Below are 64,251 nucleotides of genomic sequence, written 5' to 3' on the forward strand. Positions count from 1 at the left end.
AAAGCCTGGCATTCTATTTTTCCCCACTCAGCCATGCTTACTTCTTTACAGAAGCAATAGCTCTGAATGTGCCATAAAAACCCCAACCCCTAAAAATGAGAAAACAAACATGAGCAAGTCCCCAGATAACTTTCCTGCTCAACTAAAAGGGTTTGAAATGAGGTGTCTGAGACCAACTTGTGCATTATGCATGCAATTGTTCTGTTTGGCTGATTTGATTTGCCTCAAGCCTCGATGTTAATTATAGTGAAAAAGATAAATACAGACTCTATATAAATTTGCTAACTATCTTAAAAATAGATGCTACTACCCTACTCTTAATCAATCACAGCATCCACAGGCAAATGCAATTTAAAGCTAACAAGAACAGCTGTGGTTACAGGTTTGATTCTCAGTTGGAGTATGTCATTTTAAGTAGCCATGTATCCTTCAGTTTTGTTCAATGTATTTGGAGTCAGCTTATGGAAGATAAAATAAAAAATTATGTCCTGCCACAGCAGTATAATGCCTATGGGAAAAGGATTCAGGAAGGACTGGGAGTCAGCATCACTGGGTTATACTACTGATACTGCAAATAATTTACCATGCCACTTGTAAACTCGAATCATAGGCATATGACCTGGCCCTGTGGAGCATTTCATGACTGGAGAGCACTTTGGAATCATATAATTAAAATACTAGATAAGTACACATAAGAGCATGCAAAGTTCCATGAGATGGAAATTAGGTGAAAAATAATCCCCAACCATTGTGATAATAGGATGAATTTATGTGGACAGTACTCCATTATCCAAAGCCCAATTTTTGCTCTATGCTTTACATGTCCTCTTCTTACAGTCCAATTTGTTCAAGAGAAGGTTGCATCAGCTATCATATCAAAAAAGTTGGAGCAACCCTTAGAGTCAGATGGTTGTGACTTCTTGGCAGATTTTGTTGCTGACATAAGTCACTTTAAAATAGAATATGCAATCACTCCGTCTCAGGGAAAAAGTGGCTTATATGAATTCTGGCCTGGCCTGGCTTATGAGAAATAGCACCCTTGACAAAAGAAAGATTTACTGAATAATTGATTGCAATTTTAATGTCTTGCTCTTTTAAAACGAGTCTTTCAGAAATCAAAGTGTAGATATACCAATGTTGGTCAGAAGGGACCTCTGAAGACCATTAGTCCAACCTTCTACTTGAAGCAGCACTTTATTAAAAAGCGGAGCTGAAATATTATATTTTGCTGGTCCTCAGAAGACTCACAGTACAGCTCCCCAGTGCCTTGTAAGGAAAAATCACTCTGCAACAAAGTAGTGGAACTACTTAACGCCTGCTCTTATTTTGTAGTGAAGAGTTTCAGATGTGTCTTGCTAGCCTACACTCATAAGACCACCACCTATACTGCACTGAAAATGATGCTTATGTGCCATAAGACTGATAGAAACATACCTGCTCTGGCACAGAAGTGCCTACCTTGGTGACTGTCCCTGTTTCTTGCGCTGGTCTCTGATGGGATTTTTTCATATCATGTTCATATATTCATGTAAAATTGCTAAGTTAGAACAAGAACCTGTATTTCTTAGTGCCGTAGCGGACATGAATAAAATCAAGGCAATTAAGGAGTTTCGTTTCTTTCATAGAATTGTTTCTATATTGACAGTAGGTATTGTAAAAAAAAAAAAACAAACCCCAAACCAAACAAACGTCAAACCTGGAACTGCTGGTGGTTTTCTGCAACGTGAGCTGCGACCTGCTGTGGCACAAATCGGTTGTGTCACCTCTCCGCTCATCGTTCCACGCTCAACCCTCTGTGCTTAATTAAAAATATACTTTAAAGTGGCTGCTCTAGAAAGAGGAGCCGAGCCCGTAAGTGCCCCCCGCCCCCTGATTCCAAAGGCAGGGATCCGGGAGGCAGCGCCGGGTTTTGCCCGAGCGGCTGCAGGAGGGAGGCGGCGGTGGCGGCACCATCCGCGGGGCTCCGTTGCCCTCTGCTGGTGGCTGGGGACCGTTCTCCTCCCGGGTTCGACGTCAAGTTGCTGTTGACGTCATACACGGAGCTAAGAAGCGCATACAACGGCGACAGGCGGCTGGAATGAACAATTGGGCCGTATTTTCTACTTGCAGTAATGCAACTGTATCAGGTGGCCCTGAGCAAGATAATGTAAATGCTGGTTTTAGTAATAATGCTGTAATGGCCCGTTTTCTTTACGTAACTGTTGGCTGCATGATGAATGCTAAATTACCGTTTACTGACTTTGTTAGTTTCTTCCACTGATTGGATTTTGCCTTTATCAGAGCACCATGTAGCAAATAAAGTTCGTTAGAAACATATTTCTTGGCTCAAGCCCAAGTAACTTCAGTTTTTTAGATTTTGAATTTGAAAGATTCTCAGAGCTTGGTTTTGCCAAGATGTGCCTTCTTCACATGACCTGCTTGAATCACACCTGAAATGTCCATATGAACTAATACACAAATTGGTCTTTTCTTCCTCCATCATTTACATCAATGTACTCAGATTCTGTTCCAACTTCTGGCAACAAAGGATGCTTCAGCTGTGCAATCCTTGAGACAGAAAATCCACCAGGGAGAACAGGGAAAATTGTAAGCACAAAAGGCTGTCTGACTTTTCTGCTCCTATGTGAGAGTACTGTGACAGGAAAGGATGCCTCAGGAGTGGTTTACACTGATAGATCAGGCTCTGTCAACAACTACTGGAGACTCATGCAGAGCTCCCAGCAGAAAAATTGTGGACAAAAAACCAAAAATATCACCGTGTGACACTGGTAGAATTTTATCTCCTAACTGAAAGAGCTTGGATGGTACAAAATCTGAATCAATCAATTATAAAAATAAAAGCTTTAAGCCTCCCTGTAAAAAATCTGAGAACACATGTTTTAGTTGAATGGAATCAAGACAATCTAGAGTAATTTGCTTGGAGTGGTGATCACAAGGAACAAGTCACTCTCTAAGCAACCAGAATCAACATCATGAAGGTTTCTTCTTCCATCACCCTTCTCTGCATGCTGCTTAGATACAGATCCTCTGCTAAACTGGTGTCAGTGAGTCTTCCCAAGCAGTGTGTCCTGAAGCTAACAAACCACAAGCATATAAGGGGCAGTTTGTACCTCTCAGCTATTGCCCCAGTTAAGCCATGTGTCTGAAAACACCTCTGTAAGTTATGCACTAGTGCCTTTTTCAAGAACTGACAAAAACAAGAAAGCATGACTTACAGTAAAAAAATAATGTACTGGTTTATCAGAAGAAAGCTCAATACACATTCACAAATAATAAAGATGTAGCTAAATTCCACATTCCTTATTCAATAAAAGCACAAATTCAAGTGAATGAGTAAAAGCTGTAAACCTTTTCTGCATGAGTATTAATATAGGGCCTGATTTTGTAAAGGGCTGATTCATTCCCTCCTATTGAAAAGCCAAGCCTACCATATAAAAGCTAACCTGTTAAATAATCTCAAAAGTAGGTGTCACTGAGAATAAGGTTTTTAAAACTACACCTTTTCTCAGTGTTTTTTCCACTTTAATTTACTATCCTTTCCCTCAGTTAGGTTGTGCTCAGTTTCAAGCCTGCAGGAAATTAAGGACTGCTGTTAGTGTTCAGCCTAGAAGAGCTGCTAGAAACAGTCAAGGCTTGTTCTGCCCGAGTCTGCAGGCTTGTGTTTCTTTTGAGGCAGGTAGAGATTGATGGATTAGGACTGTTAGAGTTAAGCTTTGGAATGAGGATTAGAGTTGTGGTTATGGAACAAAGAGGTGCAGAAATGAGCCGATGGCTTTCTTTTTTGTTTATAAGGTGTGAACCGAACTCTAATCCTTCTGCTAGGGAATTACTCTTTGTGTAGATGCCCAACTGGAAATGGTTATTGGTTTTATGTGAAGCTTGAGCATGTCATGTGCAAGTAGGGTTCTACAAAACCTAGTTTGGAAGCCAAATCTGAAAGTATCTCAGCTTTTAAAATGCTGGATATGTCAATAATGTTTGTTATAACTAAAACTGTAGGAACCCAAGGCCTCCAATACTCTGCAAATCTGCATTAACCTGACACCTTTTATAAGCTTTTAAAAAAAAAAAATCACAGGAATGCAGGCATCTACTAGAGCCTGCCACCACAGCATGTAAGCATCCTGCCAACATGTTTACTCACTGCTGTAATGAACACATGCAAGATTAGAAAGTTTGTTTAACTATTACTGGAAACCATTTTCCATCACAGTCCTTTCAGCTGCTTTACAAATATTGCAGGAGGAAATTCTGCCTTTGGGCTCATCCGCTTGGAACGTGTAATGGTGGTGCAGTAAGACTTAGCAGTGCCGAGCTGTAACCCCGGGGAGCTCCTCATGTGAGTGCACTGTAGATCGCTATGAGAGTAACATACAGGAACATTAAGTGACATGAGCAACACCAAGGGAAGTAAGACTCACAGCCTATCCTGGTTCTCTCGTCAAGCAACATCATGTAATGTGCTTCAGATTATGTTTGCCTGTGCTATGGCACAACTACATTATAGTTGCAAGCACCAAAATAGGAATGTGTGGACATAAGTGAGTTGGTATGGTCACACTGTAAATCAGAGGCATAGGAGGAACTAGAACTTAGTGATGCAGAGAGCCAGTTTCTCAGCTCTATCAAATAAGTATCCTGTAATTTCATAGCCATATATTGTTTTTTAGTGTAGTCAAGCATAAACTATTTAAGGCAGGGATTGCCTATGCATGTAATTGTATGTTATGTAACAAGAGTGATGTGTCTAATAGTTACTGTAAAAAAAAAGTATAATAATAACAATTGCTAGGATTTCTGCCTTGCCTAATAGTGCATATTTTCCTTGAAGTAATCAGGGACTTGTTGCTAGGTAGTTAATATTTAAGGTACCTTAAATATTTTAATGTGTCTATGCCTGCTGTTTCTAGGCAGCAATATTTGTTTATGATATTGTTATACAACCCTTTCTACCTTATATCCTTTATTTAGTGTAATCTAATATATCTATACAGTTAAATTTCAGTCCTGGTGATACTTTTTTTTCACAGAGTAGCATACTGAAGTAACTAGTGTTAAGAATGATAAAATATCTCTGTTGTAGCAGATTTATTCGTCAGGATGCACCGCTAGCATTTTTTTTCTTTCTTTGTACAACCTTCAAAACTGAATAAAATACCTAAATGAGGCCATTTAAAAGTTGGTAGTGTTTCTGTGCGCTTTCAGCACCTATTGCAGATGCTTACATGTTTCAAAAGTACAAAATTCCAAAGTTTTAAAGTAAATCATATGATTTCAGTATTTTGGGTGGAAAGAAGCCTAATTTGGATTGAATTACAGTTACCTTTATCTTTGTCCTCATGCTTCCAGGCATGTTCCATCTTAAGAGTTGGCTTTACACCTGGTATGCAGGCATGCAGAAATTTTGATAAACATTTGAATTTAATGGCTGAGGATCAAGATCACCTTTAATTGGACAGCTAAATTAAGTTGAACCCCCAACTTTTGACCAAGCTCTCTAAATTGTTAAGAGAAATCTTCACATGCAAATCTGCTCTATCTCACTCTTTCCTAAGAGGTAATAGGCCAAGAGAAAGAAAGAAAGGTTTCATGGTAGTTGGAAAGACGGTTGAGGAGAGCAGAAATGGAGATGAGACGAGCTCATCAGAAATGATGACACTGAGGGAAGCTCCTGGGGCCAACACCTACTAAAATGCTTAACTAGGGATATGTGTTATCATTTCATCAATCCTTTGGAAGTAAAAAAAATCTCCATATTTTTGGCCACTGGGCAACACTGCTTTAGGTTTTCCTTGGTTTAATCTCAATTTTATTTAAATAAAATAGAAAAACTCGCACTGGGTTAAATGTTATGGCTCTTATTAACAGATTTTACATGCTGAGCAGTGCACTTGGAGAGGCAAGAGAGACTATTGATGCCTCATATTCTTTGCCACAGATCTATATGGGCTGCAGAAAACATACATTATCTGCCTACTAACCCTGTGGGAAACGCACAGGAGAATTATTCCAGATATTGCTCATTTCTGCAGATGGAAGGAGCTGAGCTTTCCTGACAAGACAGAAATGGATGGGAACTCAAAGTTCACCAAATGATGAAAAGCAATAAATCAGGGCTTCAAATAATCCATGTAGATGATTTTGCAAATCTAAACTGTACACTGTCAGGTGCTGCAGAAATACAGTTGTAAGAGACTGAATTGTTATCTCAAGCCGTTTGTCTCAAAAGATTGTTAGGTATGAGGGACTGGACTGTCATCTCAAGGAACTGTGAACTGTTTATCTCGAGCCCTTTGTCTCTGAGATGGCCTGTTTAAGCAGGACACTCCTCTGTCCATAAGGACGATTACCAGGCCATTGAGGCATCCAGGGGAGGAAACGGGGCCAGAGCTAAGATACTGGTTTCTGGTGTTGATCACGCGAAGGTTGTGTGATAGACGAAACCTGCAGTGCATGACATCATCGAAATATGCCCTATAAAAACCGTGGAGAGAAGCCGTGGGGGCTCCCGCCACCGAAGAATTGAAGATTGAGGACCAACGGGATGCCGCTGGATCCCTGGTGGTGACCATCCTTGCAATCCTATCCCGACAGCTTGCTTGATTTCTGCCTTTTCTTCCATTCTATCCTATTGCCACTATTTTCTCCACTATTTTCCACTTTTGGTACTTTTGATAATAAAAGTTCTTTTGGGTATATGGCATTTGACCTTGTTTGTGTCTTAATCTCGCTCTTGGGATCATATCGAAACCTTCCCCGACATTGGATCGGGACAACAGTAAAGCCAGGGAAAGTTCCATACCCCTTTGTTGCTAAATTCAGTGTATTTCTTTTACTGTTTTAAAACTAAGATACCCCCCCCCTTTTTTTAAAATTGATTTTATATTTGTGAAGGCAGCTGAACAGCCCTGCAGACAGATCCTCTATCCACTGAGTAGATACAATAGTAGTAACACTTCAAAATTTGTTATATTTTCTTGCCTGCTCACCTCATTCCTGGAAAAGGTACCATTTCTCATTAGGAGAAGCTACTTATTTTCATGTGTGTTCAGTCTCTGGCCTTTTTACCGAGACTTCCAGCAATGTTACCAATTAGTGCAAATTCTAACAGTGATTTCTGTATTTGTTGTGGAACATGTCACAATACTGCACAGTCCTTGTATAGATGTTATATGTAAAGGACCAGAGATGAAGAACTCCATATTCCATGCTTAACTCTGAAATGTGAAGTGTGTCTTTACAGGTTGGTGCTGTTTGGCATTCTTTTCTGAAATATGCATGCCAAATGCACTTTTCTTTTTATAATCTGAAATTTAACCCGTGATCCTCTACTTCCGCTTGCTTTACAGTTTGCTGGTGCAGGGACATATGGATACTGAAGGCTGGATCTCTTCCTTCCTTTCATGCAGATTCCCAGCTTCTGGTGACAGCAGTGAAAATTCTGGTAGGCAACAACTGAACTAGCCTCTAATTTTTACCCTCTTTATTTTTTTGAAGTTGCTTATTTATAAATTCTGGAAAGGTAGTTGACCGAGAATTGGTACATTCCACTGCTTTGTAACCAGCTTCTTGCCTGTCTTAAAATAACTCTTGCTTTGGATTACATTGGCTGGCATAGGATTACATTTGTATCTAGTATTACAAAGAGTGGACAGACCGTTCACATTCACACAGTGGTTCACAGGAGTGTAGACTGATACCATATAGAATACTGTGAAAGCGTTGTTTGTGTAGAGCTAGGAAATCCAAATCATCCAGTATAAAAGGCTCTTTCTTTGTGCAGCAAGGCTAATATATCTTAGTGTCATCCATTTATCTTTAAGCAAATGCTTTGTCTTAAGAGAAAAATAAACACCCTAGTTCATTTGGATACTCCTACCCACATAAATAGAAGGTGAAAGTACCAATAAGATTATTGTATCTATTGCCAAAATGATTGTGTTCATATTTCATTAATGACTATATATCCAGAGAAATTTGGATTTTGAGTCTTTATGTTAAGGCTCCAGGAAATCACACTTTGTCTGGTTAACTAGGTCTTCAACCTGTATTCTACAGCCAGCACTACTAAGCTCAGATTAGCTTTTTCTAAAGGCCTCCTTTACCCAAGCAGCCCAAAAGGGCTGGATTTGTTTCTGTCAAGAAAAACTATGTTATTGATCAATATTAGCTTCTGCAACAAAACCAAAGATTGACCTGATATTAAATGTTTACAGCTAATGATTTAGATTTTAGTTTCGTAAGACACCTGCATTTCATGACTTGGACACAACAGGACCAAAAGCACAGAAGTTACTGCCCACAACTAGTCCTTTACTCTCAGCCCATTTTACCCTCATGTGTGTGGAAGGGAAGTCTTATTTAAGTTCATGATGCAGTGGTCTTTTATTTGGTTACCTGCATATTTTTTGAAAATCAATACATGCACATCTAAGGAGGGAGATTGAAAACCAAGGAAATTAAAATATTCTCATCAGCATAAACTTTGTCCTCTTCAGCAGCTATATGCCAGCCACCAGAAGCTTTATTATTATTTCAACTATCATTTTAAAAAGTAAAAAGTGCCATGTGATATCCTCACTGAGGATACTGAGACTAGGGCTTTCCTAAGCTGGCTTACATTGCTACTGGAGTGCAGGAGAATGACCTGCCTCTACAAACTGTGCTGTGTTGCTCTCCTGCCTTCTGGGTGGAGTTTTGCTTGTATTCCTTTCCTTCCCCAACTTACCTGCAAACACAGCTGAGCTAACATGAAGTTGGAAGTAAAACATATTCCAGATAAAGGGCTTGTACTTCCCACCAGAGACAGGGAGATATCTGACACTGGAGAGTGCCACAGTTTTGTCTCAGTATGCTCTTGGGGGCAATGTAACTATCTGCTGCACCTTCCTCAGGGTATAATTTGGCTGTATGTAAATAGTCAAAATGCTATATTTATAGGAAACACAATGCCTCGCTGCTGCGATAGTTTAAATATAGAGAACAGGCCACTACTGGCATTTAAAATATCACTAGGTGGACAAGATAGTGCAATCAGAAAATAGCCTAAGCTTTTACTGTGATTCTGTGTACACGCTTTTCATAACCCTCTTGCTACTTTTAAATGAATTGAAACGGTCTCTTTCACTGACTTGGGCATTATTTGCTTCTTCAATAAATCAAATGCTTGACATTAACTCAAAATGAGTAACAGGCAGCTTTATTTTTTTCCTGATGAAAATCTTTAGGGTATTTTCATTTTTTAAAATGGGTACTGCAAATGCAGCATGTGTATTTGAACACCTTGTATTACACAGCACATTTGCCGTTTGTTGCATTGGCTGTATTTGAAAAGTAATGCGATGTACTATAACTCTTATCACTAGTATTAAAACCCTAATTACTTTCTATCTGAGTTTCAAAGCCAAGTTTCCAGTTAGTTACCCAGGGTCAAGCCACAGACCAGGTAGTACCATACTGAAGAAATGCAAGTTAATGAAGGCTCTTTTTCCTCTCCTCTGCCAGCTACCCACTTCATTGGTACCAATGCAAGGAAGCAAGCAGGCTCCACAAAGAGTAGGTCAGAAGCTTATGGGGAATGGATGGGAATCTTCATCTGCCTCCTCCTTCACTACTCCCTCCTCCCAACCCATATCAAGAATTTGTAGCTATGCTGATGTGTCAAGACATATATGCTAGACTGGGTGCAGCTCACTCTTGAGCAACAGAGGAAACAGACTATGACTCAGAGCAACAGTCGTCCAGCTAGGCAGCTCCCGGGCAGCCAAATGTACTTTCCCTTATTAGGCCAGATCATGAAACCTTGCTTGATTTCAATTGGTACCTAATTCTGCAGTAGTATCACTGACTTTAATAATCAACTTTTAAAGTACCGCTTAGCAGAGTGTAACTCTACTCTAGCTTTGCCTCTTTAAAAAAAAAAACAAAACACAACAGTTGTAATTAAATTTGACTCCACCTACTCTGACCAACATTGACTAGTATAACATGAATCAGGCTCCATTAGCAGCAGATGACATGTTTTAAAAGGATAGCACCTGTTTAACTTCCTGTAAATGGTATGTTTTTATGACTGTAATCTGAATTTCCACATTGCCATCTCAGCTAATGAGGTGGTTTTGATAGGAATTACTTTAGTATGCTACTAAGAGAAACCAGAAAAAGATAGGGCCTCATACCTCCCACAGACTTTGCTTATAGCTTAATTGTAAGAATCCGTAGCTGATTTTCCTCGATTTAGGTATTTTTGTTACATGACATCAGAGATGCATGTCCTCAACTGAAATGTAATCCTGGAGGAGCAATGTGTCACCGAAGTAAGTTCATACAAGAATTAAGCAGGCCGATGAACTTTCACACCTCTTCTGCTAGAATGTCTACAATGCTGCTCCAAAAGCTAGAGTAGCCAAATGGTTACAAGACATTGTGTATTCTTATCTTATCTGGTGGTGTTGACTATCAAAATGAAACTAAAAGCAGCATCAACCTTCTACCTACAACTAAGCACAGTCCACTGTCCAACTGTTATTTCAAAACACTTGTTGCATTACAATTTACATGCTCTATTGTCATTTTAAAATACCAGAAGAGTGACAGTTCTAGATGACCACTCTCAGCCTGCTTCTTAAAACCAGGTTTTCAGAAGGGTTTAAACATAATTTCCAATCTAATCTCATGATTCAGAGTGCAATTCAATAACTAATCAATTGTCTTGAGCAGCTATATTAAAGTTTTCCTCCTATGCTCTAAACATATGCTATCAGGTAAAAAAGATCTGTTCATTTTACAAATACAACTCAAAGGTAACTTCTGGAGTTTGGTTAGACTCCTTCCTCCCTTGCACTCATTCTGTACTGGTCTGACTCTGCTGCTTTCATTTTAGATAGATGTAGCTGAAGTATGGTTTATGTCCCTTGCTTAAGTGTAAGTTGCTAATCACTTAGAACAACCACTAAGTATTGCTTAAACTGTTCACAAAATGAGAGGACTACCTCTTAATCATATTAGCTCTATGAATACAAGGTGTGTTAGGCTGGAAATTCAGTAGTTGTTAATAAAAGACTAATGACTTTGCAGAACAAGTTAAGATGCTGTAAAGTAAATTTCTGTAAGACAATAGCAGTAGGTACAGATTTCTTAATGTTATAAACACTTCTGCTAAATGGTGACTCCCACAGCGGGGGCGGGGGGAAGGAAGTGCTAAGCCAAATTCTTTCCTCAATCCACATATGTGATACAGCAATGACAGTAAAAGGAAGCAAGTGAATGGAGAATGGCACATTTTGGTCTTGGTGAGAAAGCAGCTGTCAGACTTTAACTACAATGGTGTACTAAAAGAAATCTCCATGTTTAGAAGAGTGTATTTGAAACCAATTACCGCCCTTACATTTCCAGCTTATAAAACCACAAGACTAAATTAGGCTTCTATATTATTTTATTTCCCTCTTAAAATATAGCATCGAAGTCCTGCACACATATAAATATCCCTACATTTTCTTACACACTTTCTATCCATCATTACTTAAAGTGCCCAACTGTGAACATTAAAAATAAAAACATTACTGTTAAGAGTGGCTATACTTATAGAAGGACTGGTATTCTGACAATGCAGGCCACTGATTTTACAAAAATCACCTGCAAAAGAATACACCCTAAACAACACGCATCAATATTAACCCTGAAGTATTTGTTTTGGTTTTTTTTCCACTCAGCTGATCTAAAAGTGATTACGGTACAGGGTTTATTTTTGAAACATGTCTTTTACATAGTGTAAGAATAAAGGATAAATGCATTACTTTCTAACTCCCTCCTTCCCCCACAAAGTGTTTACTGTGTCCCAAGCTGCTATGTTGATTAAAAACCAGTTGAAAAGAGCTCTGGAAATGCATGCAACTTAAAATTCACTTAAACACACTTTAAGTTATAAAGTCTGAGAGATTTTAATTTCAGCACATGGCTACGGTTCAGTTGGATTATTAGATGTGTTTGTCGTGGTGGCGAGATTGGTAAACACTTCTTCCTTAGTTTCAGGCTGAGGTCTTTCCATTTTGGTTTCCTCTTTAGCATCTTTATTACTGGTATCTCCCTTGCTCTTGACTACCACAGGTTCAATCTCCATGATTTCCTGTGGTGGCTTAGGCTCTGGCAAATTTGGCTGAAGTCCATCAACTTCAACAGGTTCTGGGACATCTTCTGCTTTCTGTTCAAGTCTTTCCAAAATGTTCTGGACCTTCCTTACACCATCTCTCCTGGCCTGGCGCACATCCGCACGACCCTCAGGGTCCACTGAGTCTAGAGCTAGCAACTCTTTGGTCAAATACTCTTCAATCATCAAGTATTTTTTGTCAGTTTTCTTGCCTTCAAAGGAGTCGACTGCCTGCTCAAGCATTTGTACTTTCTCCAGAATTGCCTCCACTTTCAAAACACCAGGATGCTTTTGAGGTTCTCCTGTTTCCACTGTCTTCGGTGTCACTGCTTCTTCAGGAGGAGGCCTTTCCTGTGGAGGAACAATCTTAGCTGGGCAGGGAATCTTTTTATCAGCTTTCTCTGCCATGGCTGGAGGCTTCTGGGGTGGTAGTTTAAGATCTGGTTCCTGGTGGGTGACCTGAATTGGAATACATTGTGATGGCACTTCAGTTTCAGGTGGTGGGACTGCCTTGTTTTCAGGTTTGATTTCAGGCGGTGGGGATGGTCTTGGTGGCTCTTGAGGTGGGACTTGTTGCTGAGAAACCTGGTGAGCAAGGCAAGTTTGTGTTGAGACACAGTGAACAATGCTCCTTATTTCGTTCTAAAGAAGAAGAAAGAACCTAACATCCAATTTTCTGTACTTCTAAAGTGCACTTTTTCACATGCCAGACAATTAATCTTTCCTGTGCATTGCTGAATTTTACCATTTTAAAATAGGAAAAAAAAGCACTGTGCTGAAGAGTTCAGTTATTGTTTTCAAGCTATTGCAGATTACAAGCACCAATTGACTCTCAAAAGACATTAAACTTCAACCCACCAAACCCTGCCCATGCTCACTAAGATCAGCCCTACAAGCGGTTTTATAAGATAGGACCTTAGAACAAAGCCCTCACCTGACATAAGTCAGTAAGATTTGCTGCAGCAGTGTCAAGATTTCATCCTCAGCATGTCACTAACTGAGAGCTGGTGTTTCTTGAAAAGCCAACTACTTGCTGGGTTTTAATCACATTTTAGGCTATTCTCATCCCGTTCCTGTTTTCAGGACACTCTTTTTTGCTAGTGCTTATTTTTACTGATTTTATCTTTAGAGTACTTACATGCAGAGGTTACTATGTCAATCTTATTACCCTGTAGCGATTAGAGACTATGCCTAGGATTACTACAGATCTAACAATCCTCAAATCAGAAATCTCTTGAAATTTGAGATTAGTCTTGAAATCTTAGCAGAAAACTGGATCAAGATTGAATCCAGAAAACTGGATTCAAGAGTTCTGTATTTTCCTTCCCCTGCCAGCCCCTTATTTGTGCACATACACAGTGATTTTGGAAAGGTACTAGATCAACTCTCATGGATTTAGATGGCTGAAGTAAAATACCTAATTTTGTATTTAAACGAAGTAAGTAAATGGCCTGCACTGACAATCTGTTACTGCTTTACCCATTAAATATAAAATTTTATTAGGGAGGTCAAATTCTCACCCATAAAAATAAATTAGCATTATAACCTAGAATATGCCATTGAATCTTAAGTCTTCATGGTTTTGTCCTAGCACCTGGGTTTTCAAAAATACTAACCTAATTCTGCTCCTGTCATTTTCAATGGGAAATCTCTCCAGAGAGAAAAATCAAGGCTTGTTTTTATACATAGCCCCTTCCACACACTCACAGTTGTCAAATTCCCCGTAGTCTTAACTGTAGTTTTACTTAAGAATTTTAATTTGGAAAAAATGTTCAATGAGCAACATGTTCTATGAGCAAGAGCATGCTTCATGTAGGAAGAATAACAAGCTCCAAGACTAGATTTTGCTGATCTTTTTTCTTCATAACTAAAATTAATTTGTGCATCTGATGCTATCCTAAATGGTTCTGAGACATCAATGAGGTGTGTTTACATAGATGCCACAAATCCCATGGACCTGATTTTCTTCTCACAAACATAATGCAACATCAGTGACCTCAGTATAATTACACCAAATTATACTCTGATGAGAGGAAAATCAAATCGTGTGTTAAATCATATTTCAGTGATCCAAAGACTCCATAATCATGATAGGTGGAAAGGCAACTTGCTGCTAAGATTATCTCAGTATCTCCCAGTTTGTTTAAATCTGGAAATGGAGACTGCTTTACGTGCTTTCATGTACCTGTTAGTACAAGCTAATTTTTCAGCTCTAGCCACACTGAACAGAATACCTGGCAGGTAATTCCCTTCGCCATTCTACATACCTGGGGTCTGTCTACGACTGTCTGCACTCTGATGGGAGCTGGGGGCTGCATCTGGGTGGTCACTCTGGCCGGTGAACTTTCACGGCTCGATGAGCCTCTCTGAGACACTCTGAAGGGAGACTGCGCTCGTGTTGTCTTAGGCTCCCTCTCATCTGGTTGAATTCTGTGAAACACTGGCTGGTGGGCTTGGTATTCACTCTGCTGGGCAGGGTAGTGTGTCTTCTGTGCCTGATGGTAGACTTGCGTTGGTTGCCGTTGGATATTTTCATGGATCACGGGAATTGGAATATAACCGCGAGGAAGCTGATGGCCTCCTGCGTTGGGTCTGCCAGAGGACTGAGGGGAAACCGTTGGAGAATCAGAAGCTCCAGGAGATTGAGGCTGCCACGAAAACAAAATCTATTATTAAATTTTAACCATTTTGTGCTCACAGTACTTTTCATTTCCAAAGAGAAAACAAGGAGATGGTCATAGAAACTGAACTCATATTTCCGTCATGCACAGGATCCACTTCCTTGTTTTTTTGGCCAAGGGCCTCACTAGACAAACCACAGAAGTTGAGAGCGCATCATTATAGCAAGTAGAAACCTGAGCTACAGCATTCCCAGCCCTCAAATAAGCAGGGAGTGGATGCTCAGTCAGAATGTTTGCTGCTTTTGCATAGCTGTTCCTGTCTAAACCTGTTAAATTTGAGGTAAAATAAAGTTAAGCAAACAAATTATATGCTGGAGACAAAAAACAAACCCCTAACAGAGGCACACATTTAGAATTCTGATTCTGGTCACACTAATAGATTTTGTTTGGTTTGGTTTTTAAATCATGTAATTAATTCGGTAGCAGGCTATGGCAATGCACATATGGCTAATGCCCCCTTTTCCCTCCTAAGACCTTCTAACACCTTAGCCCCTTGGCACCAGCAGCAAGAGCTGCACTAGCTTAGACCTGCTGTTAGCAGAAGCAAGCATCGGGCTCGCTGCAGAATCCAGTTTCTGGCGTGTTCCACGTTGTAGGGCTGTAGTTTGGGGAAAGGCAGTTTGTTTGTTCACAGCTCCCTCCCACCTCCTGCTATGCCAATCCATCACCTCACCTACTTTGCACCAACTCTAGCAGCTGTCAGGCTATTCTCTGACCAGTTTCACTCACTAAGTAAGAGGAAAAAAACCTGATTTCCTGATGGGTTTGTTACACAGCTCAGTGAAAGGCCAGGTCAGACTGGAGCTGGCAGAGGAGAAGGCAGGATAACACAGCCAGAAGACAAGAGAAGGGAAGGCAAGGCAAGGCAGGAAGGGGACCAAGACCCCTCTTTTGGTGCTGGTGAACCGCTCAGCTGCCCATGAAACAGCAGCCTTAATAAATAAGTAAATGCTAGTTTGTATCATGGTACCCATCGCTGCCACTACTGGTGGCCTTGTTGACATAGGGTTTAAAGGCACAATCACAGGCTCTGGTCAGTCGATACCCACACTGCACTGCCTAAGTTTGTAACAGTAAGTTCTGAGGTCCTCAGTAGTTATCTCAGAGGACTGCATTCGGTAAGAGGCACAGGAGACATGTTCCTGAAGCCACTCTGTGTACAAAGCTGTACGGTGTTGGGAGATGAAAAGCTGAGCCCTTTGTCCTGGTACTGCATGGACAAGGCATTATTAGTCAAGACAGCTGAGAAACCTGCTAACAGAATTTTAATTATGTTGTTCAGACTCTGAACAGGTTTCAGAGAAAGCCACCACTGCTGAATTACAGACCTGATGATATATTTTCAGCTTGGTGAAGGCTGAATTTCCTTGCTCATCTTATTTGAATAAAAATGAGGTTGATAATTCCATATACTACCAGAATACCAATTCTTCTAATTCTCTAGAGAGAACAGGCAAACCAAAATCCCACTTTCTGAGACAAAGCAAGCAGGGTGATTTCTTTTTTAAAAAAAAAAAAAAAAAGTTCATAGTTTGGAAGTATTTTAACATGCCACTGAATGACAAAAATACTTTACAATTCACTTTTAAAGCTGTATATATGTAAATCTACACAGTTAATACAACTGAAGTATTGAATTGGAAAGCAAAGATCACAGCAGTACAGCTTATAAAATGGCCTGGGCTATTAGCTAACTGGCCACTCCATTTTTTTTCCTCTCCCGCTTTGTTCACTTCAGTTTCTGACTCATGGTGCAGAACACAAGAGACTTACCTGTATCCTCCGCTTCTGGTGGAACCAGAACAAACCCTAAAACAATCCTCCCCTGCTGCAGGACCTGCACGGCTCAGAGGCTCCCTTTCCGCAGAAGCCATTTACATGCATTTGTTTCTGCAGAACCATTCCAGAATGAAAGCGGGCGATGCTAAAAACATTACGTATTTATGCTGCCGTGACTGTGCACTTTTGCATTTTAATACTCTGGAAGTATTGGGAAAATGTAATCCTGTGGCAAGTTCGGCTTTCTGAAGGATAAACTACCCGTGTGACATTCAGGTCATAAATGCTGCGAAGACCAATGCAAACACACCCCAGCAACACTGACAAGTTACCTCGGGTCCGTGTGTGGCCGGCGCTTGGGCTGCTGCAGCTGCCGTTGTCTGTCCACATTGTTTATCTGTCTGAGAAGCCTCCGTCGGTCCCCGTGGAGGGGACTCGGGGCCGACATAGGCCCCCCTTAGAGGTGGCTGTGCCTGCACCGTGGTAGGCACGGCTTCTGTCTTGTATCGCTGCACACCAGGCTGCGGAGCAGAAAAGCACGGGTGCTGCTGTCTGCCATCGATGCCCTCGTGGATGACGGGAATAGGGATATAACCAGCCCGGAGCTTGGGGTATCCCACGTTTCCTTCTCTTGCTTGTGGCTGCTTGGGGCTATCACGAGATGGACCATTTGCTGATGACTGGCCTTCCTAGAAGTTAAAAACATCACATAGCACTTGCTGGTAGCTCAGCTCAATACACCTGGTGAGAAAAAGCTGCCTTACACGTCTGTCCTAAAAGCAGTATCAGCTGTGTATCAGAAGTTCAGACCCTCTTGGGTTCATGCAGGGCAGCTAATAGCAGGTGTTAACACTCCAGATCTGCAGGCAAGAGAAGAGAGTAAGCTAAAAAAAATCTCCTTATGTATGAGTCTTTCACCCTCACTTCTCACAAATACCAGCTTAAGGCTTTGAAATACCTGTCTAATTACAACAGGGTTTCTGATTTTGCATGTAGCACTTGCATTTAGCCACCAGCCCACCCCCCTCAGATGGAGCTCCTCCAATTCAAACAAGCGCCTGTGGGACCGGAGACATTTCCTTAGCACCTCTCAGAACCCACCCAGTGCTATAGATAACATCTGACAAAAAACTTTCAGGGAAGCCTAATCCCATCAGAAGCACGAGGTTTGCTGGTGGTGTTCTTCCCACTGGCTACCTAAAGAGTTACTAATGCTGCATACTGAGGGATATATTCACTTTCACCTACGGGAGGATCCAGTTCAGTAAAAATCAGAGGAGAGAGAGAAGGGGGCAACAGGATAGCGTAACAAAGAGGAAAACACTGAAAAGCAAGAAAAAAAAAATCCCTGCATTGTCTGAGTATACTCACTGGACAATGTCAAAGCTCTGGCAAGGGTGGAAGTGGTTTGTACTAAGAGCCCTCACAAGTCCTCTAGTAAGTTCTTCCTGCATCGGTCGTTCTATTTTGAGGCCCTGCGAGGGCCAAGTTCCAGATGTATCTCTAAGTCAGATCATATAACAAGCACCTCTGTCATTCAGAGGGTAATGTCATTATTCAGTAAGAGGAGAATTTAATAAGGGGACATATGGTGCAAGTGTTGGAAACCCTATTTTTAAAGAGGTGTTTAAGCTGCAAAAATATTTAATGTCACTTCTGTACACATTAATATACTAATTCATTAAGAATTAACTTTTCTACCAACCAGATTTTGAGTGTTCTTCCTATATGACAGTATCCCCTTAAAAAGTAATTTCTGAGAATTCCTGTGAGCAATGATACTGCAGAGAATAAAGGCTATTATTTAGGTAAGTTAATAAAATAAAGATAACAAGTACTGAAAGGAACAAGTTCAAAGTCAGAGGGCCTGATGTTGCCCTTCCTTTTACTCATTAAAAAGCCCTTCACAAACAAAGGAAAAATTCTGAAAGAGGCATAGAGGAGAGCCAGGCCTAGAAAGTTCGCACAGAGAAGTAATTTGAAGTTGGCTTTTCCAGTTGCAGAACAAGGATGATCTCATGCCAAGGTCTGCACTGGGATCCACCGGTGACAGATGAGTCATTTTAAATTCACCATACCAGGAAACCACACTCGTCTGCTGAAAACAGGCCGTCTAGGGGCTTCAGGACCCCAAGGACCAACAAGCATTTGCCAGTTCACCTTCTACCAGCATAACCCTAAATCTGCAGCACTCCCGGCAGCCATCTCTCCCGGGATCTGGAGGGACACGCAGTTATGCCAGCAAACTGCATTCACCGGAAAATAAATTTGAGGTGCGCTCAGCTAGCAACAATGTGAGGCTGCGTCAGAGCCAAATGTCTGCCGGGCGAGCGGAGCCGAGCAGGCTGCCGGGCAGGGAGGGAAACCGATGATTCGACAGTCGGAAGAAGCACCTTGCCGCTCGCTCCACACTGACTCGATGAATTCTGCACCGAGCGTACACCAGCTGCTCGCACAGTCTCCCCGACACGGAGGGAGCAGGCAGCAGGCTGCGGGTGTAACTGGAGAGCTCACAGCCAGCCACCCCACCTACAGGCACGGCTCCCACAGCTATAAAAAGGAGATTCACTCACTTGCAGCATTGTCAGACTCCCTGCGGAAAAGGGTCGGTGCTGGGGAGGGTTTAGGAGCTGGGTGGGCCAGCAGCACCTACAGATGCCTTGACATGAGAAGGCTCTCGGCCACAGGTGCTCCACTCCACCCGAGCGTACAACAGATCTGCCCTAAGGGATTAGTTGCCCGCTCCTCTCTCTCAGCATTTTAGGGGCCTGCAATGTTTTGAACTGCTCCATTTGGGGATAAGACCTTAAATCTTCTGGAGTAATCCACAATGATACATCATTGCCAATGCTTCAACAAGGACAGCGTCCCACTCCCCTCACCCTCCATGAACCCCCTCCTAGGAGTCTGACCATGGGCTTCCCCTCCCTTGTCTTCATTTTCAGACCCTTGAGGCTGCCCTTGTTTTGAACTGTCTTAGCAATTTGAGAAATCTGCCGCTGCAACTTAAGCCCTGGTAAGGAATACTAAAGCAGCAGCCCAAAACCAAAGAAAAATCAGGTTGGACTGCTTTTTCAAACCACTCAGTTTAGATCTCAAGTGAAACTTCTAGCAAGTTTAATACTTTTTTTTTTTAATGGAAACACTGGGCCCTCTTGAAGAACCACATCATAAACTATACTCTCATAATTTGTCATTTATTCTTACAGCTTCAGACAACCTGTGCTGCTCCTGTGGAAAGTTAGTATTTCAAGTTGGTCCTTTGTTCCAGCCTTTTTTCCCCCTGTAGTCAGGTCTGCTAACCACAGAGGAATTTTTGTGTGTGTGTGTCTCTTAACAGTGCAGTCATATTGGAGCAGTCCTCAGTAAAGGAACAAATGCAGCATCCCTTCCCACCACCACCCCCCCCCCCCCCCCACCATCAGTAACTCTGAGGCAGAGAGATCAGATTTAGGAAAAGTGCTCTCATCACAACTGCTCTTCCTGATCCACATTGTTCTCTTCAATTAATATTTAACTCTATAAACAGTTGCTTATGTTAGTCAGTTTGTAATACCACATCCTCAACATTGCTTCTTCTTTCCTATTCCTTTTCTTCCCACCATTTCATACGTCCATGAACATGCACAATCCATATACTTTGAAACACCCTGCACTGAGGAACAACACTGCAGGACCATGACCAAACACTAAAGAGGCCTTGGGTTCAGGTAGATGGCTGCAAGTGGTTTGTGTTTGTTTTTAGTGAGAATATCCAGCACTACAGTGAGTGCATGCAGATCCCAATACCCTCCCATTGTCAGGCTTTTGGCCAAAGCAGTTCTGTTTTGTGCAAGGGAGCCTGTGTTTCCAGCCTGGACAAACAGGTTCTGGAAGACTTCAGGAGAAGCTCAGGTGTGCCTGGGAACACTGTGTCAAGGGGGGAGGAATGGAATTGAGCTCTGAAAAACTCTTGCGGTAATGCTACGGAGAAGAGATTCATGGATTCCCTCTGAATGCTTTCCTAAATTCCTAAATTTCACAGGACAGCCAGCTGGGAGACCAAAAACTGCCATTTTTGGGTTTATTTGCCTTCTATCAAACACAGTGTTTGCTCGTTATAGTTACAAGCATGTTTTCTGAAAAAGCTCAGAGCTCACATTTAACACAAATCTGCACAAAGAGATATGACCAATAAATGAATGACAAGCATTAGTCCATCATCCTTCCCAGTTCAAGTATAAAAAACAGGAACCCAACTCAGATTTCACCACTAAAAGCTACAGTAAATTTCTCCTGCCCTCACCCAAAGAAACAAGTTCTTTGGCAATAAAATTGAGAGTAATTATAAGCAACAGAATATTGATGAATTTTCCTATAAGTAGCAGGGCTGACAGTCAGCACTGCAGGAATCCCAGCTGTGATCACACGCTTATTTCATATTTAAGAGACAGAATCCCCAAAAAGAAGGGAGCACAAAAGTGCAAAAAAATCCCTTGAGCAGCCCAGAATTTTTAACAGTCCTGGCCTACACTTCAGGTACATTTCAGAAACACCACCAGAAACTCAGACCTGATCCACCATTTCAGGAGGCACTGAGCAAGTGTAAAGGAGTCATCATTGCCAGTCAAACAAGAGAAAAAAAATGCACTGCTGTGTTTTGAACAAGCTGTGAGTGGGACAACCGAGCCATCCTGGGAGATCTGCTCAGGAGGAATGACAGCACTCCCACCTCTCGGGACCAGGACATGTGTTTCTGTTGTGAGGCCATCACCATGATAAATAAAGGTGCAGCCAGCACAAGTTGTGCAACTGGAAAAAACACTTCATACCCCCACATCCTACTCTTGGCTTCCAATGGGAAGGGCACCATCAGGAGTGACGCTAAAAATCCTAAAACTTGCTCAGATTTTAAGCGAGTTCTGACACTGTGTGCCATTGGAATGAAAAAAGTGACAGCAGGAGAAAAAACATAACCTTGCAACAAAACTCCCGGTACAGCTGTACTATCTATCTGGAGCAGATAATGGCGTAACTCCTTATGTGCCCCAGTGACTGCTCAAGTGTTATTCCAGACTGAAACACAGAAACCTGCAAATTGCCATTGCAGTCATCCAGATGGCTGTACCAATAGAATTAAATTCATCACAGTATTCTGTATGCATGCTAGATTACTTGAATAGTTGTATCAAAACTGGAATCCCCCTTTTGAGACTGCTTGCATAATACATTTTTCATTCTTCTTATACTAAAATGGTCTACAGAAGTTAAAGAGCAAGTTTTGCTGCCATCAGTCTTGCATTTTTCTTGACCTGTACTGATATTATTTGTTGTACAGTAAATTTGAGTCCTCTAAAGCATGTACGTATTATATACACATGTAGCACCCCTGTAGCTCTTGCAGAGCAGCAGTGCAAATATTTAAATTGTACTTGTTTTGTAAATATTATCTAGCAAAGGAATGCAAATTTTATGAACATTACCAAGAGATGAAATATCTCTTTCTGTATGCAAACAGAAGGTCTACTGACTTCAGTATGCTTCTGAACTTTTAAGCTGCTGATGTAAAGAGTATCATGCGAATAAAAAGTATTTTGGTTGCTCAAATAACTGGGAAAATGCCAGTATCTGACAAAATCTGACTTAAGAGCATAGTTCCCATGATTTTAAGCCCAGATCCTATATATTTAGAAAGAAGGGAGTAGTACAATCCTGTTCTTTCACAACAGAATACAACAATATAACTAAAATGAGATACAACAACTAAGTTTTCTTTGCACATATACTCAAATCTATTTTTTCCTCAGAAATTGCCATGAATAACCAAAGCCAGTAGTACCTAATAGTCAAATCTAAGAATGATGTACCAAGTCTATTTATTAAAAACATATACCATTTTAAGTCAGGGAAAGGCAAAACTTTCACCATTAGAACTGGATTCCATACCTGCTTGTATTTTACTTTTGGCCAGACCTTTTTTTTTTTTGTCCTTCTCTGTTACACTAACTAGACAAATCAAAACTACTACACTAGCTTTGCTACTGATAGAGATCAGCATATCCAAGTATTCCTTGTAACTTGACTAAAGTACTAAAAAGTTTCTCAACAGTGCTTTGTGTTAAAGCATATTAATAGTACAACATTACCATAAAGTATGTTTCATTAATACTTCCCAGAGCAGTATACAAGTGGGAAGGTGGAAAGTGATTTGCTCTCAGTGCTGACCTCTTAACTTCCTACTGCCGTGCTTCAGCCACTAAAGATTTTTACATTCTCACTCTTTTACTCACAATTTGTGCTTAAAAATATACACTGAGCACATAGGCATTTGAGCAAGATATCATTAGCTAATGACTGAAGAAAACCATGAATAAGCTTAGTCACATGAGCTGTCTCAGTAGAGCTTTGTGTCGGTCACATCATATAACCCATTTACACACCAAGCTGCTTTTGATGTTTTACTTGTTGAATGCTGAGTTTTATTTCCTAACGTACACATGTGTAGGCAAATAGGCCTTTTGTTCTCTCTTGTAATTATCATGTTGTATTATGCAAGTATTCCATTAACATATGCTCTAACTGATGAAGTGCAATGATGTCATTAGAAATAAATAGACACTATTAAAGATTGAAGAAGAAATCTAGTCCTAAGCCTTCCAGAACACAGAGCCTTATTGGAGCAAATATGTTGGCTATCTTGCAGACCAATCTTGTTTCAGGAACTAAAACTGTTCTTTTTTGATCACCAATATGATTCTTTCTTAGGCTAAAATGCCTTGGCTCAGACATGACAACACTTGCCCTTTATGCCCAGGAGTGGAAGTTGGCCCATGCACAGAAAGCATCCGATGGGCCAAACCGAACGTGTTCAAAGCAGCAATGACTGCTACAAAGAGCGCAGCGCTCTTAGAGAGCTCTGGTATCACCACCCATCCTGTCAGCTTTACTGGATGGGGTTAAAGAAAAGCCCTTTAGAGCGCTAACAGAAATATCCTTGTCAAGGGTGATGAGAATGACACACTTTATTCAGTTATTTCTGTTCACTGCGTGCTTACCCAAGAAGCAAGTGGTCAACCTGTTGCTTCCCTGCTATTAGCTGTGAGCCAGAAATTTGGAACATGGAAGAAAGTACAAGCCTCAAGAATTAGCACAACAAGAACAACAAAAAGGACAGTTGAAGAGTCAGCTATTAATTTCACAGGTTATAGTCAGGATCTACATTTTCATCTAAATTTCATTTTGCACACAGCAGTTTTCTGACTTCAGTTCCTTAAACAGCAATTTTCCTACACTATAAAAACACTTGCTACACTGCACCCTATTTATCAATTATAAGGCTTTGCCATCAACCCTAAAAACGTACTTTTGTGCTACCTGACCTACCAGGCGATGTTAGACAAGTCGCTTCACCACCCCATGTCTCATTTTCCTGTCTGTAAAACCAAGAAGGAAAAATAAAAAAAAATTAGCCCCCCCCCCAAATCAAACAGCTTCTGCAACTTATTTGAAGATACAGCTTTTTTCACCTATAATTAAGTAACGTCATTTCTGTGAACAAGCCATTTCTTCTATTTTATATTTATATTTAACTTGGCATGAAGAAAGGGCATAGCTGCCACAGAAAAAGATGGGGACAGAGCTTACCTAGAAGGTGATAGTGTCTATATACACCCAAGCATATTGGACTGTTACCTCCCTTATCATGGTTCAAGTCCTGCCTGTGTATATGTTGTGTTAAAAATATGATTCCTAGGTAAGAACGCTGCCACCTGGCACAAGTATTTTTCCCTTCTCCTTTAGATAAGACGTACGCTGTGTCAGGAGTTACACAGAACCATGCAAAACTTTCCTTGCTTTTCCTCTTGCATGATTGCCCAGACACTGACGTGTTATTTCTAGCGTCATTTCTTTGTGTTCCCTTCTCTTATTTCCAATTTGATCCACCCCTTGTTTTCAGATTAGTTGGTATCTCCATAAATTAACTCCCTGCTTACCATGTTCTATCAAGGGGGGCTTTAAATCTGAACTACAGAAAGCAGCTTCAGGGCATCTGGGCAAAGCCAGTACACAACCCTCCAAAAATCCCCTACTGATAATTTCACCACTCCTACATATTATGCCTTTTATGTACAGTACCTTTTTAATCCAGCAACTAGTTTATTAACCTGACTGTGACAGAACACACATCAGCATAAGTAATATAAAAACCACTGCAGGTAAGAGAGACTTAAATTGTTACCTAGTCTTACATTCCCTTCCACTGATGTGAGCCACTGCAAAAGACGCAGCAAGGCTGTATTGAACTTTCAATGCAATTTCTAATTTGGTCTACCAAGAATTTTTCAGTCAACTCGAACGTGAGAAGTCAGTGCTCAAAAATAAGTTCACTGCTAAAGAGATGGGAATTGAGTGACTTAAGACTTATTTTGGGGAAGCAGAGAGAAAAGAGATGCAACAGTCATGAAGGGTGAGGAGGGAAACTTAGGTGTAGTTAGTTGTTCCCCAAATACCAATGAAGCCATCAGTACAAGGGTAAAATGGCTGCTTCTTCCTTTGTTTAGACCTGTGCAGTCATTGTTGCAACCAATGAATATATCACTTTTATGACTGCTCCCAGACTTTGTGGCTGGCTGGTACAGCTTCTCAAACCCAAGGCATTAGTGAGCTATCGATCATTGTAGTATTAGTTCAGTGAAGCTCAGCACAGTCAATTCCTTTGGCCTATTTTTAGTTGCAGTATTTCCCCTTGGGTTTACTGCATGTGGAAACAACATATGGAAGGGGCATCAATAAATACTTACACAAGCCTTGTTTCTGTTTTCTTCTTTAAACGTAATCTATTTTTATCAACACTTTGGGGAACACCAAGTAAACAATCTAACATTATAAGACAACCCTGCAGAAAGTATGCTGAGCTGTGATGGCGTAACTTAACACAAAAAATACCAACAACTGATAAGTGTAAGAAATCAGTAATTCTACTAAAGAAAAGATAGGAAGAAGAATGACATGGCTAGTAAACACCTTTTTAGTAAAAGTATGCATATACATGCTTCACAACATCGATTGTACCTTATGCTTTGAATGTCTTACTATTAACTAATTAGACACTTGGAAGAAAATCATTAGTCTACCAAGAGGTTTTGTTAATAAATGTTTTTCAGTCATTTGCAAAGTCACAGCTTATCTCTCTGGAGCATGGTGCGAGATTTTCTGTTCTTTCTCAGGAAAGTCGCCCTAGTCCAGCCTTATACTGCAATGATTTCACACAAGTAACAGAGCTAAACATGCAGAAGAAGGACAGCCATCCTTCACATGGGTAAAAAAAGGCCAGACTGAATGAGGAAATAACAGAGCGCCATCTGAATTGATGAACACATCTAAAATACGTACTTAAATGCAAAATCAAGGTCTGGTTAAATGCAAAATCAAGGTCTGGTTCTGTTCATCTAAAATGGCTCTGTCATGGTTTAAAATTTTAGAAGAGCCATTTCTCATTTTACCTGATTATCTCTGACAGTTTACTGCAGTCAGCATAGTCACACTGATGACAAGCCTAGAGTAAGTGAGAAGACCAAGACCAAGTCCTTGAAGAAAAAAAAAAAAAAAAAAAAAGACTTCATTATTAATACTGTCTCAGCTATATTACTTAGCTAGAAAAGCTCAGTTAGCTTTAGACCTGTGCGCCGTTCATTGTCCACTTAGTGCAATGCCTCATTTCGTTGCCTAGGTCTCTTCAGAAAGAGAACAAATACTCAGAGAGAGAATATTGATGGCCATAGTGTAAAGGTTATTTAAAGACCATCATAAAGGTGATAAAAAAAATTGCTAGTTTCACTGGCTGATTTCAATGAAAGCAAGGCAGCGATAAAGTCAGTACAAGCTTGATCTTTGTATAATCATCCTTGAAAAGGTGCATGAATTCTGACACATGCAGTCAGCTTTTGCAATTCTCAGATCACTTCTAAAAGCCCCAAGTTCTCATTTGAGCTAGACTGAGAATGAGGGAAATCAGAAAGGTGTTCATATCTAGTCTTTCTTTCTGCGAGTGCCTGTGATCTTGTTCTTCCTACCCGTTTAGGTAAAAAAAAAAGAATCTAATGCCTTCAAGAAATCACTGCTGGATTTCAAATTCAATGTAATTGGGTAATCTGTCTTCTCTGGCATTGTCTAGCTAAGGAAATATTATTTAGGAAGAGAAATACTTTCCTTGGGCTTGATTCTGAGATTCTTTTTCTAAGTAGTACCTGTTTTTGTGAAATACACTGGTACTTAACAAACAAACGATTTCAGAAGCTGTCCACTGATTCCAGCAGATATTCTTAACTCAAGGCTCTGACAAATGGCTGTATGAGATCAGTTACACACAACTTCTATCACCATAAACCAGAGGTTTTTTTCTTTGAACAACGTTAAACAGGAACTCCCCAAAGTCAGTCATTTTCCATATTCATCTCTGGAAGCTTTTCTCTCCCTCCCCATGAACGATCCCGAAGCATACACACATTCCCGCTTATAGTGAGCAGTAACAGATTTTTCTGTTTGGAAGAAAGTGTATCCCACAAAAGCCATTCAAAAGCAGGTGCAACTTTTTCTATCTGTAATAACCCTTGCAAGTTGGCAGAAGAAGAGGCACTTTTCATTACCACAGATTTCACATCAGATAGGGGTGAAAATCTGTTTTGTTTCAGGCACCCACTCAAGCAGAGTACTGATCCATCAGAGTACTTCAAAGCCTCTTTTCACACCATTATCAAAAGCAGCTTAAATGTGACTTTTCTGTTAAATGGGTTAGTTTCAAGTGGTATTTCCGTAACAAAAGCGCACTTTTCCTCTCCAGTAAGGTTTTATGGTTTATAAAACATACTATTTATTATTTTTATTGCCATAACAGCCAGTGTTAACAGGTGCCTCGTTACAGCAGAAAGATGGTGCCTCCAAAAAGGAGTTAAAGCACTTCTTCCTATGCCAATATCAATATTCATATTATCAAATTACATTTTTTATGACCTCTTTGTATTATTACTAGAATTATGGTGCTTATTTACAGATCCAGTGAACTAGCCCTTAGGAAGTCGAAAAGGGGGTTAATCTGTGATAGAAAAGCACGTCCCTTTCATTTCTTTTCAATACCAGGCTGCTCTCGCACCCGGCTTTCAGTCATGGTCTGCACCCACGAACTGGGCAATTACTATTTTAAGGAACATGAAGTTCTTAAAATAATAAAGGCCGAGTGCTTTGATCCTCATGTTTTATGTAAGGCTACAGGAGAAGTTGTTGCAGCAGGCACGTTGGGAGATACACGTCGAAGGCAGCCGGTACCTCCCAAGTACTGCTTTTTTTTTTTTTTTTTTTTTTTTTTTTTTTTTTTTTGCACGCTCAGCACAGGCTCACACGCACTCGGGGAGCTGCCGGCAGCACTTTCTCTGCGCTCTCCCCGGCCCCGTGAGGCGGCTGCTGCCCCGGCCAGGGCGAGCGCTTGCCGCCCCGCAGCAGCCGCCGGCCTCGGGCTCCCGGCCAGCCGCACGGCTCCGCGCCGGCTGCCCCCGCCTCTCCCGGCGCCGGCCACGGAGCTCCGCGCACGGGTACGTGGCCGAGCCCCCCCCACCCGCCCCCACCGGTTCGAGGCGGGGACCCCGGCCGCCAAACCCAGCGCAAGCCGTTCCGCGGCGGGGCTGCGCTGGGCTGGGGAGCCGGCAAGGCCGGCGTGCCCGGGGCGAAGCGGTGCTGCCCGCGGAGCGGCGCAGGAAAACCCCGGGGGAACCGCGCTCCCACCCGGCAACTTCTACTGGGGCTCCAGTTTCCAGCACTTTCTGCCGACAGCCGTTGCGCTGCGGGAATATCAGCGCGGGGCAGAGAGCTGCGTTCCCCGAAGAGGCTGTATTCCCCAAAACCGAGGGAATTTGACCCGACGGGGCCGTTCCGGAGGGCCCCGACAAAATCACAGCGGCTCTCCCCTCCGCGCCTCTCCTTCCATGGACATATTTGGACTAAGATACGGCTTTTCTCTGAGCATGCTTAAGAACAAAACCAGACCAGACAGCTACTGAGATAGTTCTGTGACCACCCAAAAAAAATAAAAAGGGAAAACAAAACTTGACAAGTAAAAGTCCGGGCCGGGCTTCTTAATTTTTTTAAGGGCGTTCATTGTTTGGGCTGCTCACAGCTGAAAAATAAATCAAGGTTCCCGTCTTCCCTGGCAGGGCGGGTGGACTTAACCAACTTTAAATAAACATTACAGGGCCGAGGTATCAAATGATTTAATGCACAAAAAAGGGACTGCAGTGCGTCAGAGACAAAAGGCAGCTCCTGCCCTCACTGCATTGCCATGCGCTGGGGGGGGGGGAGCGCCCGGCCCCCCCCAGCCCACCCCACCGGGACGGGACAGGGACGGGGAGACCGGGGACGGGGGTACCACTCGCCGTACCTGCGCCGCCGCCGCCCGCAGGCGGGGGTCGCTCCAGGTGGTGGTGCGGCTGTTGTGATCCACGAAGAAGGGCCAGCCCGTCTGCGGGTCGATCTTGATTTCCCAGCCGGGGGGCAGCGGCTCGGCGCTGCCCTCCATCTGCGGCGGCGGCGGCGGCGGCGGGGAATGCGCGGCGGCGCTCATGGCGGGCCGGGGCCGGAGCCGGGGCCGTGGCGAGTGCCCAGTGCCGGGCGGGGGCGCCGGACCGGCGGCTTTATCCGCCGCGGGGCCGGGGGGGGCGGAGGCGGCGGGGCTGGAAGTGTCTGGAAACGGCGGCGCGGGGGGGGGGGGGGCGGCGGAGGAGGAGGGACGAGGGACGGGGGGAGGGACGCGGAGGAGGAGGAGGAGGAGGGACGCGGAGGAGCTGGCCGGCTGGAAACTTCTGGTTATCTCCAGCACGGCTCGGCCGACCCTGGGGTCACCGGACACGTCTACCCCCCCCCCCCGGAGCCCGGTCGTGCCGCCCCGAGAGCTGCAGCCCGGCGGGGGTCGCGGGCGGCACCGGGGAAGAACGAACCCGGTTCGCTTTGCAGGAGCTCGGCGGGGCAGCGCTTAGCGCAGGCTCCGGGAACACGAGTAGGAAAGTAAATAATGTACAACGGGGAGCTGCTGTACTGCTCCGGCCGGTCCCTGCTGCAGCTCCAAGTCTGGTACCTCGGAGCCCGCATGTCGGGCAAGCGGTGGCCGTGGAGAATCCACAGCCATCCCACACGCTCGAGGGTCCCTTGGCGGGGGCACGATCGCCCCTTAACTCCTTCCGACTGCCCCGGCTAGCGAGCGAAAGCCCAGGGTTCCTCCCAAAAGCTCCTTGCCCAATGACTGGCAATTCGGGGTTAGAGTTGACAAGTAACAAAAATAACGTTTCTTCCCGAACAAGGGTGTGAGCAGGCACTGTTCTCCAGATTCAACTGGTTTGAACCTTCTCAGCTCTTTGCAAACACGTGTCTCAGTCCTCAGTTTCACCTAGAAATACATCGGAAGGCAAAAAATGTGTCTGTGAGCCTTAAAATCGTCTCTTTCTCCCTGGGTGCTGTATCAGCGTGTCATGCACTCAGTGTGTTTAGTTGGAGGTAACTGTGCTTCACAATTACACCACTCGTCATCTGACAGTCACACGAACGGCCACAGATGCCTGCTGATAGTTACTTTAAGTAGAAGAGTGAATGCACGGTGTCCCTCAAATGCAGACGTTACCTGCTACAAAACTATTTGCTTCAAAGAATTCCAGGTATGCATTCCTCAGAGATAGATGCTCATTACCCAAGTATCTCTTACTTCAGAAAAACCTGCCTGTTCACACTCCTGGGGACAGTCAGGATCTCCTCGCACTTGGGGCAGGATCAAAGACCTCTCAATACAGCTTGACGCTGATAGCCATTCATCTTTTGACGGAACGGGTTTTGTTTATTACACCGACAAACCTAACAATTGCTCAAACTTTCTCCTCCATTCCTGCAGCTCTTCCATCCTGCACATCCCTCACCTTCAGAACCACACTGTGGTCCATCACAGACCCGGTTTTATCTGTCCTCATTGTGGCGTGCCTTTGACTCATAACTATTGTAAACGGATCATTTTTTTCCCATAGCATTTACTTTCAGATGTCTGTATCATCATCACCATTACTGACTTAACCTATTTCCTACAGCAACAAGTCACATACCTGGCACATCTCACAGTCAGTCCTGGACTGCGGTGCCTATCCCTGGACACATCTCCTCCCTCTGCTACCTCTCATGCTCTCTCAGTGACATAAGACCTCTGCTCAGCCACACTACTGTCAGCAGTTGCCTCAAAAGATGTAACAGCAGAGATTTATTCTGCTTCCAATCTGTAGAGATCTGCAGAGGAATTTCACTCTCTGTCTCGTAACAGAAAGGCATGCTTAGACCATATGTTCTCTGTAGCATATGCCAGAGTCTTTGTCAAATCAACAAAAGCAGCTGATTCAGACACAGGGGACACAGATGTTAAAAGGTCTTGCAGGAAAATTACTCCTGTAAGTTGAGGAAGTGATACAGATGGGGTTTGTAGCTGCAGCTGACAGCTAACCATATACGCAGCAGAGGCAATGAATAAGGTCAGCAAGTAGGTGAAAAAATAATAAAAGAAAAATTCAAAGGGGTAGCTAACAGCCTTAAATTAGATATTTTTGTGAGGACACGCCCAGCTAAGAAACGGAGGGGATTATATTTCACAGAAATTAGCATGCGCTAGTGGTTCCGGATTCACTTGAGCTGTTGCAGGAAAGAAACCCGTGGCTGTACAATCATCCAGCTGGAGAGAAAGCAGTCTGGGCTGAGGAGGAAAAGCATTTTAGTGATTGAATTTAGTTGGCTAGACCTCATGCTTTTTCTGTTAATTGAATTGTCTTCCTTGACAAGTAGGTTTTAGCCTGGTTTCTTGTGAAGGTGAAAGGACTCCCAGCTAGGTGGGTTATGTGGGATGGCAGTACAGGGATTCACTTTTTGTTCTCTTGTACCATGCTGTCACTGGGCCATAACTGCAACCGTGAGGCAATGTGGCTTCTAGTTTATATTGTCATTAGCCATATTTCAGATCAGAATGATTTATGGAAATGTTCATGTAAGGAAGACTGCCAAGCAAAAATCTTGGGTTCAGGAAAATTTGTTATTAAGATAAGTAAATCTCTGTAGTGTCTGACTAATCTCAGATGAGACTCCAGGCTCAAGGTCTATATATTCCATTTCAGAATGGAAAACAATCAAGAAGCATTTGCTATTTTTTGTCTTCTTCATATAGGTGCAAACACAGCACTCCTGACTTCTCCAGGTGCCTATCTGCACAGTGCTTTGCACAGCCAGGAGTACCGGTCTAAGCATTTGCGCCAGGGTGTTCCAATACAACTAGAAACTGTGTAATTGTAGCCACCCAGAGTTAATAAATTCTACAGGGTCTTCACGTGTTTCTTTGTCTTGAAAATGGGCTGATTCTAGGTAAAGCAGCTAGAAAATTATTAGGCTTGTATGCACAACTGGATTTCCAAGGATTAACCCAGGACCCCAAATCAAAGCAAAGCGATTCCTTCCTCAAGCCATCAATTGCATCATTTCTCAATTTTGACCTTAGAAATGTGGAGAGAATTGGCCTCAGCTTCTGAGTTACACGATGGCCTGTGGTTACTTGCGTCTGTAGGTACGGCTACTTTCCAGAAACCTCAGGACAGCGTTAATACACTAGACAGAGTATGGACCACCCTGGGGAGTCACTGCACGCTGCCGCATCTCCCTTGGTGGATGGATCAGGAAATGTCTGCAGGGGTGATCTGCTTCATCCACAGTTCACATCAGGTCTCTGGTTACAGATCTGTCCGAGATGGTCGAGTATGTTTGTGTGGCCTGTTCTGCTGCAAAGAGCTCCCTCTTAGAAGCCCTAGCTCAGGTTGTCTGAAGCAGCACTGTTGTAACAATAAAATTGTTATTCGCTGTATAAACAAGTAGATATCTCTGTTGTGTCAGGAAACAACGTGTCTTGCAGTGAGCTCTAATAGGCTTTCTGCCTCCTGAGTACCCGTGGCAATTTAGCAGGTCACTTGAACAGAAAAGGCACTGTTAATCAGTACTGTGAGTTAAAACATTTGTTCTGGATCAGGCATTGTAGAAAGCTGTTATTGATGAACCTGTGGGTAAGTGATGCATATGGCATGTGTCTAGTGCTGTATTTCTAAGCAGGCATCAGTCCAAGTTCTGTGCTGGATGCATTTAAGATTAGTCATATGAAAGCTCTGTTAATAAATGCAGCGAGCACACAGGCTTTCTCAATCTTCAGCTTCGAGAGACATGATGAATTTGACCAGCATGATTTCCATCACCTGGTGTTTCACCCAAATCCAGAGTATCAATACTAAATAGCTCAGAACTTCAATGGTTGCATTTTGAATATCCTGCTCCAGGTACACGAACCATTTCAGCTAAAAGCAAAAAGGTCTCAGCTAAGGATTCTCTGCTAACTGTAACCGGAGACATACAGATGTTTGGCTTCACAGTTTGTTCAGAATTGTGGACTTGTTTGCACCAACAGTACAAAAAAAGAGCCACTGATAGAATTGGGCCCCATATTTCAGAAAATTAAAGATACAAAGTGATTGATAATCTCGTACTAATCTGCCATTTATGCTACAGACCACTTTTGACTTGATTTTCAGTGTTTGTTTGCTACATAATTTAGTGTAACTGCCGATGAAGTAGATAGATAGCCATCCACAAATGGTCTGTACATCCACACTGCTGTACTGGTGCAGACATTGTATGGTTCATAGAGCTTGACCATGTCATCTGCTTATTGGAGTTACAGTAATAATATGCAAATTATTTGATAGATAAATATAGTTCCTATGAACTTTAATAGAAAATGCAAAACATTAATGAGAAAATAGAGTGATAAGTATACTGTCTGAATGGAGAAAAGCTTTTTAAATGTACCTGTTGCAATCACAGTGCAACTACACTAATCTGGGCGTTCACAAAGCACATACCCAGATTTCCAAATCTCAGATTTTTGGAACCTGAAGAAGACTCCAGAAGCTAATTCCAGTATAAACAATTTTTTTTTTTCCTTTTGCCTTTTTATTTCCACCTGGAATGCAACCTGCCTTAAATCAGGAAGTGAATCTGGCTGTGAACACAGCGAAAACAGCTTTAATTTCTGTGATCTGTATGCGTAGAAAGCAAAATTCAATCCAGAACATAGACAACTTGGATTTTTAGAGCTCCTCATTTTCCTAATATGTTATGAATGGCATATATAAGCTAAATTAATACTTACAAAATAGGCGTTGTTAGTTGACCATTCCCTGTTCTTCCTGAGTCAGTCAGACAGAAGCCTAAGGATACAGCTCTTTGGTGTAAGAGCTGTCTGGGTCTAGCCAGGGAGGAGGATAACCTTGCCTTACTTCGTTAGAAATCAGGAGAATGACTCAGAGTCCATCTCAGCCGGCTTTTTTTATTGCTGCAGTGGTCATTACCCATTAGTATTTACAGGCCTCCACCTAGTGGATAAACTGCTCTTCTGTACTCCAGGCTGCAATGACCCAAATGTACCTTGGGACATCTGGGTTACTTTTTCAAGGTTTACTAGCAAATCTCGGTCCAAAAAAGAACAATTTCCAGAGCTGAGTGTGCCCAATAGCAGGCACGGTACAGAGGCTGGGAAAAACAACTGAAAAGGGAACTTGAAAACCCTCTTTCATGAGTAACCTGATCCTTTTATAAGCAATAGCAGAATATGGCACATGTGGAGGCAGAAGTATTTCTCCAGTTTCTGTGGGTACTGCAAGTGATTTAACGATATCGGTGCTCTGTCCCTAATCATCCATTCAAAATATTTTTATTCCCTTGAATTGAAGAAGCGGATGCACAGCTGATAGCATCTCTGTCTCTCTCCCTGGCACACTGGAGTCTCAAAGGAAGCAGCAGACTAAGAGGGAAGAGAAAAAAATGCACGTCCTTTAGTCTGTGCTCCTTCTGGCTCTCCTTCTTGGAGCAGCATCTGGCTGGGAATTCAGCTTTGGAAGTGCTAGCATTTCCTAGCCATACAAAGAGCTCTTTGGGTCCCTGCCAGGAATGCAAGCCCTCCACTTCTAGGAGTGTAGCTGGCTGCTCAAGGCTGGCTCACTGATAGGAGCAGTTGAGAAGAGTTGGAAGAAGCATCAGTTCCTCCCCCCTGCTTTCTCCTGGGAGCTGCTTCCAGCTGAGTTCTCACTCCAGGCCCCCACCAAAGCTACACTACGGCTGCACTGCCATTATTACTATTTACCTATGTAGGAAATCCATCATTCAGACGTCTGACAATTCTATCAGCAGGATGGGCAGATGTGAGGTGGAGAGCTTCTGGACAGCGTTACTAGTTGCATCAGCTATCTGATCAACGTAGACATTTACACATCTACTCAATGCTGCAAACAAGCGAGCAGGTAAAACTAAAACTCCTGGGTGGCACAGAATGTACATGTTATTTTAATGGAGAACATTACCTTGTCTCTGCTGAGCTTTGAACTGCCAAGAAGTCAGGACAAATCTTCACTTGCACAATAACCTTCAGAAGATGAAATTCTATAGAAAACCATGCTTATAGGTAGACTCGTGAAAAAGTGAGTTTTGTCATGGTGTATTTTAATACACATGTAATACATGTACTGTCTTTAGCAGTAAGGAAATCCAAGCAGAAAATCTTAGTCTGCATACTCCTGAAAAAACCAAAACAACATTCAGAGGAGGCATTTATAAAATTCTCCTGATCGGAGGAGTGAATCCTTCTCATTATAATCACTTTCCTCTAATTTCCTTGCTAATGGAGTTGGGTAAACATCCCACCTCTAGCAGGGGCTCCGACTCATGTTCACATGTGAATTTGGATAGGATGGCTCGGTGATTACTGCTTATACCTCTCAGCTTTGTCTCCTGCAGCAGCCTATCCCTGCAACAGGGACACAGAATGAAACATCTCCGCTACGCTGCAGTCCACAACCTGCAGATTAATTTGAACTGTTGCTAATTTCCTTCTTAAATTAGAACAGAGGACTGTAATCTGTAGCTCTTGATCACATATTATCTTCTTCTGCCATCCCTGCTCAAGGGTCAGTAATGCCTGACAGGGCAGAGAGGTAGGAAAGCTGCGACTCCACTTCTGCTCAACTGGCTGAGTCAGAACTGCATCTCCAGAGTTTCAGAGGAAGACTGAAACCTGGATAATGCATAAAACCTGTAGTTCATTGCAGCGGTAGGGGAATACTTTCCAAACTTAATCAATTTTCTGAAACAGAAGATCAGATGATGCTTATCTTAGTTGGCAGAACTGCTGTTATTATAAATGGTGATAACAATCTTCCCCCCCCCCCCCAAATTCTGGTCCGCAGTAGCTAAAAAGATTGTTCCCAATCTTTAGCTCATTTTAACCAGAACAAGGCTGTTTTCTTTCCCAGTGTTTATATTTCTAAATAGTCCAGGGCACTGGAAAACTAGATTTTTATTTCTAAGTGCATATTGCAAATTTTCTCATATCTTTCTATATTCTCATATTTTATTTTATTTTATTTTATTTTGGGCTGAACATCATCTATTCTGTATTCTTTTGTGGCTTAAATATCACCTCTATTAAAAAAATTACAGACGGTGCAAAACACAAAACCAGTGGATCTGATTTCCAGAGGGTTATGCTGGCATAGAAAGATCCTTGCTAAGCTTTAGGACAGCACAGCCCTCCTTTTGTTCCCTGGTGCTGGGAATGTGGCCTGGAAGTTAGCTGGAGAAGATCACTTCCAACCTTCAGCAAATCCTGAGGTGCCAAAATAGTCTGCCTTGGCAAGGTGAGTGAGCCAGAGAACAAGTCTGCTGCCCTGGTCTCTCCTTCCATCCCACAAAACCTTTTGAGCTTTCTTAATTGTTGGTGAACTTCATTGAGAAGGAAATCTTTACTTTTTTTGTCTTTGTGTAGAAAAATCAGAATATCATCCCAGAATAATCCCATGCTTAGGGCAGTCACTGGATTGTGATTCAAGTCTCTTGGCTCTTACCCAAATCAAAGACTTTAACCTTTATTTCTTACAGCCCAGTTGAATGAACTCTATACCACAAGATCATTGCATGTGCTTTTTCTGTCTTTTCTCATCTGAAAATTGTACTATCAAAGCTTGTAGTCCTGACAAGTTTGGTTTCAAGGAGTCAGCAGGTTCTGATGAGAAAGCTGGTGGGTTTGGGGGTTTTTTTTTAATTCCTTAGACCCTTTTGAATAGCTTCTTTTTCATTTTCTTTTTTAGCCTGGTCCCAACAAAAAGATGTTTATGAAATTCTGCTGCCTGTCTGTCAGTCACTCCTTTGAATCCGTGGCCACTTTCACATAAATTTGAGCAGGAAGAACGGTTCAAAAGCAACTGCATCCCAATACACTCCATGGAAATCAACAGCTGGGCAGAGGGGAGAAACTCATGCGAACATCTCCTGCAAAGGAAAGATGAGTAGAAGCCAGCTGCTCAACAGCTGGCCGCTGGCTAATCAGCATGGGCATAGCCCCGTCATGCAGTGTGGTATTTTTGCTCAATGGAGATGTTAACAGGAGCTTGGGAGAGGAAGAGAGACTAGAAATGACCAAATAATCCTTCTCATGATAAACTCAAGCACAGCCATATTTTTATGTTAATGGTGTTTGTAAAGGTTATCTCCTGTAAGAAGCTGAGTGTGCTCCATGTGTATGTGTTTGATGAGTTTCTTTTCAAGACATCAAAACATGGAAATATGTGCAAAAAGCTAGCTCCTTATCTGCATTTGTTGAGGTCCATCCTGAATTAGGTACAAATTTTTGCTCTTAAAATTATGTATTAAGCCTTTAGTCTCCACTCCTTTAATCAACAGGAGCAGAACCAAGTTCTGAGACTGAAGTTCTGCATGTTTCACCACACCTTTTAGCTCCACATCTTCACTGGGAGCAAGGCCAAGTCCGAACATCCAGGAAGAACTTGCAAGAGAGGGAACTGAGCACACGAAGTTTGTAGCAATATCAAGTAGGCAGCAAGACTCAGTAGAGTAATAAACAGTTTAAAAGATAGACTTGCATGACTGAGCCCTTGTACTGAATACACACTTAGCGTGGGATACTGTAAGCTAGTAGTGTCTAGACAAATATACTTTACATAGTTTTCTTTCTTCTCTAACATGAATGCAGCTAGAAGATTTCTATGGTGGGTTGACCCTGGCAATTGGCACCCGCTGTTCTTCAACGTGCAGCCTTTCGTTATATTTTCTCTCCCCCGTCCAGCTGAGGAGGGGAGTGATAGAACGGCTTTGGTGGGCATCTGGCATCCAGCCAGGGTCAACCCACCACAATTTCCAAAACCAAAATACATTAAGAGAATTTCAGGTTGCAGGTTTACACACTCGCTAGTCAAAGAATATCCAGGTGAATTTTGCACAGAATCCCTATCCTGTTTCTATAATACATAGTTGTCTGTGCACATGGTTCCTCTTTTTGCCTGTTCCAGGACTAAAGTCTCAGAAACAAAATCTTTGTTAAGAGTTTTTGATACAAGGTTGTACATTCATAGCACGGTGTATTCATGTGACAGGAAATTATGTTTTAACTACACAATCAATGAGAGTGTAAAAAAGACACAGGAACCTAGTATAATATTCTTGTTCATCATCATTTATCATAATTAAACAAAAATGTTGAGTGATTACAAAATATGCATAATGGACACAAATATATTTAAAAAAAATTAAGTCTTATGTCAGTAGTGTGGAATAACATCTCTTTTGGTTCTGAACAGGCAAATAAAGGCATATCTTGCACAGTTCTGCATGATGGTTTTGGTACAATGAACTCTTGAACTGCAAGAACCAAAGCCTGGGGTAACTGTGATAAGCAGATTTAAGAAAATCATTATGTAGTCCAGGTGGTGGGAAATTTTCAACAGATTGAAGTTACAGCAACTATGTGTTTTATAGTTTGATCTGGAAGAATAATGTAACAGCTGTCAGTACATCTGGCAAGAATTTGTTGAAACTTAAGTCCTGTAACTTCATGTTCAGTGAAGTCCTGAGTGAAAAAGAGTTATCGGAATTGGCTCCTCTGGTTAAGATTACCGGAGTTGCAGACAAACAAAAGGCACATTGGGACCTGGTCCATCTTCCATTCACCGCTCATCAAGTACATGTCTTCTGTTAAGATGTCCAGGGAATCATATTCTCTCGGATTATTTTTGCTCAGCTTACTGACAGAAATGAAGATGCTGTGAATATCCTAGCTTTGGAAAGCAGCTCCAGTTAAGACAGAGATACCGTCTTCAAAGTTTCTTTTTGTTAGCTTCAGGCAAGCAAAACTGCATCAGTCTGTTTGTGTATTTAGCTCACTGATTTTGTCAGATCACATTTTGCTCCTGTTAGCCCTGTGGGATCACATCCAATGTTTTTTCAGAGTTTAGACTATGATCAAATAGGAACAGTGTGACATAACAGCAGGTTTTATCTTATTTTAGGATACATGTGTGTTTTGTTGTTGCAAAATAAGAGTTGACAAATAGATGACAAATTCTGGATGGCATTTGAACTAAACTTTCATTAAGCTGGCAGCGTCTTTATGTTTATTTTTGGTGGAATGACCTTTTGATGTGTAAAGGCCCTAGATGCTTTCTGATTAAGTTATACTTCCACATGAGAAACACTTTCAGCTCAGAGGAATTACATGGGAACAATTGATGAAGATATCTTCTGCTTTCTCACGGCCTCCTGCTCAAATTGTAAGATAAGTAGGGGGGACAACACATTTACCTGAAACATAAAGCTGAAATGTCATTTGCTTTTTCTTAGTTGCAGTTCCTAGTGCTGTTTATCATTACAACCAGATGTTTTAGAAGAGTTGATGGGGTCGATGAGCTACATGAAAAACCAGAACTGACTCTCCTGGTTTTGACCTGTAGGTAAGAGTTCTTCCTCTTAGAAAAAGGTAACAGATGTTAAAATAAAAGAACATTTCAGTGCAGCTAAAATAAATGAGCATTTAAATGCAGCAAACCGAACCTTCTTTGTGTTTTCTCATTTTTTAAATTTTTAATAGTTTGACTATTCCTTTTCCATTTACTTATGCATTACTGTTAATTAGTTTACATTGCTCAGCTCCCGTCTTGACCTAGCTCTGGTCTCCTACCTGTCTGCTGTGAGGGTATGTCTCTATGTGTGTGCTTAGCAGCTGCAAAATTCAAGTAGCTCAGACTATTAGCCCTGTCTCCTTGCAAATGTCAACCTTTCCTCTAAGTCGGATAAAACATAAATACATTTCATTTAGATGAAGCATCATGGTTTTGGGGGAGAAATTAAAAATAAAAACACAAACCCAAGGTCAGGAGTGGAAAGCATATTCTCAGGACATGATTTACGTTCAGGCTCCTTTCCTGGTTATATTCCATAATTCTGTGCTAAACCCCAGTTAGCTCACAGGAGTCTGACCAGTCTGACCAAGGGCTGGGTAACAGTCATGAGGAAACCCCTGAATTTTGCCCCAGGTGTTTCTATTACACATCTGAAAGCTTCCATATTTGAAGAGTTATTTTAAGTCTCACTTCACCTGCTGTTCTTTGGAAGGATAATTTGATCCGTAAAGGAAGACAAATTAAAGTAATTAGATTTAAAAGAGGCTGGATGTCAAGACTAACCCTTTTGCTGAAGTGAGGATGACGGAGAGGAAGAAAAGACTGTATTTAAGTCTTGTTTCCTTCCCCCTGCTTCTCAGCAGGGCTTTGACCTGACTGCCCTGCATCTTACAGAGTCACTGCTGCTCTGTGTTGTGCTGGAGAGTAGTCCCTCAAAGACACTCTCACAAACTGTGCCTCAGATTTCTCCCCTCCTGCCCTGTACCTTCCTTCTTGCTTCTGGGGAAGCAGCGGTGCCAGAGGCTGCACTGGCTTCTGCCTCCTGGGGTGTCCCTATTCCTAACTCCACGTTGCCCTCCCAGGGTAACTTGCACTACTTTCCAGGTAGACCTCCAGTGGTCTAAGGTAATGATTAGGAACTCGAACCTTTGTTGTGTCTGGATTTCCTCCATAAATCTGTAAAATGCAGGTTCTGTAGAATAATTAAAAAAAATAATTAAAAAGTGTTTTGATTTTAGAGCTGAGGTGAAGACAAGTTAGCAAACCATCTCTGCAAAACTTCACTGCCACAGTACAGCTTCCAGACTTGCCATATGTAATTAAGAATAAGGTATGCAAGCTAACAAGTTCTATTAGATAAGCTGCTCTGACAAAGAGATAAATCAAGAGGCTAGCCCAAAACTATTCCTTTGCTAGAGTCTATAGTTAGCAAAAACTGTTTGCAGGGAATGTTGTTGTGACTTCAGCTGGCCACCGGAATAAGTAGGGTGGTGTGGGAAAAGAGATAACTGGGTGACCACAGATTATAAATGTTGTCTTAATTTCTCATTTAACTCCTTTGTCATTTGATAACTACTTAATTTCATTCCTAAAGCTTCCTGCCATCTTTGTGAGTCATAGGTGTGTTGAAACAGAGGGCTGCTGACTTGGAGCGTCTGAGAGACTTTGTTTGCCGGCAGTTTCAGATGAGAATTGCTGTATCTTACTTGAAAATATCACTGGTTTGTCAGGAGATGGGAGACATTAAATTTCTCTATAGACTTAAGTTTCTGTTTTCCATTTATCATACAAATTTAACAAAATACAAATTTGTTGAAGGTTCTTGTTATTAAGGAACACTTAATAAAAAAAGCAGTAAAGCAGCACTTTAGAGAGGCAAAACACCACATAAATGTTAAGTGTTATCTCTTGTTAAATGGTACATGCAGCTGTTTGAAAAAGTGTCTTGCACAATCAAGAAGTGTCCTCAAGCCTCTCTACATCAGTAGAGAAAACTGACCAAGTAGAGCTGAAAAGCCGATCCTTTCACTACAGTGCAAGGTCAACTGTCTTGATTGTGTTTGTCCGAAAATCAGATCCACTTATTTTGACCTCATTCTCAGGTAATAAAGCAGCTATGAGGTATCATTTAGCTCCCATTACGCTCTGTCCAGATGGACTGTCAAAACCTCTTGCTTAAGCAAAAATAAACTTTTAACTCTGACAAGTGGGATCTAGCACCTGTGGTCGATACTCTGACATTGATTTTTATATAGATGTCCTGGTTTCGGCTGGGATAGAGTTAATTTTCGTTCTAGTAGCTGGTATAGTGTTACGTTTTGGGTTCAGTATGAGAATAATGTTGATAACACCCTGATGTTTTCAGTTGTTGCTAAGTAGAGTTTAGACTAAGGCAAGGAGTTTTCAGCTTCTGATGCCCAGCCAGCAGGAAGGCTGGAGGGGCACAAGGAGTTGGGAGGGGACACAGCCAGGGCAGCTGACCCAAACTGGCCAAAGGGCTATTCCATACCATGGGACGTCATGCCCAGTATATAAACTGGGGGGAGTTGGCCTGGGGGGGGATCGCTGCTTGGGAACTAACTGGGCACTGGTTGGCAGGTGGTGAGCAACTGCATTGTGCATCACATATATTCCAATCCTTTTATTATTATTATTGTCATTTTAATATTGTTATCATTATCATTATTAGTTTCTTCCTTTCTGTATATTCTAATTCTTTCATCATCGTCATTATTGTTGTTGTTATTATTATTTTCCCTTCCTTTTCTGTCCTATTAAACTGTCTTTATCTCAACCCACAGATTTTACTTTTTTTTCCCAATTCTCTCCCCCATCCCACTGGTGTGGGGGGAGAGTGAGCGAATGGCTGCATGATATTCAGCCGCCTGCTGGGTTAAACCATGACAGTCAGCCTGAACAATTTTTACACAAGGATCTTCAAGGAATGGGCTGAAGTTTCTCATCCCACAATACTCACAATAAATTCTGGAAGAGTAGGGAAATTCCAGAAAATGGATTAAACACAAATATTGTGTCAAAATTCAAAAAAGAAAGGAAAAAAAAAAGATTCCTGTAACTTTAACCTGCTCTAAATAAATTAACAAAAAAGCCACTTAGGATTCAGTGCCTAAAAAGCGGTTGTATGGAACATAAGCCTAGTCAATAGTTCTTACGGCATTTTTTAAGGAGATTGCTGCTTTGGTTGATAAAAATATCTGCAGACATAAAATGGGCCATTGTACTTAATGAATTATTGTCTTTCAATAACACTAAATGACATTCTGTGTAGCAAATTAGAGCTATAGAAAGGCATCAAGGTACATATCGAACAGATTAAGACATGCTAATTAACAAATCTCAAAAAGGTACTTGTTAATGGGAAAACATAATTGCATAGCAGTGTTTCCAGAGAAGTTCTCCTGGAATCAGTGTTATCCAACCCTTTGAATACTGCAAATCTGTCCGTCTTTAAAACTAGTAGAAAAACTTAGCTTTCAGTACTTTGAGAAGTATCTTTCACTTAGCTTTCAGAATCTTTGAGAAGATTTCTAAGTCAGTGTATAATTGTTTTATAAAGAAGTGCTTCACTCCTTGGATGTTGATGTAATTAAATCTACACCCACTTTTTGTCTACAAGTTGCAGGGACCTCACATACTTCTGAAACTGAAACAAACCTTAGTTGCTTTTTAAACTCATGTCAAGAAGACAATTTTTGTGTCAGCTGATGTTCCATTTTCTAGTAAATTGCCCAGCCATTTCCTCGACCTTGTTCTCAGCTTTGGTGAATGTTTTCTGCGACACCCTGGACTGGTGTAAGGAACCAATGCTGGGTTCCTGCCAAAGGCCTCTTTGGTTTCATGGATAGAAACGCATGATGCGGTTTAAGAAACTTCTTAAGTATTTTTTGTGGTCCTTCATTTTGGAGTCGTTTAGCACAAATTATCTCCATTATCAGCTCTTCATACTGTTCCCACACTCTCAAATTACTAACAAAATAAAATAGAAGCACCAGTGCTCTAACTTTTGATTAATACAATCTAGGAAACTTGAATTCAGGAAATAATTTTTCTTGCATTTAAAACAAATATTTTTCATTGCCGCATTAAACAAAAATATGTGCACTGTCAATGACTTGGCAGTTACGACAGTGATGCACATCATTGATGCTAGTCAGTAATGGGCACCATAATGCACTTCTGTCTCACAGCACCTCATCTGCCACACTGCATCGTCTTTTGTAGCTATAAGCACTGGAACCTATCATAACACTCAGAGAATGCCTGTGATTTACTGCCTATAGGCCAAATAACCAAACACGTGAAATAAATAATTTCACTTATTGATCTGGAGAGAGAGAGATATATATAAAAAAATCCATATATCCAGACATATATATCTTCTGACACAACCTTTCCCACTTGCTACTTAAAGTTTCCCAGGCAATGCTGGGAAAAAAAACAGAGAAAAACAAGGTTTAAAAGGCATGACATGAGGATGGTTTGTGTGAAACTTTATTAAAGCTCTAGTGCAACATTTTTTTAAGAGAAGAGGGGAATAACATTTAGTGTTGTTTTGACTGTTTTTTGGAGACAGCTGGTCATTCTGCCTATGTCAGAACATTTAAAATATTTTGGTAACACAATCTTTACAAAACTACATGTCTCTGAAAGAGAAGATGACCCTTTTACATTGCTGCTGTAAATCCAGTGTCTCTTCTCAGAGCAGTATATGGAATGAACTTATTTGTATAGATGTGTACTCTAGTTTCATTCACTTTTTTAGCCCACGGACTTTCCCAGGAAGCATTGCTAATCCCCATATACTGCACCAAGACTTCAGTCTGCCAGGTATGGATCACACAGATCCAGCAGCGAATTTCATGGGACCTACAGAACAGTGCAAACTCCTGCTGTGCTGTTGGTTAATCTGCAGCTCCCCGTGCAGGCACTCCTGAATGCCACGCAGATGGTTTGCATCAGGAGTCAGTTTTGTCCGTGCTAGGGAAATATGTGGTTTGTATCAAGTCTCAGACTCGGGCACACGCAGGGCACTGTGCAGGCCACTTCAAAGCGATACGCAGCTGGCGTTTGCCCCCGCCACTGGTACCCACCACCTCTCTCCCTGTTGTTCGTGCCTCCTTCCACTGCTGTTGCCGGTGGCAGTATCTGACAAAAAAGTGTTTGATCCCTGCTGGATATGCAGATTCTTTATATGCAGATCTTTGGCTATTCAAAACCCATGGTTAGAGTATTCCAGTCATTCCTTATATATTCAATCTTCTGTGGTTTTAATGCATTTTAAAAAGTTACTTAAGCCACCTATATCTGCATCTATGAGCTAGAATAGCTTCTTCCAGAAATATATGCCTGGCAACAGTCTTGCGTGTTTAAGTTAAAGATAGGAAAACATTACTGTGTGAGCAGCAGGCATGAAAATATCTAGTTTGATAAGTATACATGCAGTTTTCTCCATGATGTTACTATTTTGGAAGAGGGAGAGTATTTAAGAGTACTTGAATATTCAATATGTATACAAATTGAATTTCTTCCAGAGTAAGAGTGCTGTGATTACTCTGCAGTAACTGCGCGTGAGGATGCTCGTACTCCGCCTATGCAGAGCTATTCTGATCCATTTCCTCACTGACAATTCCTAACTTAACTTCTCACTAGATAAGTTACCATAAAAATTCTTCTATTAAACCTTTTTTTTTTGTAGTGAGAACAGTTTAACGACGTTAACAAGGACTTTTATGTTTGGTATAAAAAGGAGAGCGCTTCCAGGAGAAGGGTTTCCAGAAACCATTGCTCGATGCCTCTGCTGAAATTGCTGACGAAGGATGATAACGCACAAGGCTTCTTCCTTCGAAACTTCTCTGAGGCATCGCCACGGCTCCGTTGTCGTTTGTCCCGAGTCCCAGTCGCAGGCACCGAGTTCTGCTCTGTGATACCACCCCTGTCCGGGGTTCAAAGCGCTAATTAACGGCGCTTTCTTCTGTGCCTACGACAGAGGTTGGTTTCATGGTCCCAAATAACAGCGCCCTACAGCGTGGTTCCTACAAAACACCTCGTTGCGCTGTACGTGGCACGAAACGAGGCAGACGGGCCTCCTTCCCCATCGTCTCCGCTCTTGGTGAGCCCCTTGAGCATCGCGGATCTCCTACCGATCGCAGCCTTTGCAAGTGGTACCGTACTTACGCGCGGTGGTATCCGAAGACGGGCAGGCCGCGTTACCGCTAGCATGTGGGCACGGTACGTGATACCGTGACCTCCGCTCGCCAACGCGGTAGTAACGCGTTCCGGTAGAAACCGGGCTCCCCTCAGGCGAACAGGAGGCAACGCGATTAACAATTACCGGCTGGGCCCCCTGAGGTGTACCAGACCCCCCCTTTTTTTTTTTTTTTTTCGTCATTTACGCACACACTACCGCCGCACTTCAGCGCAGCCTCGTTCCCTCAGGCCCCCCCACCGGACAGACACCCCCGGGGGCCCGTGGTTCGCCACGGCCTTTCCCCAGCTACTCCTGAAGGCCGAGGGCCGCCGGCACCCCCGCGGGCGGACCGGGCCCTCGGCCCTGGGCCTGCCCCGCTCGGCCCCGGCGCTGGCGGGAGGCGGCGGCGCAGACGGGCGAATCTTCCCGGGCTGCTGCCGGCCAATCCGCGCCGCCCGGGCTCGCCCCCCCACCCCCGACACGCCCCCTGGCCCTGCGCCGCTAGGCATGCTGGGGGCTGTAGTTTCTTCCCGGCGTCGCTCCCCGCGGGTAAGCGGCGCGGTGAAGAGTCCGGCGGACTACAGCACCCAGAAGGCCGGTGGGCCCCCGCCGGCCGTCCCGCCGCCTTTTCGCCGTCAGTGCCTACGATCCCCAGCGCGCTCCGCGGCTCGGCGGCGGGGACCGGGAAGGAGAATCCGGTCCGAGAGGGAGCGGGCCCGGCGGGGCGCGGCTGCGCAGAGCGCGGCTTCCTGAGTGTCTGGTGGCGGCGGCCATTTTGTGGTGCTTCTTCCCTCTCCCGTTCGGGCTGCGGTGTCGGGACCTGGCGAGGGGGCGAGACGGAGCGGGGGGAGCCGGGGCCCTCACCCTCACCTTCCCTTCGCCTCCCTGCGCGGCGGAGCCCGCCCCCCCCCCGCCCCCTCCGGCGCTGCCCCGGCGGGTGCAGCTGAGAGCGGCGCTCGCCCACCATTATGGAAGACGACGGGCAGCCCAGGACCCTGTGAGTGGGGAAGGGACCGCGGGGCCTCCGGGTGGGGAGTAAGCCCCAGCGGGCCCGGGGCGGAGGGGGACCGGGCCGGTGTGTGTGGGGGGGGGGGGGGGGGGGGGGATGCGCTCCCGGAGGCGTGCGTGGCCGGGCCGCGGTGGGGGCGGGGAGGCGCGGGTGCGTGGAGAGGGGGGGAACGGGGCCGCGGCGAGGGGGGGGGGGGGTGTCCCCGTGGGTGCGGAGGGAGGCGGCGGGCGGGAGCGGAGCGGGGGGTGTGAGGAGAGAGCGTGTGAGGGAGGGATGGGGAGCGGGGTCCCGAGCTGGCCGGGGGAGCGGGTGTCGGCCGGGGAGCGGAGGGAGGGAGGGGAGAGGAGACGGGGCGGCTCGGGAGAGCGCAGGCTTTGCGTTGCCCCGGTTCAGGGGGACAACGGGGGGAGACCCGGGTGGCGGCGAAGGGACCCACGATTTGACCAGGTCTCTATCCAGTGCCTGGGGGGGGGGGGGGAAGCCCCGCTTGCCCGGCCTGCGGGCGCAAGCCTCTCCCGGGGCCGGCGCCGGGAGGAGCGGGTCGGGGTCGCCCGTCCTCGGGTCCCCTTGACGGCGGTCCCGGCGTTAGGGAAGTTCTTTGTGTTCTCCCTGCGGTGGGTGGGACGGGGAACACCGCAAAAGGAGACTCTCCGTAGCGGGCGGATAGGAGAAACTGCTTTTCCCTCCAGTGTTTCACAGTATGGCTCAGTAACAGCCTCTTGGGCCCTGGCAAAAGAAGTAACTGTATGTTGGCCGTGTCTCTCTAGGCAGTGTTTAATCAGTTGGTGGCTGTCACCTGTTTTCTGCTTATAAATTTGAGCTTTTTTGGTTGCTGTTGAGTTCTTTTCAACTCTGCAGGTATGGTTTTGATGGGTTTTCTTTGTCCTACTGACTTACGTGAGGGGGGCTAGTATGTATGGTGAGGCACTCGAGAGCACGTAATTCTGTTGTTGATTGTTGTAACTAGTTCATAGATTTTCAGTTTCCAGTTGCCAAAGGATGTTACGTGCTGTATGAACAGGACAGTGTTCGGGCTGTCCGTGTAAGAAAGGCAGTCTCAACAGTACGACGTTCAGGCTGCCCATATGAGAAACACAGCTCAAGACAGTGCAAATGAAATCTTTGTCTATTCAGGTTTTGGGACAGTAGCCTTCAGAAAGGCTTTCAAAGATAATTTGGATTGAGGGCTACTTTAAAGAAACTACTGAAACAGAGTAAAATAATCTCTGAATTTTTTTTCCACTACCAAAATGATGACTTGGCATTTAAGGCTTTTCGAGGCAATTTGTGTTTTTTCTCCTTCCTACATCTGCAAAAGTTCTTTTAACTTGTTTATGGTATAGTATAAGTACTTAGTCTGTGCTCCCCAAGATGCATGGTTTAAATAAGGATATTTTACATGCCTTTTGTGTTGATGACCCAAATGGTCTGACCTGGCTTGGCCCTGATAGTGGACGTAGTTTTCAGAGTGTTGCTTTAGAAGGAGAGGAGGGAAAAGAGCAAAGTTACACAGCATTTTACTCAGTTTTGTTATCAAGGTTCCTCTCTTCCTGATTGGCTCCTCTTTTTTTTTTTTTTTTTTTTTTTTTTAAATAAGTGCTATATCTAGGCTAAGTTTTAAAATGTTCTTTTACCGCTAACAAGTTTTGGTACTACATTGGGAGTGGGTTCTTCTTACTGACACATCAATTGATGACCTGACTTAGCCCATAGTCACTGACAAGGAAAAAATTACATTTGTACTAAGATGTCTGACATAGCATCTCTACAGCTGCCCGAGATGTTTTATTGCACACATGTGACTGTCTAATTTGTCAAACTCATAAACAGCATATACATTCATTTCCTAGTAGTTTTGTAGGAACCACAGTCATGCAGGGTTACTTTCCTGTAATTATTTGAGGGCTTTTTTCATAAAACACAAATATTCTGCTGTAGCTTTTCTTACATCTCCCTCTTGTCCCTACTTTTATCTGAAATACCTTTAAATTCAGAATTGCAAGTTGTGTTTTAAAGGTTATTGTCCTGGGTAATACTTTTCCTGTATAGTAGTTATGATCTCTCATACAAGTAAAACTCACTGCCCCCCAAGAACAACTAATAATATTGTAAGTTGAACTCCTTTGTTTTTGTTTGTTTTTACGGTGGGAGTGGGGAGGGAAGTAAGTGAAGAATAAATTGTTTCTTTAGCTATTTGACCATGTGCATAAGCAGTTGGTTGATAGTTTAAGTGATAGTTTATGAATGTCTTTGGTATTTCATTTATTCCTTCAGGAAAGAAAAACTAAACCTGTAGGTTAGGAAGGAGTTTTCTTTTTTAACACTTGCAAGCAATTTTTTTAATTATAAACAGAAAAATCCACCTAACGACTGTTCACCTAATGTTTATGCCCATCTTAAATATCTCAGGAATAATAATTGTTTCCATTTGCAGTACTGACAGGGCTGTTCTGTTGTTTTCAGTCACGACAGGTCAGTCATGAGCTTTTAAGAATTCAAAATATTTTCTGAGGCTTAGTATAGAAAATAGACACCACTTGCATTTTTATTTCTCACATTTCATAACTAGTAGGTCTTTATAGAAATGTGAAGAATAACATTCAATATTTTCTGCCAAAAAGTTTTCCTTACTGCTGTAAACAATTTGAAGATAACTTGAGAAAGGGAGGCCTTTTTGTAGGATTTGTCACACCCCTCAGTTCAAATGTGATACAGAAAATTCACAATGTGTAAATTTTTAGCTCGTCCTAAAATGAGCTGTGGGCTTCTGTGGGGGGTTTTTTTTCTTTGTTTGTTTGTTTGTTTTTAATCAAACACTTGAAAGCTCTGTTTTCTGTGAGTACTGTCAGATTTCCTTCCTTCACAAGCTGTATCAAAGTCCTGTTTCTACTTTAAAGTGAAAACTAAACTATCAGAAGCCTAATGTGTTGCAAATGTTCTTGGATGTCGCTGATAACTGGAAGAAAAGTTCCAAATTTGTATGTTGTTCTTATTAGTGGCTTTAGGAAAAACTTCAGGAACAGTCACTGAATACCTATGAGTTATGTCATTAGCTTTGCCGTGTTACATTCTTAGTGTCATGGAATTTGGATAGGGTGTGTAAGGTCAGCTGTGAACCAGGAGCTGGATTCACTTCTCTTACGCTTCCTTTCGGTTCAGTTCTCTTATGGAGGAATATTGTCTGCTTAGTGGAGTCTACAGAGTGGACTTCTCTTGGTATCGTTTTATTTCCATTAGCTCACTGGCGCTAGGCAGAGATGCTACTAGAATTTCTGTGGACTTGTCACCAATTCAATTACCTTGTTGCTTATCGTAGTTTCTTCATTTAAATATGGAATCTGCCATTTCTTGCACGTTGTCTGTGTGAGTGTGAAAACATATTTACTATCTTTCTTCCAAATAGTATGTAGGGGAGTTTTGTGGACCTAAAAGTAGTGGCTGTAAATGTCCCTTTCCTCCCTACCTGTCTAGGATACAATGAAAAACAGTTTACCTTCACAAAGAGGATTTTTCTGTTCAAGCCAAAGACTTTAATTCTAAAACTCATTACTTGCTGATATGTGCTTCTTTTATTCTTTAGATAATTCTACAAGATCTCTGAATTTCAAATACAGTTTGTTATTCTTTGTGTTGTCAGCAGCATTCAAAAGTGTAATATATTTAAATTTATATCAGGAGCTATATATATATATATATGGTTTGGGGTTTTTTCTGTGTGTGCGCTTATTAATTGGTATTTAAGTGCTTCAAACTTGCAGAAGGGAACAAACACTATTGCCTGTATGCAAAAAGCCACAACTTTTGCTGCCCTGTCACATTAACCAAGACAACAGCCTATAAAAGTATAGTAAGTGCTTCTTCTCTGTTGGGTTTTATTTTTTTAAAGTTTTAATAATACATCCTCTAGAATGTATCTAAACAAAAAGATTGAAATACCATGCAATAGCATGTTAAAAGCCATGTTTTCTTTAGGTGTAGTTCTGCTTATTTTGGTTTCATAAAGTAGAATAGAAAATACTGTGTTATATCATGTATAAATTCAGCTAGAAAGGGGAAAACTGGGTGTGCCAATAGGCTGGCCATGTGTGGCAGGTGATTAGCATCAGCTGAGGAAAGTTTTGTGTTTCCAGAAAGGTAAGGTTTCTGTTCCTATTATGTTGAATGTATTTCTTTCCTTAGTTATATAGTATTCAAATGTTGTACACAGATTATGGTTGCTTGTATGGTGTTTTTAAGTCATCTTTAACTGTAATGAAGGAGGTAATGTTACTGCAACCAACTTTACTTAAAGATGTGAAAGTAACTATCAAGTCGTATTTTTTAGTGTATTGTTTCAAAGCTGTAGAGGTTTGTATTCCTGTATTTTACATGCAGTTCAAGAGATTTGGGTCTCTGTGGGTGTTGTCCTTGTTACATGAACTTTTTATTGTGAAGTATTCTTAGCGTGTGTATTACTCAAGTTTCAGAGTGTTAGCAACTTGTGAAAGGTATTAATGCCTTCTGACTCTGGTAATATTAAAACATCAAGGCAGTATTTATCAGATACATTTAGAGAATTAATGGACCATTAGGACTTTACATTCCATTTGAATCTAGCAATCAGGTGGTCCAGAATTACACTGCTGATTTTTATGAAGAGGCAACCTGTTTCATAGCTAAAGTTAATGATACAACATTCTCACTCACAACTATCTTGATGAAGACATAGTGGTATTCGAAAACCACCTAGTATCTCTTCTAGCAGTTAGTGTGATTTATCTTAACCTTAATTGAATAGACTTTTAAGGGATGGCTTTTCCTGGCTTTTTTTTTGTCAGACGAAGAGGAATTCTTCAGATTGCTTTTCAGAGTTCTTGCGTTTCCAAAATACATATTAATATTATGCAGAAAAGGCTGAGATTTTGTTTTTCTATAGTGTTAATTGTACTCCTTACTGTATCTGATTTTGCAGTAGCAATAATGTTAGTAGGACTTCACTGTATTTAATTTCATGTCAGTGCTACTGTACAAGTGCTTATATCAGTATGCTGTTAAGGCATGGTGTTAACTTACACTGTTCTACAACGTAAAAAGGAAACAAGTACTAGTAATAAGTTCACAGCAATATTGACGCTTTATGTGGGAATTCCTACTGGTAACTATATTTTCCATCTGATTTTAGTAGTATCTGCAACAGTTAATATTTCCATTTAAAACTATTAGTGATTTGCAACTTAATCTTGGTGAATGATTAGCAAAAATTTAGTTAAGGTTTCAGAAGGAAGGTATGGATAAATGTTTAACTGCTAAGTTTTCAGAATAGAGAATTGAGAAGTCAATGAGCTGGGCAATTTGTCCTGTAATGGGTCTTACAGAATTCTGTAGTTTTTAACTTCTTTACTGAAATGCTTCAACAGTACAGGCTGCAAATGTAGCTTCTATTAATGACTTCTATTAATTCATACATATTTAGTCAGAAAGTATGGAGTACATGAAAGCTTTTAATGGATGTTTCTATATTCAGGTGATGTGATATATAAGAAACTCATTCTGGATCTTGTGTAGCATTGAAGTCCTGACTGAGAAAGTGCAGAACTGTTTCATAGTTGTTGAAAGAATAACAACATAAACAAAAATCTGTTGATATCATGGTGTGGTGTTCAGATGAAAACAAAGTGTCCATTTTAATTTTGCTGAAGCTAGATGAAAATCCTGTTGTCAAACACAGAAACTGCTTCTCAAAATTTTTAAAGGGATGCCCATTAAGCAAAAGAAGTGTGTGCACTTAAATTGCTGTACTCAAAAGAATTTGGCTTGTGCATAGGCTAAGAAATGCTGGTTCACGTTTATGTTCACTGAAGTGTATTAACAGCTCAGACTGACTTTAGCTTTCTGTGTGATGACATTCTATAATAGATCAGAGTAAAATGAATAAAATGTGATTCAGCTGTTGAAACAATATACAAAAGTTCTGCTGGTGTTACTGGTTGCATTTGAATACTTTGTCTTGACAGGCTTACTTGTAAAGATAATGAACGTCCCTGTGCTGATGACTTTTGAGTTCTGTTGCTGTGACAAGCCTTTCTTTTAACTGATCGCTTTGTTTACAATTTGATTACAAATTAGTCACTTTTTTTTTTTTAAGAATACAGTTCTGCATGCATGGCTCTCTCGGCCATCTCTGTGACCTGGTTTTACTTTTTGTGAGTGTAAAATGTAGCAGAGTATCTAGAAGTAGTTCTAAAACTTGGCTATTGGATTTCTGGGTAAATCTAGGACTCTATCTAATAGGTATTTCAAAACTTGGAATTATTTCTAAGATTTTATAAATAAAAAAAATCAGGAAGTATGGGTGATATTAAAATAACTCTGCCAAAATTTGGGGGAGTTTTACAGAGGTGGTAGCTGTTGAGATAGATGCTGTGTGGAGCATTCCTATGGCATAATGCTGCATAAATTGCCTATTGGTGAGTGGGCTGGCTTTCCAAATGTTGAGGAAAACAGAAAAATTGAGTTGGTCGCTTGCAAGGCAGCACAGTTTATGTCTGATAGCTGCTACTGAACTAATAGGGGTTAGATGTAGGTTCGTACCTGAATTCAGGAGTAGTCTGGATTAGATGCTCAGTGGGAAGTGAAACTTAAAGCATCTTTGCCCACTTGGTTGCTTGTTCTGCCCAACATTCTTGAGCAACGTTCTTCCTGCGTTTGACATTTCTCTGCCAAAGAAATGATTGGCACTAGATATCTGTGTCCAGTAATGTGTCTGAATCAAGCTTCATGTTCTCAGTTGTGTGGCCAACTTTATAATTTAGAAACCACATGAATGCTGCATTAAAACTATATCATGAAATAATTTGTTAATACTGTCTTTAAGATACCTGGGATATTTAAAGGGAGATTTTTTCATAATCAAATTCAAGATTTTAAAATCTTAATTACATTTGGAAAGATGAAAATTTCTGGTTTAAAATGTTGGTTTCTTGTTTCCCTGTGTAGCTATGTAGGAAACCTCTCCAGAGATGTGACTGAAGTTCTTATACTTCAGTTATTCAGCCAGATTGGACCATGCAAAAGCTGTAAAATGATAACAGAGGTAAGGCCTTCCACATCTGGGGTTAGCAAGTATAATGTAACTTAGGATAAAGTTGTGCAAAATAAATGGAGTTGGGGGCTTCTTTTGACATTACTGATAGTGGGGTTTTTTGGGTTGATTATGTTTGGCTTTTTGCAGAAGAGACCTGTTGTTGTGTACAGTCCTGTACTTTTGCCTGTGGCCCTGACATACCTTTTACCAGCTGATCATGAGATTGCACTTCATTTAAAAGATTGTTACCCCCTCTTTTCAGAACCACCTTGTTCTGATGATCAGAAACCTTCTTTCAAGAATTATTCATGGCTATCTTGTACATTTTTCACTTTTTCACATTTTTCACATAAGCCTCTAATTCTTTTTCCTCTCGAATAAATGCTTCTTTGCTATGAATGAAAAGTAAAAAAAATCCTTCAAAATAAGTTTTGCTCTTCCTGAGCCTCTTCTGTGCCAGTGCGAATAGCTCTTGTCTGCACCTGTCTGTTCTTAAATTATTTTTTTCTTGGAAAAAAGTGACAAAATAATATTCCAGATAAGGTCTTTTGTACAAAGTGTTGGTAAGTATTAATACTTCTTCTCTCCATTGTAAATACTCTGATACATTTAGGGTTGGTAGCCATTTCTGTGATCTCGTTGAGACATCCTAGGCAACTTTTTGCTCCCTAATATTTTTCCTTCCTTCTGTGTTTATAACTGCTAAACTTTGAGCAGGCAGGGGCTAATTGGAATTTTTGCTAGGTTTAATCTTCAGTTCTTCAACTCTGGCTTTCAGTATGGTCTTCCTACTTTTTAGTACTACTTATGCTTCGTGCTAGTAGTTACAGATTTCCTGAGTACAGTCACATTTTTTTGTCAGGATTGTTAATGAAAGTATTAAAAGGCAAGTCTTGCGACCAGACTTCTTTAGGAACGCTAGTAGTAACTCCTCTGTGGTCGTCTTTTCCTTTCAAGGTGACACACTGCTTTTTTGGTTTTTAGCTGCCTATTATCCACCTGATGCTTGTTTAATCACTCTCATCTTTGTCTTAACTAATAATTTCCCATGTGGCATTGCATTAAAACTTTTTAGTGAAGATAAGAGCTCTGCCACGTTTTCTATAAGTTTATTGGAGAAAGATAACTAAACAGGAGGATAACATAGTTCTGAGTTTTTTCTCTGAAGAAACAGTTTTGCTTGTCATATGCCCTTCAGAAATAAGGTACTGCTGCTCCAACCTTCAGCTGTTCAAGAGATGTTAGTATGAGTCTGATTTCTTGAGAACCAGATGAGAAATTCCAACACTCATTTTACCTTGAGTTAGGCTTTGTGGTTTTAAGATTTTTACATAACCATAGAAACAACAAGTGAGACACCTTTATGAAATAAGTAGATAAACAAAAAGCTACTTGCAGCTATATTCAGTCATACGGAGGTGAATGCACTGGGCTGACCTTAGCACCTGTCACCAAGCAGTCAGCAAGTGCAGGTTGGATTCTAGACTGGAACTGGCCCGCAGCTACAGCGCTTTTAACTGTCAAAGTACCTGTCCGTACTGTCCATCTGTCCTGATCAATTGTTGTAAACTTTTCATAGGCACCGAGTTGCATTTAAGTGGTTCTTACCTGTCCATTGTTACTACCATTATCGGTCAAGTTTATACCTGAATGTTCTCAAAACTTCTATGATTTTCCCTCCCCAACACCCTCTTTAGCCAGGTGTATCAACTGTTTGCTCACTCTTTTTCATTTGTAGAATATGTGACATGAAGACGTCAAGTGTTTAGCTAGTTCAAATGTTTATTTTGGGGGTATGTGATGCTTGGGGGATGGTGTGACTAGCGTTTACAGGTGTCTTGAATAACTAAAGATCTGGGCACCTGCAAAAGAGGCTCTTCTCATGTTCAGACAAGTTCTTAGTGCTAAAGAAGACCTCCCCACAATCTAAAAGTAAAATTGCACTTCAGTTGAAGCATAAACTGCACTAAATCTGCTAAGGCTTCAAATGGGTTTCCCAAATCTTGTTTTCATTGCAGCAGGAAAATACTATGGGAAGAGGGGCGAATTAAGGCTTACTGTTTTGGGGCATCGGGGGTGAATGTGCTTTTAGAGCACTTCATGGCTGTTGTGACTTAAACTCTTTTTTTATGATCTCAGGTTTATTTTCTCTTGTCCATTTTGCATCAGTTAGACACACCTAGTACTGACATTATTTAGAAGGATGCCTTCATACTACTTGATCATTTTAGGTATATCAAGGCCTTGTGATCAGTTCAGCTATTAGATCTTAATAGCCTCCTTTGTTCAGGTGTAGACAGAATTCTATTTGAAGATGTACAATCCAGTTTTATGGGGCAGAATTAGAATTTCTTTGTTCCTGTAAGTGTGTATGAATTTTCAGAAGTTAAATAGTAAAACTGGTAAAGGCCTACTCTTAACTTGCGTTAGAGCTATGCTCTACCTGATGCTGGGGGAGGTTGATATGCAAGAAAGCAGTTTCTTTACATGCTAGACCCTTCCCTGTCCATGCAAGAAATAATTTGTTCAATATTAAGTGTTTATCATCTTATGTACATGCAGAGTAGTTAATGTAGTTTTGGTGTAAGGCTCTAGTTTTTGTACTCATTACATCTTTTAGGCAGATTAAATCCAATGTTAAAGTTGCATTCTAATCATCATTTCCACTTGATCAACTTTTCTGAAGACTTTTACGTTCTTTGCACTTAATACTCTGGTACATTTAATACTTCAGTGAGCTTTGTCAGTATTTTTAAAGGTTATTTGATAGGCCATCCTAAAAAACTGGTTTATGCCCAAGATTTAACAGAGTAACAATCAACTGATTAATCTTTTTCCCTCAGTCAGACTATTTTGAGTCCTTTTAAAGGGATGTTTTCCAGTTGGTGGGTATAACATTTTTCACTTGAGACTGAGAATATGCAACTTTTAGGTAGTTGTCCGCTAGTGAGTTTCAGGCAACTAAAAGAAAGGACTTCTTAAGTAGGAGGAGAGAGAAAATTGGCGAAAATGTATCTGGGGAACAAACATTTTGAGCTTTGAGTATATATATGAGGCAGAAGACCATTTTTGTTCTTCTCTGCGTTCTTTCCCTTCCCCCCCACCCCCCTTCCATCCAGTCTGCAGATCACTTTTCTGGTAGTTGAATTATTTTTAGTTTAGTAAACTTAAAGTTCTGAGCCCTCATATAAGGTAAACTATACTTCAGAAATTGCTAGACCTTTAATAAAAAGTCCATCTTCATAATTCTTGCATTTAAGTGTAATGTCAAAGGCTATTTCATAAATCTAATGCAAATCATTCTTAAAGTTTCTAGCTATAAGTAATATATTTTCCTGGATTTTCTTCTCAGCAACCCGATAGCAGAAGGGTCAACTCTTCTGTTGGATTTTCTGTTTTGCAGCATACAAGCAATGACCCTTATTGCTTTGTGGAATTTTATGAACACAGAGATGCAGCTGCTGCATTAGCTGCTATGAATGGGAGAAAAATTTTGGGAAAGGTAAGTTGCTTACATTGTAATCTTAGATTTAAGGAATATAGGTTTGTGTAAAAATATTAATAAAACTGTGGAGCATTCATTTTGTTGAAGATGTTTACCGAGGTTAAGTACTGTTAGAATAATATTTTCAAAATACTGATTTTAAAAAAGAAATGTTTAGGAAACATATCGTTTGTGACATTCTAATTATGACAGCATTTTATATTGAATGATGATTTGTAAACATTGACAGTTGTAACCCACCCTTGAATGAACTTATAAAATGTAAGACTTTTGTGAATTTATACTAAATCTTATACTTATTTTCAGGAGGTCAAAGTAAACTGGGCAACAACACCAAGTAGCCAGAAAAAAGATACATCCAGTAAGTAAAGTAATGCCACAGTATCACTTCTACACAAATACCTCACAACGTGGTAATAATTTGTCATAAATGCATTTAAACATAACTTTTCTCCTTCCCATCTTGTGTTTAATAGAATTTTGCAAACTAATTCTTCTGTTTCTGCTTTACAACTGGGGAAACTGGAGTGGACAGATTAAATTGCTGCTGCTCATCAAATGGAATCCTGGGTGTTCCTGGTTCCCAGTGCTGTGTGCAGAGCATCACTTTCTCAGGAGTTGAAATTTTAGATAGCAGTTAAATATTTGATTAGTAAATTATTTATTTTCAGATCACTTCCATGTGTTCGTTGGGGATTTAAGTCCAGAAATAACAACAGAAGACATCAAGTCAGCATTTGCTCCTTTTGGTAAAATATCGTAAGTATCGTAATAAACATTTCCAATATTAGTTAGAAAATATGACAGTGAAAATTTGTTTCTGAGTTGAAATGTTATTTCTTATCTTTTTGGATAATTTTTCTGATGTTAATTTTGTCATGTTGGGTGGGCAATAAAGGGGGGTTATTGTTTCATCTCAGTATCTATCATGATTGTAAATACAGTAATGTAATTGTGCTCTGGTTTTGCTGAAAGCAATGTGCTTTTAACCTAATTTATATGCTAATGTACTTCAACTTTTTATTAAAATTTAATTACTGTTCCTAAGTGTGACTTTTTGTTGTTCAGAATGTGTACAGAGTAGTGACTTGACAACTGGTATATGTTGCATCCTCAGTGTATTTTTGTGCATTCATACTGCGTTTCATAGGCAGTATAGAAAACTGGGCAATTAGACTATAATTTTATGAAGCAGCTAGTTGAATAACTTGTGAACGTTTTGAAAAAAGCTAATACTTATGAGAATGAAATCTACTTTTTTGGATGATAACAGGGGATGAATTAAGATTGTAATATTTAAATGAAAGAATGGTGGATTTATAATATGTGCACATTTCTGCCAGTTAAGAGAATGTTTCTTTAAACTTCTCATAGATAATTCACATGATACTAAAGCACCTGGTATTTTAATTGAACATATTTAAAATTATAAGAATCCTTGTGAGTGCTAAAGTATGTATGTCCTTAAGAGTACTGCTAAAAAAAGTCTGTTAATCTTCTATCAGTTTATCTTTATATAAATCTTTCAAAATTGCACATGAACGTTTTTGTACTACTTTACAGGAATATATTTCTAAGAAAAAAATTCTTATTTTTCTCTTGTTCTGTACGCATATTTTTAAATGAATCATGAATCTTATTTCTTACCTCTGCTATTTTGTTTACTTTGCTTTTTGTCTCTTAATGTGGTAAGTAGTACTGTTTTCAATTTAAAAAGAATAATTCAGGTTTCTGTTTCTCAATCTATTATTTATACCTGAGACCTGCAGTTTTTCTAAAGTCCAAGTCACAATTAAAAGTAATAGCATTCTGGTTATTTTGCAGAATTGCTCATAAGAATGGACAGGATCTTGAAGGCTAACTGCAAGGAACTGTGCACACTGGAACTCAGTTGTAGATTTTTTCTCATTTCTATTTATTCTTATTATACATTATTTATATATACATATTTTAGTATTTACATTTTAACATTCTATATTCAGTGCAGTTCTATATTTCCAATCATTTTAACTTACTCACTAAAATTTCTGTGTAAATTTGTTGTTTTCGTACTGGTGTGCTTAGCATTGTTGTTAGTTTTATTCTCCTTTCTTAAATTTCTGAAAATGTCAATTTTTCAAAATTTACAGCTACCCAAACTCCAAAATGATGGTAGAGAATTGACCAAGAAAAATAAAGAAATCTGTTAACAGGCCATGTATGCCTTTTAATTCCTATTTTTTCCTCTTTTTCGATTTTTTAATATTTCATATATTTTGTATCACTAGGCAGAAGACATTTAACTATTTAGAAAATGCATGGTAAATTAGATAGAATTGTTACAGTAATTTATAGAACAGTAAACCTTAGAGGACCCTAGCCAATAGAATATTAGAAAAGGAAACTTTGTTTCTCTTATACTTCAAATTTGAACATTCTAGTTTTAGCCAGTATAGGTTATGTGGATAGGTTGCATGTTTATTACATGTTATTTTTTTTGTCCTACTGCTTTTTTCTAACAGGTAAAGAAGCAATAGGGAGAGTTCAGGAATGACTGTAGTTTTAGGGCTAACTGAATTTATAAGAAAAAATTATGCTCACAATACAGTGTGTGTGGTTCCTTTTAGTTTTTATTTTGCAGGTTATTAATATTACCCTCATATAGCTGTGCTTCTTTTCACAGGGATGCACGGGTAGTTAAAGATATGGCAACTGGAAAGTCAAAAGGCTATGGTTTTGTATCTTTTTATAACAAACTGGTGAGTAATCACAATGTAGATTTAAAATAATTGCCTATTTTCTACTTCTAGTTTTGCGCCTCTGTTTATATGTTCACTAGGTATCAGACTTACCCAGGGGAAATAAATTTGCGTGTATGGGACAAACATACTTTAGTCAAAAACTTCCGTTATTTATGGTTAAGGGTTGAAACAATTCAGATGACAGCGATGCTATGAGAACGTTGTGAAAAAAGATTCGATAACATTGTGAAACAAGGTTCCTGAACGTAGAAAGCTTGTTCGGGTGTGTTAGGGTAGTTCAGCTTAGTCTGTGGAACCATCTCTCCTACAGTGAGTTGGGTGCCTGGTGGGATCAGGAGTGCTTTAGGTCTCTCAGCTGAGGCACCGTGCCAGGTCCAGTGCGGCTCCCTCTGTTAAGGTAGGAGCCCCTGGAAAACGACATCCCGGAGCCCTCCGTCCTAAGGAGCGCAGTGCCACGCTACGCAGTGGTGTTTGCCAGGTTTCGGTTCGTGCCAAAGCTCAGTCTTTCTGGGGACCTAATGCAACCAAGTGTGTCGTACGCTGAAGTATGGCTGGATTTATTTGCTTGAGCTCTGCATCTCAGGAAAGCTCTTGGCTGGTCCTTTGCTTGAGTTGTTAGATTGTTTTGAAATCTAAGATGGTTCTTTGTATTGAGTAATTAATTTGCAGCTAAGAGGTGATTCTGTACTTCTAAAGCATTTTGCTTATGCATGTTGTAAAACTGAAGGTTGTTCTTGGTTTTGCGTTGGATGGTGTTACGTAATGGATAATGTCACGCGTGCTTAGGAAAAAATGCTTCCAACAAGTGACTAGTACCCCTTTCTGATACAGATATTAAAGATGTTATTTGTAGAATTTAATCAGTATAGTACTGGTAAAATAGTGCTATGCCCTACCATTTATAACAATACAATTGACTCAGCAAATAATTCTTGGTAATTTGGAAGTTAAATAAATGCTTGACAGAGTTAAGAAATTTGTGAAGATTATTTGGAAAATTGAGCTGTACGTGTTTAGAGGTATGTTTGGGACAACATGGCAAAACTGTGTAAACTGGTTTCCTGAAATATTTTGCATAGGAGAAACACACACAGTTAAGGATTTTAGGCATATAAGGCTGTTTGTGTAGTCAGAAGTCCTACATGTCAAGACTCTTCTTCTATCTTCTGTAAGTTATCTGAAGCTGAATCTTAATCGGAAGAAAAAGTTGAAATTTCTTTTCTTCAGATTTGCAAATGCCCTAAGATATTACAAATTGAATGCCTTGATTTAGTGTATTTTTCCACTTCATTTATTTTGTGTTGCAGCTGAAATAGACAAGAGGAATAGATGTCTTATTTCCTTGTACCCTTCTTCCCTTATCATATGGTTGTGTTTGGTTTCTGTGACCATAGGGGAAATGTTGTAACAGTCACATGGAATGCAAGTTACTGGATTCTTTTAAGACTGAGGCACAAAAACTCCGATTTAAAATCTGTATTCACTCTGCAAAATTAATGGATGAATTCTAAATGTAATACTAAAAAGTACTTCTAAAATTTTTGTTCTTTTTGCTGTTCATTCAGACAGCAGCTGCACCTATAGGGTTATGGCACGACCATCCTGAGCTGGCAGTTTAAGGCCTGTTTTTCAGAATTTACTGTCATCCTGCTAGATTTGGGGAAGTGGGATATGTTCCCAGACTTTAGGTACTCCAGTCTGAGGTCTTAATGCACACCACAGTTATAAAAAAAATTAAACTCCTACATTGACCTGGAACAGTTACAGCACAGGCTACATTCCATATTTGTCATAGCTGTGATCTTCAAGACTGGCAGCAAGATTCATTAGAGCTTTTTTCATTTCCTAGTCAGTTTGTAACTTACTATGTTTTAGGAGTGAGGGTGCTTGAATAGTTTTGGGGTTTTTTTTTTAATTCTGGTGGCTTGTTTTTGTCTCTTAGGTTTTTTTTCTCATTGGTGATCTCTCATAATTTCTCTTTTGTATTTATGTATTGTCTTCAAAATGATCACTCTGTGTAATTAAAATTTAGGAAGATCAAGGTCCTGAGTGATTTGAGTTTGAGATGGACCTGTTTATAGCTGGAAGCCTTCAGTGTGAGGCAGGACAATGCTAGTCACCCACCTTTAACTTGTCCATATGTCCTCTTTGTCCTTTGTGCTTGGCGTTTTCTTTCTTAAGCTTTGTGCCCTTGGAAAAGCATTTCAAACCCATGTACTATTTGCTCTGCCTCTCTTCTTTCAAAGCAATTGGGGAAAAAATTGCTTCTTCCAAGTGTTAGCAAACTTATCCCTTGCTTACTAGATGTTTCTGCTTACAACGTGAACCTAAAGATTGTCTTCTAGTTCGTGCTCCAGATAAGAAGTTAAGCCACGTGGGCCATGGACTCTTTTGTGTGTGTGTGTGTGTGTGTTCATATAACGACTTCAATATTTAGAGAACTTACAAAGCAGTCTATGCTCAGACATACATTGCATGCCTCCAGAGGGCAGAAGAGAGGATGGGATGGGGACAGGGGTTGGTGCAAGTAATGAATAAAAGGAAACTTGTGTGCTCAATCTATTTGTATCTCAGCATTATAGTTTCTTGGTAACTACCATTCAGCCTTCCCAGAATTGTAGATTTTTCTACCTAAACTTGGCCTATTATGTTGAGTGCATATTAAGATTCTGAAAAAAACACACTTAGATCTTATTATACATTGTCTTTTGCATGGTATAAGCGTTACTGGGGTTACATCAGAGAAATTTTTCAGTGAGGTATTTTGATTAAACAGTCTTTCCTGATTTTTCATCTGTTACTATTTATATATATTTTTGTGTGTTGCATTTTTAATACAGTTAATTGGCAAAATAATTTGATACATTTTTTTTATAGTTAAGATTATAGTTGTTTTATTTCAGAAATTGCTTCTGGCATCTATCTGTATGACCTTTGTACTTTTTTGGGCAGCCTTCAAATATTCTGTTACAGATGTTTTTTGTGTAAAGGTAGTATGTGTATGATTGTAGTTGGCTTCTAACCTGTGTGTAAAAAATAAGGGTGGGAGCAAGTTTTTACCAAATCACTTGTGAGGGCCTTCTCTGTAACCGATTGGCTTCATGTTACTTTATTTTTGGCTGCTTGCTGTGGTTGTTCAGAATTTCATAATCTTTTTAGTACTGTTACTGGTTTTGTCAACAGAATTAGCTGACAACCAAGTCTTTCTTAGAAGTAAACTTGTACATGCTTCTTGTTTTGAAGTGTTTATAATCTTTATTTTAATCTCTTTAGGATGCAGAAAATGCTATTGTACACATGGGAGGCCAGTGGTTGGGAGGCCGTCAGATCAGAACTAACTGGGCAACACGGAAACCACCAGCCCCCAAAAGTACACAAGAAAGTAAGACCTTCATGTGATGCTATGTTGTGTTTGTTCTCTTGCACATCGCTGTTCAATGGAGGAATAAAACATAATATTGCCAAAATCATGGCACTTAATTACATATCTACCTTGACTTCCAGATCTTAAAGAATAGATTTTTTTGATATATTATATGAATGTAGTGGTGGTGCTACTGGTCTATCATAAAATATTGAATGTGTTTGTTAAATGTATAATTCATACTTGTGTACGAGGTAAGTATCTGGGACTCTGTGGTTACTGTTAGCCTACTGCTTAAAAACAGCCTTCTCTCTTTATAGATAACACGAAACAATTGAGGTTTGAAGATGTAGTAAATCAGTCAAGTCCAAAAAATTGTACTGTATACTGTGGAGGAATTGCCTCGGGGCTAACAGGTAGGATTTGTTTTATTATTTTTTTATTATTGAAGCTTTTTGGACACCAAGATGGTTACTAAATCAAAAACATTATATGTTGTAGATCAACTTATGAGACAGACTTTTTCACCATTTGGACAGATTATGGAAATAAGGGTGTTTCCGGAAAAAGGTTACTCATTTGTCAGGTATGGACAGAGAAAAATAAAATCTGTGATTTTGTTCATGTAGTGATGTTTCATCTTTCTGTAATTTACTTGATTGAACTTCTGCTGATACATTAAAAGCTGTCACCATATGTTCATAGAAAAATTTGGAACTTTTAAAAGTGGCCACCAATCTTTTTACCTGAGAAGATGAATATCTGTGAAAGCAGATCTTTTTCTCTGGATTTCCTGTATGTATGGAGTCGCTGGTTTTTAACACTCAAGTGAAAGTACTATAAAGCATAACATTAGTTTGTTTTTACATTCTTTAGATTTTCAACCCATGAAAGTGCAGCACATGCTATTGTTTCAGTTAATGGAACCACAAT

The 64,251-nt window shown here is 41.0% G+C and overlaps 2 protein-coding genes across 7 annotated transcripts in view; one reads left to right on the forward strand and one right to left on the reverse strand.

Annotated features, from left to right (window-relative positions):
• Positions 1-11,416: 11,416 nt before the first annotated feature.
• BAG3 (BAG cochaperone 3) lies at positions 11,417-29,253 on the reverse strand. The gene is made up of 4 exons (XM_030030490.1): positions 29,012-29,253; positions 16,938-17,294; positions 14,413-14,793; positions 11,417-12,730 (listed from the first exon to the last, which is right to left on the reverse strand). Exons 1-4 carry the CDS (start codon positions 29,192-29,194, stop codon positions 11,957-11,959), a joined length of 1,695 nt encoding a protein of 564 aa, XP_029886350.1. The 5' UTR covers positions 29,195-29,253; the 3' UTR covers positions 11,417-11,956.
• A 17,078-nt stretch (positions 29,254-46,331) lies between these two features.
• The window catches only part of TIAL1 (TIA1 cytotoxic granule associated RNA binding protein like 1), a 23,225-nt gene continuing 5,305 nt past the window's right edge, over positions 46,332-64,251 (forward strand). The window contains exons 1-10 of one of the 6 annotated variants that reach the window (XM_030029802.2): positions 46,332-46,633; positions 53,621-53,717; positions 57,112-57,210; positions 57,520-57,574; positions 57,885-57,972; positions 59,876-59,951; positions 63,228-63,336; positions 63,639-63,734; positions 63,820-63,904; positions 64,195-64,251. The exon at positions 64,195-64,251 is cut by the window's right edge and continues 67 nt beyond it. In XM_030029802.2, the coding sequence (XP_029885662.1) occupies positions 46,605-46,633; positions 53,621-53,717; positions 57,112-57,210; positions 57,520-57,574; positions 57,885-57,972; positions 59,876-59,951; positions 63,228-63,336; positions 63,639-63,734; positions 63,820-63,904; positions 64,195-64,251 (791 nt within the window). In that variant the 5' untranslated portion in view covers positions 46,332-46,604. Of the gene's footprint in view, positions 46,634-49,452; positions 50,493-53,620; positions 53,718-57,060; positions 57,211-57,517; positions 57,575-57,884; positions 57,973-59,037; positions 59,107-59,342; positions 59,411-59,875; positions 59,952-63,227; positions 63,337-63,638; positions 63,735-63,819; positions 63,905-64,194 lie in introns of those variants that run through there. The other 5 variants (XM_030029801.2, XM_030029803.2, XM_030029804.2 and 2 more) reach the window with 5 other exon arrangements.

The sequence above is a fragment of the Aquila chrysaetos genome, chromosome 11 (genome assembly GCF_900496995.4).
Source record: "Aquila chrysaetos chrysaetos chromosome 11, bAquChr1.4, whole genome shotgun sequence".
Classification (NCBI taxonomy): Eukaryota; Metazoa; Chordata; class Aves; order Accipitriformes; family Accipitridae; genus Aquila; species Aquila chrysaetos.

Bases quoted from the DNA above. Each gene is read 5' to 3' on its own strand.
- BAG3 (XM_030030490.1), bottom strand. From the start codon at position 29,194: ATGAGCGCCGCCGCGCATTCCCCGCCGCCGCCGCCGCCGCCGCAGATG. The intron at 17,295-29,011 runs GTACGGCGAGTG...TTTAACTTCTAG, and splicing joins TGCGGGCGGCGGCGGCGCAG to GAAGGCCAGTCATCAGCAAA. The intron at 14,794-16,937 runs GTAACTTGTCAG...TTTTCGTGGCAG, and splicing joins CGGCCACACACGGACCCGAG to CCTCAATCTCCTGGAGCTTC.